Source organism: Mustela lutreola, chromosome X (assembly GCF_030435805.1).
Source record: "Mustela lutreola isolate mMusLut2 chromosome X, mMusLut2.pri, whole genome shotgun sequence".
NCBI lineage: Eukaryota > Metazoa > Chordata > Mammalia > Carnivora > Mustelidae > Mustela > Mustela lutreola.
In genome coordinates this window covers 130,536,994-130,609,082 of record NC_081308.1, presented here as the reverse complement: position 1 = coordinate 130,609,082, position 72,089 = coordinate 130,536,994, and the positions used below count along the sequence as shown (strand labels likewise).

General features: G+C 45.0%; 1 protein-coding gene and 1 pseudogene across 1 annotated transcript; both read right to left on the bottom strand.

Moving 5' to 3' along the window:
• Positions 1-3,513: 3,513 nt before the first annotated feature.
• On the bottom strand, positions 3,514-9,915 carry LOC131821364 (melanoma-associated antigen 8-like; annotated as a pseudogene).
• A 22,155-nt stretch (positions 9,916-32,070) lies between these two features.
• On the bottom strand, positions 32,071-48,838 carry GABRQ (gamma-aminobutyric acid type A receptor subunit theta). Its single transcript, XM_059158366.1, has 10 exons — positions 48,633-48,838; positions 46,482-46,570; positions 40,148-40,215; positions 38,305-38,525; positions 36,673-36,755; positions 36,056-36,193; positions 35,392-35,544; positions 33,711-33,961; positions 32,451-32,907; positions 32,071-32,366 (listed from the first exon to the last, which is right to left on the bottom strand). The coding sequence occupies exons 1-10, from the start codon at positions 48,779-48,781 to the stop codon at positions 32,083-32,085; spliced, it is 1,893 nt and encodes a 630-aa protein (XP_059014349.1). The 5' UTR covers positions 48,782-48,838; the 3' UTR covers positions 32,071-32,082.
• Between the last annotated feature and the right edge of the window lie 23,251 nt (positions 48,839-72,089).

Below are 72,089 nucleotides of genomic sequence, written 5' to 3'. Positions count from 1 at the left end.
CTGGCTGGTCTCCTCCCCTGGCTGCTGGGCATTCTGGCCAAATCCTTCCTTCTCAAAGTAAAGCGGGAAATGTCTTATTGATATCGAAGAATCTTAAATCATTTCCAAGTTTTATGAGAATTCAAACTGCCATAGCAATTTTGGAGTAAAATTTCAGATGTATTTATGAAATGTTAAACTATTCACACCCTCTCCACTCCAACTCCATGTCTATGTTTGGATGTATATATTATTAGAACATATAGGCATGTGTGGTTGGCTCAGTCAGGTAAGTGTCTGCCTTTCGCTCAGGTCATGATCCCAAGGTCTTGGGATCGAGTCCCACGTCGGGTTCCCTGCTCAGTGGGGATCCTGCTTCTCTCTCTTCCTGCCATTCCCTTTGCTTGTGCTCTCTCACACTCTCTTTGTCAAATATATATAGTTTTAAAAAAAGAAAACATTCATGTCTACCCAAGGATTCATATTCAAAGATGATATTTCATTTTATTAATCATACAGCAAAGGTAAAACAACTTGTGTTTCTGCCAGGAAAAAAAACCATGTTTGTGTGATTAATTATGGTATATACTAACTTTAACATTCCAGGGAGTAGTTTCAAAAGGGAGGTAGATCTATATGTGCTCTCACGGGAAGATCCTGCATCCATTTTATTAAGAGACAAAAGCTAGTGGCGTATGTTGAATAAAAACAATACATTCTTAGAGCATATCTAAGAAAAAAAACATAGTCATCTTTAAAATAACATATACTAGGGGTGCATGAGTGGCTCAGCCGCTTAAGCGTCCAACTCTTGATTTCTGTTCAGGTCATGATCTCAGGGTCCTGAGACCAAGCTTCAAGTTGGGCTCTGTGCTGAACATGGAGCCTGCTTGAGAGTCTCTCTCTCTCTCTCCCTTTGCCCCTCCTTCCGCTCATACATACTCACTCTCTTTCAAAAAAAATTAAAATAACACACTAGATTGTTCGTTACGGTGACTTCTGAGGAGGAAGCTGAATTGTGGAGGAACTTTGAAAAGGGGATATTGTGATTTATCTGTATTTTTGGAAGTTTTTTGCAGTAAGAAGATATGCACTACTACCTTCGTAAGATTTCTAGATAAGCCTAACAACAAAAAAGCAGCCACGTGAAAGTGACTGCTAACTGATGCAACAAACCCTGACATTTGAAGGGCTAACAACAGAAGTGAATTTTTGTGCACATAAATTCTGATACAGTTTCTTTTCCTAGACCCTGGGTCCAGGTTGTTTTCATCCTGTGGCTCCCCATCTCAATGTGGCATCACCAATTTGCTGGTGAATCAAGGGAGACAGCATGGAACTGATAGACTGTCTCTCAAATGCCTGGATGTGAGAAACAGTGCTTCTGCTCACTTCTCCATGGCAAAGGGTCATCACGCAACCCTCCCTAACTACAAGCAGACTGGCAAGGTAGTGTCCCCTGTGTTCTGGAGGGAAAGCAAGACACACTATGGATGAATATTTAAGTTTCTCCCATGTATTGTCACACAGTAGGTGCTTAACCAAATACAACTATTATAATTTGTTATGACGACTGACTTCATTGCTGGAAGGAGTTTCTGAAGTCGGATTTGCCTTGGAATTCTTTGGGCTTTTCAAGCACCTCCTGTGTGACCAATACTTTCAAATACAGGATGGCATCTAATTTTCAAATGATTCTGTAATCTCAGCAGGGACTGCATTTAGTGGCCAGGAGACTACAACAGAGAGTTAGGTTCTATGTTGGGGGAGAGAAGGTGCTCCCTAGCTGTTCCATGGGACCCGTGATGAGCACCCTAGCCGGCCAGGTTCAAGAGTTCGGCAAAAGAGCACATAGGGGAATACCAGGGAAAGGCTGCTGTAATTTGGGGAAGTGCTAAGTCTGGAAAAAATGCCAGTGCCTGGGCAGTCAGTTCTCAAAGAACTCTGGGGCTCAGGCAGAAGAACTCTAGGTTATTAAAGCCCACAGACAGTACCCAAATCCTGTTTGATTCTCATGGTCACCTTCCTTCCTTAACCCAGGTTTTAGTACCTTTACACAGCATCCTTCTTTTTGTCACTTCGGAGATACCATGCTGTCCTCAGGAATGATGTAGGACTCAATGTTGTCCATGGGCTGCGGTGGGTGGGAACATGAATTCAGGCGAGGGTTCTAGTCTCTGCCCTGTCACTCACTAGCCACGGGATCCTGGGGAAATGACCAACTCCTGCTAGCCTCAGGTTCTTTGTGAAGTGAGTGGGTTTGATAAGCGCCATCTTGTAGGACTGCAGGAATGGATGTAATATATGGAAAGTACCTTGCACAGTGCCTGGCACATATTGGAACTTTGATGAATGGAAGTGATTTTGAATGTTGCTTTGATCCCAGAACCTTACTCTCTCTCCTCTGGGATATTTTTTTGTTATCCAGGTCACGTTAAGAGAATGTGCAGTTCAATAGGACACGGGATAGCTAATTAGCCAAAGAAGGCACTATATAAATAAAACTCAATCCATTTTCTAAATCAGAGGATATGTGTGGGATATATGAGAATATGTGTGGAGTTCAGCTGTAAGGGAGTTGTCCCAGCTGGCTACAGTACAAAGCTCCTATAATTTGAGTCAAAGACCAGCTCCTTCCCTCCCTCCCAGCTGCTCTTCCACCCAAACCATTCCTTTAACTCATTTCTCCCCCACCAAAACCTAGACCTTGCTTACTTACAGCTGTCCAAATTACACCAAATTACACCCAAGATAACCAAACTAAAATGTCTGTTTAATGCAGTGGGTCCTGGATTTCCATGGTCAGGAACAAGAGTGTCTGTCTAGAGTCTTCTGGGCTCCACTTCAAAGGAATATCACTGTATTCAAATGATGGATATAAAATACCTACTCTGTGTACTGTGTTGAACTGCACTGGGACGAGAGTACAGGACACCTTCCTTTCCTGCCCCAGGAGGAAATTTCTCTCTGGTTTGTCCATGATCCCAAAGGAACTTCTCAGAGCAATTATCCATTTCAGACTTTGCTCCCACCCCTAAGGCACCCTGTCTCCAAGTAGGGCCACTGTCATCCCCCTTCCCCTGGTTTACAGTGATCAGCTGCACAGAAGGAATCATAATGAGCAGACATCTTGAGCCACCAGGCCAGGGGCATTTCCACTGCAGTGCTCTTCCTGGGAGCAGCACCCCCACACCCTTCATCCCCAGGTTCTGTAGGTCTCAGGGCACCCCTCCCTACTTTCCTGCCATGAGTACAGCTGCTAGACAGTCACCTAACTGTGGGAAGAGTCCTGCTTCTCCTAGTGTCCTCACTGCTCACCCAAAGGGCCTTTCAGAGAGCAGAGCTCAGCCCATGTCTGGGAATCAGTGAGCCATAGAGCAGAGCTCCCTCTGTGCTGAGAGGATGTTTCTCGTCCTTTCTTGAAGAATCAAGTGAATGCAGGAGCAGACCTCTATGTTACTTTTGCAAAATGACAGTTGAGAAGGAATAAGAAGCAAAAATGAACAATCTTTTATTTCTGTATTTCCTGGCCCCATCACTTGATTCCTCCACTCTTTTGCCTTTCCAACAAATTCCTAGGCCAATGCCTTGTAATTTCATTCCAGAACCCAAACAAGGAGGGAAGATCTTTTTGCAAAATGACAGACAAGAAGGAACAAGAAACAAAAACGAACAATCTTTTATTTGCCTATTTCCTGACCCTGTCAATAGACTACTCTGTTCTTTTGCCTTTCCAACAAATTCTTATGCCAATGCCCTGTAATTTCCATTCTAAAACCCAAACAAGGAGAGAAGGTCTCCCAGCTTATTTCCAGGACATAACAAAACTCTTAAATCTTGAACTGGGTAATTACAAATGTTGTGCGGTGGGTGTCACTCACATACTTAGCCGCTGAAGCTGGTTGAACCTTCCTTTCTAAGGAATAACATTTCAGAACTTCCTCAAGAAAACCAAGCTCTGGATGTGAAGTCACTGTAGAGGGCAGCCTCCAGAGAGGCTCCTCCCCCTCCTTTCTTCTCCCAACCCTCCCTGGCTCTGCCCTGCTTTGAATGTACAGGGTGCTCTCTCTCTACACACACACACACACACACAGAGGGAAGAACCATGAAACAATCTCACTTCATGCCCAGCACCCCGCAGAACAAGCTGCCAACCCTGCCAGAGCCGAGACCGCACCACAGCCACCCCCAGGGCTCAGGCACCCTCTTCTTCATCCCTCACAGCCTCTTCAGATGGGGCCATGAGGAAACCGGCAGCCCGCGATTGACCCGCAGCAAATACTCCAGCACCTGCAACCTGCTGGTTTCCGCGTGGGCCCTGGGACCCCACAGGAACTCGTAGCGGGCAGGGTCACCGCCGAGCACCTGCCGGTACTCCAGGTACCCTTCCTGCACCCAGACGTTGGTCAGGAGCTTCCGGGGCTCCCCGTAGATGATGTGCTCCTCGCCGGCATACACCCCCATGACCCCCAGCGCTTCCCACACCACCTCCTCGGGGGCACGGTCGCCCTCCAGGAGGATCACCCCCAGGAGTACCACCAGGAGGCCGGTCTTGGGCGGGCCCTGCTCACCGCTCAGCATCGCATCACAGGTGAGACCCAGGACGGTGACCAGGACGTAGAAGTGCTCGCTGGGGTCCACTTCCTTCACATCCACACCAAAGACCAGCTGCATGCACTCGGACGCCTGGCCCAAGATCACTGGGAAGTAATCGTGGTAATCCTTGCTGACTATCTCCAGCATCTCCGCCTGGCTGGTTGGCTGCTTGGTGCGAAACTTAAGGAGCAGGAACTCCACCAGGTCAGCCACTTTCATGCGGAGTTTCTCCTGGAGAAAGGGCTGAGTGACTTCCAGCTCCTCCCAGGTGCTCAACCCCCCCTCATCTGAGCTGCTGGAGCCCTGGTAGGGCTGGTTCCCAGCAGTGGTTGCCATGGCAGTGGGGGAGAGGCAGGCATGCTGAAGGCTCTGAGGAGGACTCAGGGACCCAGCAGCAGACCTGTTGTCCACCGGAATCAGGAACAGGGCAGAGCAGGAGGAGGAAGGGGAAGAGGAGAAGGAAGTACTAGTATTAGAGGGGGAAGACGAAAAGGAGGAAGAGGAGGAAGGAGACTGGACCCCCTCCTCTTCAGCCCCAGACAGCTGTGCATTCACCAGGCCCTGGGCCTCTCCCGGGTCTTCCTCCAGCTTCCAGAGCTCACTCTTCTGACCCAGGGGCATGGCGTTCGTGTTGGGCTGAACCTGAAAAGAGATGTGGGTTGGCCTCTCAGAGTACAGCCCAGCCAACGAGGCCTGGCATCCCAGAGCTGACAGTGGGCTGCGTCGGCTTGGATGCCAAGGGGTTCCCTCTGTGTTGGGATGGGCGAGCCCCTGGCTCCATGCTCGGAGCATGTACCTTACCTCAACAGCTGGCCCTCACCTTCTCCTCTTCTGCTCTGTGACCTCAGGGACTCTTGCCTCACACCGAGGACTCAACTCCTAGTTCTTGAAGCCCCTGGAGGAGAAAAGGAGGAGGAACCTCAGAGTGCAGACTGCGAGCATGGCCCTGGTCCCCCAGTGCACACGGGACGGCTGGGTCAGATTCTGTGAGGTTGCTGCCAGGAAGGCTGGGTGGTCCCCTCCTTGGCCTCTCAGGGGACTGCTCTTTCCCTTGGTGGGGCCTGCCCCCCCACACCCTGCAGGCCTGAACCCAAAGGGACCCAGCGAGACCACACAGCCCTGAGACTCCACCAAAGGTAAGCGAGAGGGCCCACATCTAGCCACGCCTGCCAAGGTCTACAGGGCTCGTCATGGATCTCCAAGGATGGCCAAGCTTGTGGTTCCATCTGTGCTGGGATAGGTATACCTCTCCGTCTATACCCTGACTCCACAAGCAACCTAGGAAAATTACTCTGTCGACCTGAGGACACCGTTCTGGTGCTGAGGCCTCATCTCTGGGAGAAAGCAGAAGGAAAATTGAGGAGACATCACTTGGCCCACCAATCCCCTGTCTCCCCATGGCTGACAGAAGTGTGAGGGCAGGCCTGGGCCTTAGGGATCCTGCTGTGGGAGGCATCTCACCTCCACCTCCTGCTAGGGCCAGGACCAGGGCCCCTGCCTCTTCCACTGACCACAGTCCAGACCCTCAGGCACAGACCCTCCCCTCCCAGAGCCCAGGGAATTGGGGCCGAAGAGGGGCTCAGCCCGACAGACCCAGCCTGGGTTCTCAGGACGGTCAGGTAGAGCTGGCCAGATTTCTGGGCCATCCCCTCCTCGTCCCAAGGGGTGGATTGGGAGCCCTCGCTCCTGCCTCGGGGGCCCCCACATTGACTCTTGCTAGGTCCAGGGCCTCCTGTGTGTCTCCCAGGTGGGCTTCCTCAGATAACCTGATTCCGACCTCTCCCAGCATGGCCCTCGCCTCCCTGAGAGCTCCCAGAGGACGGTGAGGAGCCACCACGTCCATGTCCGAGGGTCCGTCCCCCACCGTCAGCTTCCAGCAAGATCCCAAAGGGCTGGCAGTGCGGACCGACCCCTCTGTCCTGGGATGGGGATGCCCTCGGGCTCCCGGGAGGCTAATCCTCCTTCTGGCCAGGGCCTGGTCTTCCACCCACCCCCAACCTGAGATAGAGGCCATGTGCCCCTCGGCCCGAGACCTCACTCCCCGAGGTCTCTCCACCTTCCAGCCCATGAGACAAGTGAGCATGCCTGCCAACTTGGGCCACCGCTGACCAGTCCTCCCTGGGCTGCCAACAGGGCACGGCCGGACTCCGGGCCACTGGCTTCTTTGTTGAGAAGGTAGGATCGGGTACAGCCAGTCCTGACCAAGGGTTCTCATCCTCTCTCCCAGAAGGACCTGAGACCCTCCTCCCCACCCCATGCTCCTCTCTCTCTCTCTCTCTCTCTCTCACACACACACACACAGACACAAACACACGCACGAGCCCTCCACACCCCAGGCCGTGTTCCTTCTCACCACAGCCCACAGTCTCTCACACCCAGATGTGGACATCAGGACAGGCATGGGCTCCTCCTACACTGGGGCCTCCTCTCCGAATTGAACATGCTGGGGACCAGGATGCCTCAGTCCTCCCTCTGGTCCTCTCCTTCCACCACAGCAGGCCCACGGTCCGCCCGGGAGGTCCTGAAGCCCGATGCTTCCACCCAGACCCGCGTCTCTGGGAGACTTGGTGGGAATGCAGGGCTCGCCCGATGTGATCATCTGTCCCTGGGGCCTCCTGGGACCAAACGTGGTCTCTGTCCCCGATCCTGCAGTCCTCCTTGCAGGCCTCGCCTTTCCCCCAAGCCACACACGGTCCATCTCCCCCCTCACGCGTTCTTGAGGCGGTGCTCCATCCTTGTGACCACCGGTCCTCAGAGGCCCTGAGTCTGAAGTGGCCACCCACGGCGTGGGATCGCCCACCCCAGGAGCCTCCCGTGGCTGAACCAAGCCGCGGTCCAGCGGGCTCCCTGGGGACTCCCTCAGGTCTTCTCGCCTCGAGCCCTCGCGGGTCCCGGGCCTCTCCTGTCTGCTGTCCCGGGGCCGGGGCTCCCACACCAAGGCTATCGCTCCCCTGAGCCCACTGGCTCAAGCCTGTGACCACGATGTGCAGCGGCAAAGCCCAAGACTTCCCAGGGCTGACCGCGGGGGCTGAGATGGGGCGTCCGGGTCTCTCGGGCCTTCTTCCCCTTTCCAACGGGGCTCCCTGGTGCCTATGCCTTTGTGTGCTGTACTGCCCGTGGATCGACTCCTGGACCCCAGCGCATCCAGCATCCGGGAGACCCAGCTGGGCAAGTGAGGTACACAAACACGCACATACGAACACAAATGAGGAGTCCGTGTCCTACACTAAGACGTCTAGGGGCTGCCTCTGGGTTGGGGTCCAGGGTCCCTCAGACCTCCCTCTGCCTCCTCGCCGTGAAGCCCAGCAGCACCTGCCCCCACGTGTTTGCCCACGCGAGGGAGGCCCTCTTCCTTCTGCAGAGGTCCCCAGTCACTAGAGAAAGCCTGAGGCGCGAGTCCCACCCTAGGGGATAGGAGACCCCATCCCGCCCAGATGCCTTTCTAAACTGACCCTGGGAACCCAATGCTGTGAGGTCCCCCCTCTCCTGCCTCAGGGTTCATACCTTGAATCCCATCCGCGCCTGAGCCCTCCCCTCTGACGCCCTGAGATCGGCTCCTTACATCAGGCGCTTTATCCCCGAGAGACCCGGATGCGGAAGTCCGGACTCGCCACGTGCTCCCATCCCCCACCACGGACCTTCCCTGACTGACTCTGGGCTGGGGCCCTGGGTCCCTCAATCCTCCTACATCCTCACCATAAAACTCAGCAAGGCCTTCTCCCGCCCCTCTACCCCACTGAGGGAGGCCCCACTCCTTCTGCCAAGGCCCCCAGTGTCTCTGAGACCCGGATGCACCAGTCCCACCCCAGAGGCTACTAGTCCCCATCACCCTCAGGTGCCTTTCCAGACAGACACTAGGGCCCGAATGCTGTGAGATCCCCCCTGTCCTGCCTCAGGGTTCATACCTTGAATCCCATTCGCGCCTGAGCCCTCCCCTCTGACGCCCTGAGATCGACTCCTTACATCAGGCGCTTTATCCCCGAGAGACCCGGATGCGGAAGTCCGGACTCGCCACGGGCTCCCATCCCCCACCACGGACCTTCCCTGCCTGACTCTGGGCTGGGGTCCTGGATCCCTCAGTCCTCCCTCTGCACCCTCACCACGAAGCCCAGTATGACCTGCGCCCGCCCCTCTGCCCGCCTGAGGGAGGCCCTGCTCCTTCCACCCAGGCTCCGAGTCTCTCCGGAGGCCCCGAAGCCCCAGTCAGGCCACCTGACCACTTGTCCCATCACTCCAGGGCGGACTTCCCGGAATGGCCTTGGGAGCCGACGTGGGAGAGGTCCCCTCTGGCCTCCCTCAGGGTTCATACCTCGAATCCCATCCGCGCCTGAGCCCTCCCCTCTGACGCCCTGAGATCGGCTCCTTACGCCAGGCGCTTTATCCCTGAGAGACCCGGATGCGGAAGTCCGGACTCTCCACGGGCTCCCATCCCCCACCACGGACCTTCCCTGCCTGACTCTGGCCTGGGGTCCGGGCTCCCTCAATCCTCCTACATCCTCACCATGAAACAAAGCACGACCTGCGCCCGCCCCCTACCCCACTGAGGGAGGCCCCGCTCCTTCTGCCAAGGCCCCCAGTGTCTCCGAGACCCGGACGCGCCAGTCCCCACACACTGGCCAGGTGTCCCCATCCCGCCCGGGGGCCTGCCCGGACTGGTCCTGGGGCCGACCTCAGTTTCGACCCCTCTGTCCTGGGCTCCCAACTCCCTCGGTCCTGCCCCCGCTCGGGCACGACCCCATCCCCCCTGACCCCCCAGGGCCTCCCTGGGCCGCGGCCTTCCTGACCCGGCATCCTCGCCCTCCGACCAAGGTCCTCAGCCCCCTCGGACCCCCGAGGCACCTTTCAGCCGACGCCCCCTGTGGCCACCCTCCCCCGGGGCCCCAGGGTCGGTCCGCGGCTGGGCTGCGGTGGGGCTGCAGCCCTCGGGGCCGCACCGATCTCCCTCAGGTGCCGACACCCGCTCCAGGGGGGGGGGCCTGGGCCCGTCCTTCTGGGGACCCGTGCCCCCTGCCCTGGCCCCGGCGGGAAGGGCTCAGCCGGACGGCGCTGCCCCGGCCCGGGGTCTCTCGGGGCTGCCGCCATGGCCCCCTGGATCCCGGGGGTCCCCCCACGACCCCCACTCGGGGCACCGTCAGGGCAGGGTCTACCTGCACGCCTGGCTGCCGGGCCTGGGCTCCTTCCCTCAGCCAACCGGACTCCGGCTTCCCGCACACAGGGCCTCGCCTCTCTCAGGCCTCGGAGGCGGAAGTCGGCGCTCGACACATCCGGACCCCAGAGGAAGGGGTCCCCTAGGGCTGACAGCACCTCCGCGGCGATGGGTCCCGCGTGGGCAAGGCGGGAGCAGGGGAGCGGGGAGGAGGGTCCCTCGGTCCTCCCTGGGCGCCTCGCCTGCCCTCTGGCAACACTGGGCCGCCGCTGACCGCAGACCTGAGCCCCAGCGGGATGGTTGGCGGGGCTCGTGCCGCACCTGCTCCCGGGGCCCGGGGTGTCTCAGGGCTGCGGGCAGGGACACAGTGCGCTGGGACGTGGGACCCCTCGGCCCTCACCCAGGAGGCCCTCCTCTCCCCTTGTGGGACACACGCCGTCACGGGACAGATGCCTGATGTGCACCCGCAGTGCCCGTGACCGGGAGGCAGGGTCGGAGGAGAAGCGCTCCTTCCAAGGGGTCCCTTCGCCAGCCGCCAGACTTCAGGAACAGTCTGAAGATTTTATAAAAACATTGAATCTACTGACGAGGCTGAGCAGCTGCAGAGGTTTGGGGTTCGGTCCCAGGGTGTTTAGGGTTATCCACTGTTTCGGGGTCCGCTGCAGTGAGTTTTCCTTGGTCGTGCTCGTTCATCCTAAGAAACACACTGTCCGCCTCTACCCGGTGTGTGTACTACATATGTGTATATATGCATGCTTGTTTATGTTCTATGTGTATTTATGTGTGTGTAGACTATACTTATTTTATGAAACTACATTCTCTTACTCTAAGTGATTTACTTTGATAATCTCTCTTCTATTTCTACTCTGCCCTTTATATTCTATGAAAATAAGTTTTGAAAAGTCATTCCTCACCCCTAAGGTGATTTCCGGTGCTAATTAGCACAGACTCTGGAGTCAAATGCCTCAATCGCTCCATCTTTCCCTCTGTCCTGATAGTTTGCCAGGGCTATTGGCATGGATGCTCTGAGAACCCGCCTTAGACTTATACCAGGAATTAGGGCAGAAGTGTAAAATCATTTCTCCTACCCATCCTGTCATCTGCATCTGTGCAGCCTCCAGTACCTCCCCTGATACCCCTGCTGTTCCTCACACCCCAGCCCCAGACACAGGCATCAGCTCAGCACTATTCATCTCCTGCAGGATTTTCTCCTGTTTTGTTGTTTAAATTTTGTTGTTGGTTCGCCTTCCCCCTCTTCCTTCTCTAGTCTTTTGGATTCAGTTTGGGAAGCAGAATTCAGCAGTCTGAGGTTAATTGTCATCTTGCCAGCTACGTGGTAAGGTGCTAAATGTATAAATTATTTCATCAGAATTATATGTTTGCAATATTCTGGTCCCCGTTAATGAACGTGGTATACTGGTCCATTTATTTGGGACATCTTGTACCTGAATCTATCAGTAAACTTGAGTACTTTCTTGTATACTTAGCTATATTTGTACATATATATAAAACTATATAACTATATGTATAATAATTATATTATATTAATAATTATATTATTATAGTATATAATATGTATACATATAGTTATATAGTTTTATACATAGTTGCATAGATCTTGTACATTTTTGTTGGGCTTCTTTATAGGTAATTTTTGGATTTTGTTGGTATCATGAATGGCATATTTTCTATTACATGTTCTAATTAGTTACTGATTTTGTAGGGCAGAGCTGTGTATTTTGCTATAATACTCTTTCATACACTATCTGAAGTCTTATCCACTTGAATATCCCACATGTCTAGTCCTTTAACTTTTCAAACTAGATGATTAGATTGTTTTGAAACACTCTCTTTATTTTCAATATTCATATATCTTATTTATGTGACATCCATAGCTCTGGCTTTGTGTTCCAGTACATTTATGAATGGTGGAGGTGGAAGTATCTATGTAAGTATAGTTTCTGACTCTAATGGGAATGCTTCTAATATTTGACATTTAAGTATGTTTAGTGTCTAATTTTGGAAATGGAAGTTCTTTTTATTGTAAATTCATCTTGAATTAAGTTAAAAGACTTTTTCTTGGAGCACGTGGGTGGCTCAGTCAATTGAGCATCCAACTCACGATTTCAGCTCCATCTCCTCAGCTTCCTGTGCTCAGCATGGAGCCTGCTTGGGATTCTCTCTCTCCCTCCGCCCCTAGCCCTCCCTAGTGTCTCTCTCTCTCTCAAATGAATAAATAAATATTTTTTTTAAAAAAGACTTTTTGTTTACCTACTGATATGGTCAAATATTTTTTATTTCCTCTAATTTGTTAATGTAGGGAATTACAATTGAAAATTATTTTCACCCTTTAGACACAGACTGTTCATTTAATTCATTGCTGTGTTGAATATGCTATTAATTTATTTGAGATATTTGCTGCTATATGAATAACATGGCATAAGTATTCTTTTTGTGGTATGTACACATTTGGTTTTTGAATCTAGAATACCTAGACTGGGAGAGTAAGTTAAACAGTTGCCCATATTTCCATAGATTTGGAAGAGTTGATGTAAAATGGAGATTAATTTTCCCTGATATTTTGTAGAATTGTCTCCCAAAACTGCCTTTCCTGGAACTTTGGAGGGTAACTTCAGTTTTGAATACAGTTTCAGTTTGTATTGTTAAGGGTTTTTATTTCTGTATAATATGGGCCAATTTGCTCATTTCCCCCCCTAAAAAGTGATCAGTTTCATTTAGGATTTCCAATTTAATGACATAATTATTATAATGAAATATTTTCTTATAGAAACTTTAAAATACATAGAGTAGTAGAGAGAATAGTATAATGAACCCATTGTACCTGATCCTCAGCTTCAAAAACCCAAATACATGGCCAGTCTGGTTCCAATTATTTCCCCACATACCCCGCATCTCAGCTGCTGGAATAATCATTTTATGTTTAAGTATTTCAATATACATTTCTAAAAGATAAAGACTTTAAAAAATAAACCATAAAGTCAATACAAATATCATTTCAAAAAATTGAATGTCATTAGTATCATTAAATATCCAGTTATTTTTCATATTTACCTGAAGGCCTTATAGTTTTTAAAAAATTTTGAGTTGTGTCAAAATATGATTTGCAGGTGTGATTGTTCATTAGTTTCTTAAGTCTTTAAAAATCTACAAATTCCCCTAACATTATATCTTTTTCCTTACAATTTTTTTGTTGTTGTTGGAAAAAAGAAAACAAACCAAGTCTTGTGTTTTGTCTGGTTTCTTAGTGTAGATTTTACTTAATATAACACCTTGGTGTCCTTTAACATGTTTTTAGTGTGTTGTATTTCTTTTAATTAGTGATTAGAGGTATAAGCTTGATCAGGTTAAAATGCGTGTTTGTTTAATTGTCGTTATTGTTGTTTTGCAAGACATTAGGATTCACACATTGTTTGGTTGTCTCTCTTTGTGCCATATTGGCAGTCATTAATACTTATTATCTTTATCCATTAATCCTTTAGAGATGGTAATTCTCACATTCTCTCTTTCTTAGTTTATTGGCTGCAATATTTCTACATGTTATGTTAACCTTAAAAATAAAACAGCCAAGTATTTTACCAGCAAAAATGGATTTATTCGGGAATAAAAGAGAATTGCAATTTAGGACGTGCAAAGTATGGTGAAACCACAGGCTATGCTGGAGAACGAAGGAGGGGTTCTCACTTTTATAGAGAAGAGGGGAAAGTTAGTAGGGCACTTACGAGCAAAAAAGCCTATGGGAGTAAATTAGGAGTTTGAAGTGTAGTGGCTTTTCATTGGCTAAATTGTGACCTTCTCTTATTGGCTGGGCTGTTGTCAGGGGATAAGGAAACCTTTCTTCCTCTGCGGGGATAGTAATGTAGTAGCTGAAGTAGAATCTACTTGCAAGGCGGGGCTCTTACTGTTGGCTCTGTAATTGACCTAGACTGGTAGGGTGTGAGAGCTCCCCCTACTGGCGTTCTGACTCCGTTGTAACCGAAGTTTCTCCTTCGTTTTCACAGAAGAAATCTTTTCTTGTTCACATCCACCATTGGTTATACTGAAGGAAAGATATAACATATTTGTAGTGTTCTCTTACAACTTTTAAACATCTTCTGCGTCTCTATGTTGTACAATTTTATTTTACTTGTTTATTTGTGCTTTTTTCTTCATTAATTGATCATATTTGCAAAAGGTGTTTTGTAAGTATTTTCAAAGAACTGGCTTTTGTTATTTAGCTCTAATGTTATTTGTTTCATTATTTCTGCATTTATATTCGTTATTTCTAACTTTCCACTTCTTTAGGTTTATTATAGTCTTCATTGTCTAGCTTCTTGAATTGCTTGGATGTTTTAAATATTTTTTTCATACATTCGAGGTTATATATTACCAGCTAACTATCATTTAGACAGTATCACACAGGTAGTGTTGTATAGCTTTATGTGTATTACTTTTTTTTTTACAAGTTGAATATATCACTCTATTACTTATGATATTAGACTTTTTTCAACATACATATACAAAAACTGGAGACTATAAAAATTATGTTTATTTATTTATTTTTGTTAAGACAATATTTTAGAGCAGTTTAAGGGTCATTTCAAAATCAGGGGAAAGGTGTAAAAATTTCTCATATTCCCACTGTCCCCACACATGCATAGCCTTCCCCATTATCAACACTCCTTACAGGAGTGGTAATTTCCCAAGTGTTTTCTTTTTAAAATTCCAGTTACTGTAATTATTCAACTGTGGTTCGTTCTTTTATATATTTTCTATCTCTTTATTGAAATCCTCATTGATTTTTTCCCATTCTTCTCTCTAGCCTCATGGGTATCTTTATGATCATTACTTTTTTTTTTTTTTTTATCAGGCACATTATTTTTCTGTTTTATTTAGCTCTTTCTCTGAGTTTTTTCTTGTTTTCTCTTTTGGAACATATTTCTAACTCCCCATTTTGCTTGATTTTCTGTGTTTGTTTTTATGGATTAAGTGGAACAGCTATTTTTCTTCAACTGGAAGGAATGTTCTTGTATAAGGTTGTTCTGTATGTTGTCTGTGTGTGCTTGGTAAATTTGCTGGCTGGTTGGAGCTGAGGTTGGCATGGGCTGGAGGTCCTGGGGTTTTCCACATAGAGGGCGCTCTATCAGGACAGCTAAAACTGAAGTGGATGCAGGTCAGGATATCCTAAGGTTCTATGTGCTGAGGGAACTCCAGCAGGACATTGGAAATGGGTGCAAGTTGGAGTATTTCAGGGTGCTCTGTGCAGGGGGTGTCTTGGCAGAGTGGCTGGAGCTGATGTGGTGTGTGGACCAGGAGGTGCTTGAGCTATTTGTGCAGAGGATGCCGTAGTAAGATAGCTGAAACTATGGTGGGTAAAAGCTCAGGGGACCCAGGGCTCTATACACAGAGGGCATGCTGAAACAGATGTGGATGTAATTAGGGATGTTTCTGGACTCTCTTCACAGAGGGCGCCCTGAAGGAGTAGCTGAAAGTAAGGCAGGATATAGGCTAGGAGGTACTGGGGCACACCATGCAGGGGGCATCCTGGCAGTGCAGCTAAAGCTAAAAAGGGCACAAGCTGGTGTGGTCCCTGGGCTCTTCATATAAAATGTGCCCTAGCAGGACAGCTGAAGCTGAATTGGGTGCAAGCCATGGTGTCCCAAGGTATTTAGGGCAGTGGGTGCCCTGGCGGGGCTACTGAAGCCAAGGCCAGTGCAGGTGGACATGTTCCAGAGTACTCATGTAGGGGTGCTCTGATGGGTTGGTTGAAATTGATGCTGGCACAAGCCCGGGGGTCCTGGGGTGCTCCTCTTAGGGGACACCCTGGCAAGGTGGCTGGATTTAAAACAGACATTGACTGAGGTATTCTAGAGACTCTGTATCAGGGGTGCCCTAGCAAGCCATCTGAAGCCAAAGTGTGGGCCTGGAGTGTTCTGGGGTGTTTTGTGTCTGTGTCACCTTGGCACGGAGGCTGAGGCTGTAGTGAACACTGACTAGTGGTGTCCCAGTGTTCATTGCCCTCTGACCACGTTGGTGGGTCAGCTGGGATTGGTGTGGGCTGGGGCCTGGGGCTCACTGAGGCAGCAGGCCAGTTAGGGTGCCCAGGCTATGCACTGGTCTCTCATTTCAAGATGGAGGTGGAGGCAGAGTGTAGAATGTGTCTGTTAACCCCTCCCACCTGGGGAATATTCCAGCAGCTCCCCTGCAATGGTGGAGTTCTAAAGCTGACTCTTACTTTTTTAAATTTAAATTTTAATTTTTTAAAGACTTATTTATTTTATTTTAGGAGGGGAGGGGCAAAGGAAGAAAGAGAATTCCAAGCAGATTGCTTGGGAATTCTTGTCTAAGCACAGAGCTCGTCTCGGGTTTGAGCTCATGACCCTGAGATCATGACCTGAGCGGATATCGTGAGTCTGGTGCTCAATGGACTGAGCCAGCAGCAACACCAGGGCTGACTTTTTAACGTGCTAGTTGATATTTAAGATTTTGGGTTTTTAACGTAAGAAAATAATAATATAAAGTAATTTTTAAAATCAATAAAAGGAAAAAAGGCAAAAAAGAAAAGACAAAATGAAACTTAAAAAACATGACCAAAACCAAACCAAAACCAAACCCCCAAAACAAAACAAAACCCCCTCAAAACCCCAAATGACAACAAACCCCATGGCTTATTTTCTGTTCCCCAGTGCTACTGAATCTTGTGTGGGCTTTTAGACTCTGGGCTCATCGTAGTCTCAAACTCACTGTGATGACCAGAACTGCCAGTTATGACATTCAGACCTTGCTCCCTTCTGGGTTTTTTAAGCTGGAGTGGGAATGTCAATGTGTTTTTTCTCCAGTCTTTCTGACCTGGAGAGTGTTCCCACAGCTCTTCCACCATTTGGCAGAGTTCTAGTGGTTGTCTCTTTTACATGCCAGTCGCTCTATTTTTATTTATTTATTTATTTTTTGCTAGTTGTTCTTTTAAACTGTGGCTTTCTTTCTTTTTTTTTTTTTTTTTAAAGATTTTATTTATTTATTTGACAGAGAGAGAGATCACAAGTAGGCAGAGAGGCAGGCAGAGAGAGAGGAGGAAGCAGGCTCCCTGCTGAGCAGAGAGCCCGATGCGGGGCTCGATCCCAGGACGCTGAGATCATGACCTGAGCCGAAGGCAGCGGCTTAACCCACTGAGCCACCCAGGCACCCCTAAACTGTGGCTTTCTTTCTATACCCAAGGACACAGGAATCCGTTCCCGGTCCCTCAGTAATACCCCTCTCCACTGCTGTCCTCAGTGTCAGGGGTAGGGATTCCTTTCTTACTGTCTCTCCATTTTCTTGCTATTCTCTTCTGTAGTTCTACTTTTGGTTGTGCAGAAAATATTCAGTCAGCCGTCTATTCTTCAGGAGGAGTTCTCCAATTAACAGGTGTAATTTGGTGTGTTCCATTGAGGAGTTGAGTTCAGGGTCTTCTTCATTGCCATCTTGGACCCAACAGTTGTTTCAAAACTACCAATTTTAACGTGTATATCTTTTTTGTTAAGGTGTTTGTTAAGGTCTTTGGCACATTTTAAAATCAGGTTGTTTTCTTAATTTTGAGTTTTAGATGTACTTTTAAATTTTGGATAATGGACCTTTATCAGATATGCCCTTTGCAAATATTTTTTCCTAGCCTATGATTTCTTATCTCATTCTCTTGACATTGCTTTTCATGGAACAGAAGTTGTCAATTTTAATGCATTCCAGTTAAATCAATTATTTCTTTCAGATTGTGCCTTTGGTGTTGCATCTTAAAGGTCATCGCCATACCCAAGAGTATCTAGGTTTTCTCCTATGTTATCTTCCAGGAGTTTTATAGTTTTGCATTTCACACTTAGGTCTGTAATCCATTTTGAGTTAATTTTGGTGAAGGGTGTAAGGTCTGTGTGTAAATTAATTTTTTCCATATAGTTGTTTAGTTGTCTAACACCATTTTCTTAAAAGTACTATCTTTTCCCCATTGTCCTGTCTTTGCTCCTTTTTAAAAGATCAGTTGACTATATTTGTATTTGTCTATTTCTGGGATCTCTATTCTGTTCTTTTTTTCACCAATACCACACTCTCTTGATTACTATAGTTTCATAGTAAATCTTGAAGTTGGGTAGTGTCAGTTTTCCAACTTTATTTTTCTCTTTCAATATTATTTTTGGTCTCTCACATTTCTTTCTGGTTCTTTCTTAATTGTTTTTATTTCTGATTACATTACCTATCTGATTTTGCATGCTGTCTATCTTACCCATGAGAGTCCTTAGTGTATTAATCGTAGTTATTTTAAATTTCTGGTCCAATACTTCCAATAGCCCTGCCACATCAAATTCTGATGCCTCCTTTCTCTCTTTAAACTGTGTTTTTGCATTTTGGTATGCTTTGTAATTTTTTCTTAATAGCTGGACATGATGGTCTGGATAGAAAGAACTACTGTAAATAAGCCTTTAACACGGTGGTAAGACATTTGGGGAGAGGAAATTTTCTGCAGTCCTATGTTAGATCCCAGTATTTTAGTGAGCTTGTGCATCTGGACTGTGAACTTCACAAGAATTTCATTCTTTTCTCCCCCCCTTAGGTGGGACAGGATGACTAGAGTAGGCTGGAGTTGAGTATTTCCCTTCTACAGTGTGGAAAGCTAAAGCTAACTGGAGTTGGGTATTTCCTTTCCTGTTGGTCAGTTATGCTCTAATGATACCCCAGCAGGTTAGGCTCCTGTTAACTGGGTTCTCCAGAGGGCAGGCCTTATTGAGAAGAATAGGGTGAGTGCCTGTGTGGCTCAGTTGGTTAGGTGACTGCCTTCAGCTCAGGTCATGATCCTGGAGTCCCAGGATCGAGTCCTGCTTTGGGCTCCCTGATCAGAGGGGAGCCTGCTTCTCCCTCTGACCCTCCTGCCTCTCATGCTCTCTCTCCTTCTGTCTCAGATGGATAAATAAAATCTTAAAAAAGAAGAAGGAGGACAGGGTACTCTGACATATTTCAAAATGGTTCTTTTTTTGCCCCCTGCCAGAAGCATGGGGGGATTTTTCTTGATATTTACTGTGGGAACCTGGTTGAGCTCTTAGAGTAAATCTCACAGTATTTTGGCCCCCCACTCAGTGACTGCCCCCTGGAGTTTTTAACTCTATTCTGAGCCTCTAGTAATTCATCAATTACAGTTCAGGTAATCCCAGAACTGGTTCCCACAATGGTTTCCAGTTATGGGCCTCTGCTCTGGTAAGTTTTCAACCTCCTGTAGTCACCTTCCTGTCTCTCCAATCTTAGGGACCGTGTTTGCCCTGTGTCCTCACCTCTTGTATACAAGAAGAGTTGTTGATTTTTCAGTCTGTTCAGCCTTTTCTCATTTTTAGGAAGGAGAGGCAACTTCCAATTTCCTTACATGTGGAGCTGAAAACTGAAAGTAAAAATGATTTTTGAGAATGCTGTGAAGAGGATGAGAGAAATAAAATGTCATTTAGAAGAGATTTCATGGAGGGACACCTAGCTGGCTAAGTCAGTCAGGATGTGCCTCTTGATCTTGGGGTCATGGGTTCGAGTACCACATTGGTGTGGAGCCTACTTACAGGTGGTTTCAGGGTCCAGGGTGTTTTGTTTTGTTTTTGTTAGTCATAAAGATAAACATATTTAATTGCTGGCCACATAGTTTGTTTATCCCTGGAATACAAAGAAATTTGACACTAGAAAAATCGATCAGTATAATTAGCCTCATATAACAGTCAGGGATTGTCCAGAAAAATAGAAACATTTCTAAATACTTAACACAGTGAAAATTTAATACAGAGGACTATTTACACAAGTGAGGAGCCAAATGAGGGAAAGTTGGGGAACCCAATAAATAGCAACATGAGAAAGTCAATCTGACCTCCAGGGTGAAAGGACAAAGAGAGGTGGTAGTGTTACTACAATCTAAGTATTGGATTCAATAGGCTCTGGAGGCATAGTAGGCCAATGTGATGGTGGCAGGACCCATAGGGAATATGTAGTCATTGAAGGAGAAGCCACTTGATGCAAAGGAAGAAGGAGAAAAAAAGTTTGTCTACCCTGGGTTCTAATCTCCTGCTGGTGCCTCCAGTTGGCTGCACTAAAATGGTAACCAAATATTGGTGAGCTTAAGGATCATAGCCTTCAGGGGTCAGCCCCTGTGTAATTGAGGGAAGAGCAGGAGAAGAATGAAGGATGAATCTAGGAACAAATAGGCTCAGGATTGTCTTACCATATTAACAGATTGAATAAGGAAAATAATATTTAATTTGATAAATAAAAATAATTAATATCTGCATCCAGTCATAATAAAAAGAAATGCTAATCCTAGAGCATAAAGTGTGTTTTTGTGAGTCCATACTGATGTAAATGAGTGTTTGGTAAATAAACAAATGGGAGAGAACAGGTACATCTCCTCATGTGGGAGAATTACAAATTGTTTATGTAGATACCCCCATTCAAGGCAAGGGAGCATAGCTCTTCACTCCTTTAAGTGTGTGCTGTACCTAGTGTCTTCCTTCCAAAGAAAGCACAATGTGGAAAGGGTGGGGGAGAAAATAATTTTACAGTAGAGAAGCCTGAAAAATTTGACTTTAGCCAGGTGATCAAGATTAACATAAACTCTGATGTCAAGTTGGTAGTATGTACCCTTGATATGATGTCATGAGAGTAGCACTTTCTTTGTGTTATTCCTCCCTAAAACCCATAACCCCAGTATCTTTATGAAAAAAAATCATCAGAAGAATTCCCAGAGTGTCATCCTGTAATATACCTGACCAGTAGTCCTCAAAGCTGTCAAAGTCACCAAAGTAAGGAATGCCTAAGAAACTGTTATAGTCAAGGGTATTGTAAGGAGGCATGATGACTAATTGTATTGTGGGATCCTGGATGCGATTCTGGAACAGAAAAAGGACATTAGATAAAAACTTAGGAAATCTTAACAAAAAACCAAGGAAATCTGAATAAAGTGTGAATTTGTGTTATTAGTATTATAACAATATTGGCTCATTAGTTGTGACAAATGTACCATGTGAATACAAGATGTTAATAAAGAGGAAACCGAGTATTGAGCATATGGGAACTCTTTATACTATCTTTGCAACTTTTTAAAAAAGATTTTATTTATTTGACAGACAGAGATCACAAGTAGGTAGAGAGGCAGGCAGAGAGAGAGGAAGGGAAGCAGGTTCCCCACTGAGCAGAGAGCCCGATGTGGGGCTCAATCCCAGGACCCTGGGATCATGACCTGAGCTGAAGGCAGAAGCTTTAACCCACTGAGCCACCCAGGCACCCCTATTTTTGCAAATTTTTTTATAAATCTAAAACTATTCTAAAATAAAGAGCTTATTAACAAATGAATAAGAGGGGAATTTTAGCCAACTAGAAAAAGGATATATATGAAAACCTACAGCAAACATCATACTTGAATGAGGAAAAGTTGAAAGCTTTTAATTTGAAATTGGGAACTAGACAAGGATACCTGCTGTTATTTCTATTCAATAGTTTGATGGAAATACTAGCAAGTGCAGTAATGAAAAGCAGAAAAATAAAAAACATAGAGATCAGAAAAAAACAAGAAATAAAGCTTCCATAACAGATGATTATACTGCCTGCAAAGAAAATTCAAAAGTACTTTCTGGGTTTAATATCAATATACAAAAAGTAAACTTTGTTTCTACAGCAACAAACAGTATGAAAATGAAAGTAAGAAAACTGTAAATTTGAAACCTATCATACTAAAGTATCAGCCACCAAGAATAATTCTAGCCAAAGAATGTTTAAGAACTTATGGGAAAAAATACAAAAATGCTATTTAGATAAATGTATGAAGAAATACATAAATATAAAATAAAATATCATGGTTATGAAGATTCAACAAGTTAATTCTCCCTAAAATTAATCTATAGATAAACTGTATTTCTAGTACAAAGCCCCAAATCTGTGGGTGAAAGTGTATTTATGTGCACGTGTGTATGAAACATGACACAGTGATTCTAAAATTTTTTTTTAAAGATTTTATTTATTTATTTGACAGAGAGAAATCACAAGTAGACAGAGAGGCAGGCGGAGAGAGAGAGAGGGAAGCAGGCTCCCTGCTGAGCAGAGAGCCCGATGCGGGACTCGATCCCAGGACCCTGAGATCATGACCTGAGCCGAAGGCAGCGGCTTAACCCACTGAGCCACCCAGGCGCCCCTGATTCTAAAATTTAAACTGAGATGCAATAGGCCAAAAATAGCCATGGCAGTCTTGAGATAATAGAAGGTAAAAGGAGTTACACTGCTAGATATGTAAGAATTGTTAAAATGCTATAGTAATTAAGTTTTTGGTGGATGCAGGGGTTGACAAATAGGCCAATGGAAATGAATAGAGCCTTGAAACAAAGACTCTTATTATAGGCCCTTGATTTATGAAAATGGTATAATTTCAGAGCAATGGGAAAAGGAAAAGTTTTTTTATTTGAAAAGTCTTTCAAATAAATGACAACAAACAATAGAATATCCACATAGAAAACAAAATACAACTGGAACCTTCCTGTCACCACACAAAATCAATTGCTGAGGAATTAAAAACCTCCATTTAAAGTTGTTATTTTAAAAAACTTATTTTTATTAGTTTCAGAGGTAGAACTTAGTGATTCATCCATTGCATAGAACACCCAGTGCTCATAGCATCACGTGCCCTCCTTAATGCCCATCACCCGGTTACCCCGCCCACCCTCACCTCCCCTCTAGCAACCCTCAGTTTGTTTCCTAGAGTTCAGCGTCTCTTACGGTTTGTCCTCCTCTCAATTTTCATCTTATTTTATTTTTCCTTCCCTTCCCCTATGTTCATCTGATTGTTTCTTTCTTTCTTTTTTTTTTTAAGATTTTATTTATTTATTTGACACAGAGAGAAATCACAAGTAGGCAGAGAGGCAGGCAGAGAGAGAGCGGGAAGTAGGCTCCCTCCCGAGCAGAGAGCCCAGTGTTAGGGCTTGATCTCAGGCCCCTGAGATCATGATCCAAGCCTAAGGCAGAGGCTTAACCCACTGAGCCACCCAGGCACCCCTCCTCTGATTGTTTCTTAAACTCCACATATGAGTGAGATCATATGGTATTTGTCTTTCTCTGATTGACTTATTTCACTTTACATAATATTCTCTATTTCCACCCAAGGGGTTGTGACAAGATTTCATTCTTTCTGATGGCTGTGTAATATTCCATTGTATATATATATACCACCTCTTCTTAATTCATCTGTAGATGGACATTTGGACTCTTTCCATACTTTGGCTGTTGTGGGCATTGCTGCTATAAACATTGTTATAAAAATATTCAATTGCATATATAAGTATACATAACAGCAAAATGATCCTTTATATATTCTATCATCTGGAGAGCCAGCAGTCCTGTTCAAGTAGGATGTGGATTGTGCTGGAGAGGAAAAGACTAAAAGAGGCTGGGGATATTGGTCAAATCAGTAACAAAAAGGGTGGAAATTATATGAATTAGGGAATGGAAATCGTAGCTTCTTTTGCCCCTTTGTGGCCAATATTGATGGCTTTGCCACCTTCATGGGCCTTTGCTTTCAAAGAGCAGGACCTGGTACTCAGCAGTGGCTTGGGAGAAAGATACCTGGGCCAATAATCTGTTTATTCTGACTCCTACCAGACCAATATTTCTTCTGATCTCTTGAATTCTGGAGAGTATGTCTTGACACAATCATACATGTGTGACTTGACAGTACAATTTCAGAGATTCATGGCAATGAGATGTTGGGATGACTACAGACACCCTGAACAAGCCCAGTAGTCCTCTACTGACTTAGAGTCAGTGCCAGGTTGTTGACATGTGATGGGAGCAGAGTCCTCACTCCCTCCTTACCTGGATTAGAGAGCTCTTGCTAGGGGGAAGGACTTGGAGGTCTTAACCCCACTACTTTTCTGCTCTGGTGAAGGTGACCTGCAGATCCCATTGTCTTGCAGAAATCCCTTCTTATAGACCTCTACTACTGGGGATTTGGGTACTTAATGGAGTAATGGAGGGGTCTCTCTCCTCCCTGAGGTCAGGGGTACTCTAAGTGGGGAGAAGATAGGAATCATGTAATGATTCCACAGTGGTCAGGGAGCTACTGGGAGCACCTCCTCTTCTACCACATGAACTACCACAGTCTGGGCAGGATGGAAGTGTCTAATAAAGTCCCTCCACCATAAAAATAGGATTTGAAGCTCCTAATTGGAGATGCTTCAGGTTCGCTGTCTTATTCTCTAAGAATGGCATCATCCATAAATAAGGCCATAAGGTCATTAGGTGAGGAGACCCCTTAGGAGGAAGAAGTTCATTTTGGTCATTTGATTCACCCATGGATAGCTGAGCCCATCCCATTGCTGCTCCACCACTTAAATTTTTTTTTTTCTTTATTTAGCTGCTCTCACTCTTGACAGGACTCAGAGAAGAATTCAGAAACATTCAGAAATCCCGAGATCCCCTCTCTGATATGAGGAATTTGAGAGGTAGAGTGGGGGGGCTTGGGGGGTAAGGAGGGAAAAAATGAAACAAGATGGGATTGGGAGGGAGACAAACCATAAGAGAATCTTAATCTCACAAAACAAACTGAGGGCTGCTGGGGGTTGTGGGGGGAGGGATGGAGCGGCTGGATGATGGTCATTGGGGAGGGTCTGTGCTATGGTGAGCGCTGTGAAGTGTGTAAGCCTGATGATTCACCGACCTGTACCCCTGGGGCTAATAATATATTATATGTTAATTTTTTAAAAGTATATGAAAAAAAAGTATTAAAACATTATATGCTAATTTAAAAAAAAAAAAAGAAATCTTGAGATCCCAGAAGACGTTCACTTGTAATTTTGTCAGAGATTTCAGTGGAGGCTTGGGTTATCTCCAAGTCTACTTTGCTCAGGACCAAGTCAGCCCAGAGTGGGTGAAAAGACAAATTGAAGTCTTGTCCATAGAAAGGGGGAGGTACAACTTCCTCCAGCGGTCAGAAAGCTCTCCTTTAAGAACAGCAAACACTCTGATGATTGGCAGTGCTTTGGAATTTTAATGTATGTTGCTGGTTCCTGTGTCAAAGTTAAAGATGAGAAGACTACTACAAAGGAGGGCATAGGTATCTCTGAGTTGGAAGAGGAGCAAGTAATATTCCTACAAAGATCAAGAGAAACCCCCAATGGTTGTCATTAGTACTTCTCAGTGATAGGTTCACCTTTCCTGGGTACATAGCAAACTAAATGTCCTGGATCTTTAGAGTTATGTCAGGCTATAATTTCTAGTTAATGAGTTGTGAGTACATGTGTATTCCTGATGTGAGACCCCACCCCCAACTTTCCTTTCCCTCCACTACAAAGATTGGAGAAGCACATGCCAATGATCCCTCTGTCAGCTTGTCCCTGAATGGCTACCATGAGCAGAAGTTCCCCCGATGATGTGCATTGATACACAATACGAGATGGAAATAAAGATATTTTGGGCTTAAGTTACTGGGATTTGGGGGCTGGTATCATAAGCAGCACTCACCTAGCCTTTCTGCGTGGATTATCCTATACCAAATTGGGCATTACATGGTTAGCCATTCTCAGGTGGTGAGATGGGGCAGAGTCCCTTCTACATACAATTTTGCACCTAACCAAAGACCCTCTGTTTGTGGTTTGGCATAGGCCAGGGCTCCAGGACATCCTCCATCCCGGCACTCTCTACAGAGAGGATTATGCAGATACTTTGACAAGGAAAGTGAGACCCAAACTTTCTGTCCACTGTCTCCAATATATTTTTAACCTCTGTCCCCCCACGTGATATTAAAGGGAGACTTTCTGAGATGTTGATTTGGTTTTTCTTAAAAGATTTTCATTTATTTATTTGAGAGAGAGAGAGAGAGGCAGAGGGAGAGGGAGAAGCAGACTCCCCGCTGAGCAGAGAGCCCCATGTGGGGCTCCGTCCCAGGACCCTGGGATCATGACCTAAACTGAAGGCAGAGGCTTAACTTACTTAGCCCCCCAGGCGCCCCTAAGAAGTTGAATTGTAATGGAAATAGAGAAATCTAGAGTCAAGGATGCTGAAATGCATTCTGTTGCAGAAAATCTTAGGTTGGCCATGGGAAGAGTTCATGTTCAAGTTCTGGCACCTGTGCATTGGGTGGAGTCCCTGCGCTGTTTTCAGACCATTGGACAGGAATGCATTTAAATCTTATGATAAATAGTTCCTTATCCCCTAGTACTTTTAAAAATATCAGTATAAAATGCACTTAAGATTAAAAAAATAAAGCAAAGCTGCCTCAGTTCGGTATTCCTTACTAATTTTCTTGAGCTTCCGGTCAGGAGGAGAGCTTAAGAGAGACCTGGACTGGGTAAGCAGTACCAGGGCAGTACCAAGGGGCCCCAGGGAGGCCCTGCTAGGGCTTGGAGTAAGCTGAGCCAACACGGGAGGCTGGGAAGAGAGGCCTTGCCAAAAGCCTCCAGACATCGCGGCAAGGGCTCTTTTGCCCTAAGGGAAGCTGTAAACGGAAAGGGAGGCCGCACCCCTCTTCCTCCACCCTACCCCTTAAGGTAGTTGTTCGGTCAGTGGCCAGCAAGTGACAGTAGGAACATTGAAGGGCAGCAAGCTCCACTTGGGGTCGCTGGCCACCTTCAAAACCTAACTTGTTTAAAAAAAAAAAAAAAGACAAAACCTGACTTGCGGCAAGAAATTAGCCTGCAGAAAAGAACTCAGTAGCTAACAGTAGGCTCCAGGTATACTGTGAAAACTCCTCCTTACCTCCAACTGCGTTTTCTGCTGTGTGGACCTGTAACAACACCAGGCCCCTCCCACCACGGGCAGATCGGCAAAGCAAAGTGCCCAGAAGGCACTGCTCTTCTGGCCTCTTTGGGCACTAAAGGGATCACAGAGGAGGAGACATCAGGTTAGGGGCTGTGTTGCAACTCCCAGGGTTTTCATCAAATGGTGTTTGAAGGTGGAAGTATCAGCAGGATGTTTCAATGTGACTTTACAAAGTTTTATTATTATGTTAATTTTTATACTTATAGCAAGAATTACTAACAAACTGTACTCACTGGGCCAGAGACCCTCGTGGTACCTACACTTGTGAATTCATTGGCCAGCCAGGGACCTCAGCTCCAAGTTCTAACTATGGTCAGGACTCTACAAAGTTTTTAAAACGTGAGCATGCCCTCGTCCCAACCCCATAGGGCTTTCTTGCTCTCTAGTTTGTACATCCACGTTGGCAAAAGAGATTTTTTTAAAATGTTCCTAATAAAGATTCCCCTGCCAATGGAAATAAATGTTCACATTATATTTTGGCACTACGATGGCTTGACTTGTTTCGCAGTTTTTGTTTTACTTATTATTTATTTATTTTCTATCATATTCAGTTAGCCTGCCTATATAGTACATCATTTTTTTTTTTTATTTTTAAGATTTTATTTATTTAACACACACACACACAGAGCAGGGGCGTGTGCATAAGCAGGGGGAAGCAGCCAAGGGAGAGGGAGAAGCAGGCTTTGGGTCTCGATCCCAGGACCCCAGGATCATGACCCGAACTGACAGTAGATGCTCAACCGAATGAGCCACCCAGGTGCCCCTTAGTTTTTGATGTGGTGTTCAACGATTCATTAGTTGCATATAACACCCAGTCCTCATCACAACATGTGCCCTTTGTTTTAAATGATTAAAATGGCATGTGTGAAAGTGTAAACTAATATCAACTGTACATTACTATTTCCACTCTGCTTGAAAACCATGGATTCAAATATCTTAGGGTATGAGCAGGTCAGTGTGCAAAGCCTTGGGGAGGCAAAGGTGAAGAACAGTGGAAGCCAGAGGCTTCCTGGGCCCAGAAGGGTTAGTCCTTTCCAACCGGACAGAGAGGAAACACAATAACCTGTAAGTATAATTGCCACTACATGTATTTATTTTCTCCTTTTGACTATTTACAAACCTTTATTTCAGCATACTTTTCAGAAGCATAATTTTATGTTTCTTCACGTTTTCCTTCTTTGAAGTCTGGACTGGTCAAGGTCTTTTTCATGCAAAAATGTACATTTAATGAGGGCAAAGAGGGAATTGGGTCTTCGGGGGAATCTCTGCTGTTCTGTACCCTTCTGCAGGTCAGGCCAGTAAGACACATGGGTCTCGGTCCTCCTCCTCTCCTGGTTTCCTTGAAGACCTCCAGGTTTGTGGTTTTCCTGTAGTTCATCTGCTTCAGAATGGCACTGCCTTGCCTATCTGAACTCTCTGGCTGCCCAAAGTCAAACACCACAGCCAGTTTCACTACACTCGGGCTCCTTCAGTTCTGCTGATGACTCCTGACCCCAGGGATACAGTCCGGCAAGATAGAGCGGGTGCAAAGTCTCACACATGTTGAATTAACAGAGGTGACCCTGACCAACTAGGGCTATTTTATAATTGAAATATATCAGAGAGACACTGTAACACCCCCCCTACCCTGAAAACCCAACACTGATAATAGAGATTTCATATTGATCACAGGACACTACACAACAAACACAAACACACTGCACTTTCAATAGAACAAGTCACGATTTCCTTTGATGCTCAACACCATGGCAAGGTACCATGCAGGTTGATAGCTTAGCAAATGCATTCATTAGTTAATAGCTCAAAGGGTTAGTTCTTTAATGTACAGAAGAAACCTCATTAGGAATGGCCACAGTCTCAGCAAAGCTCAGTTCTAAATATGCAAAGACATTACAGCCTTGCTATTAACAAGATGACACAGATTGTAAGAATACATTTTACAAGCTCCAGTAAGACCCAACAGATCATCCGTTCTCTCTGCAAAGGCACACGTCCTTACAATAAGGTAGTGGTGGTGAAGGAATTCTAGGGGCAAAGACACATGGGTCTCATAATGGGATAATGGGATAGCCCATGTGAGAAAGAGGAAAGATAGGTAGAAAACTGAAGTGGGGGTTGCTCCATCCCAGACTCAACAAGACCTTTCCTTCTGCCCGAGCTCCAAACTATCTCGCCCCCAAGCACCCTCTGATTGGCTGGGGCTGAGAACGGCTCTGCACTTCTGGAGTTACTTGGTATGAGGTAAGGAGTGGGGCGGGATGTAGGCAGCTGGCTGAGGATAGGGCTGACAGCGACGCTGGTGACAGAACACACACGGAACACAACAAGGGGAGATCTGGCAATTTTCAGGCTAAAATGACCCAGTCCATGAGAAACTCAGAAGGTTCAAATTTCTGCACAGGTGTCATTGCCAAACCTCCACCTCACCTTGACACATAACCTCACACAGTGTGAGTTGCAGTTGAGTTCAACTGTTTTCATTGCAGCACTTGAGGGCAAGTTGTTCTTTTTAAGGTATAAATATTTTTATCTAGCTACATGGATCTACAGAGATATTTACAACTGGCCTCTCTGCCTCTCTTCTGGGCTTGAAGCCTTCCCGTGCATTGCCGTGAGACACATCTTCAAACCTACTTTGCAGTCCCCACGGCTCCAGTCTCTCTGTATGACATCACCCCAAATAAACCGCTCATTTCCCACAGGGCTCAAAGGCCCTCCAGGGTTCTGGAAACCCAAATCCCAATAAATCATCCAATGCTTTTCTCCAGGAAGTAAGTCTTCCAATAGCCATGATGGGAGCCTCAGATGTGGGGTCATTTCTCTTCTCCCAACCTGGATCTTTCTGTGAGAGGTTTCCAAAAAGAGATCTATGATACTCCAGTGGCAACTTTTTTATTTTTAGCTGTTTTAGGTGTGTTTGTGTGTGCGTGTGCGTGCACACGAATACGAGGGTGATCGTGTGTGATTGTGCATGTGAATATATATGTAGCTGTGAGTGTGTACCTGTTTGTGTATATCTTTGTTTGGTGCTGAGGGTGAGTGCCCACATGTCTTTACGTGTATGTGTGACTGCGTAGGTGTCTGTGGGTGTGTATGTGCAGGAGGCTGTATTTGTATGCTGTGTGTATAGAAAAGAAGAGAGCTGTCAAACTGGGCTGACCTAGGTAGTCAGCCCCTGGGGCTCCTTTGTACCTCTCTCCTTGGTCAATCCTCTCACCCCTCTGACGCTATCTTTCTATGGACTCCAAATCCAAGGCCATCCCAAGATGCAGGATGGGTTACTACAGTGCTCCTGGCCCCCAAAGGGCCCAGCCCTACTGTCCATGCCTGCAGCCCTCTCCCAGGCACCTTTAGCTCTCCACTTCCAGTGCTGCAGTGGATACCGTGGGCGATTTCCTCACATCAACCACCTGCTTTTGGCGGCCTTCAGCCCCGACATGTGTCGGGCTTACAATGTGATTGCAAGAAGGGGTTGAGTTCTCAAGGCTATATACAAGTCCCTCTCCAGTTCTTTAGCTTTCCCCACCCATTATCTACATCATATATCTGTGCTTAATGCACCTTCAAGGCACTGCTCCCCCCACCCAAACCCTGCCTTTGTTCCTCAGACCTGTCGTTTCAGGACAAAGCAACATGCTCTGCACTCCCAGCTTATCCCCTGTTCAAGCGCTTCCTATCTCAAAGCACTAAATTGTCACTTTCTGGGACTACCTTCACTTCTCCTGTGTCTTCTTTCCAGGAGACAGCACAGACGGGCGGAGAGAGGAGGTGGGGGGGACCGGGAGACACTGCTCCCTGGAACAGGAAGTTGGAAAGAAACAGTCAGTTAACCAGCCCGGCCAAATACGCACCCCCCACTAATGTGGGAACAGGCCAAAGGAATTTGGATGGTTCTAGAAGAGCCACCAATGGGAAATACAAATGCTTTTGGGTGTTTTTCCTTTCACACTCATTCGAATCATGCTCTCATACACACACAGCATATACCCATGTGCGTCCACACAAGCACACATACTCTTTCATAGGGGTTGTTATATATACACTTTTATACACACCGATATAGATTTACATTACTATACACAGAACTGTACAGCTTCTCAAATGGGTGTATGTACATACAGAATTACTGTGACGCACACATGCACTCAGCTATACACAGAAACACAAACACGGACACACAGTTAAAAGGGTAGGTGTCTGAGGGGCTGTGGGAGAGGCTGCCTAGGCAGGAAGGAGAAACACAGGCTGAGTGCTCGGCAAGTCTTGTTCCCCCATGGCCTCCATTAACGAGGTGGAGCTGCTAGGAAAGGGAGCGCGGGCTACTTTCTATTTCCCTTGGTGGCCCCCCGGGTGGGCAGTACCCATGTTTCATGTGCTTGGTTCACACTCACTGGCCGGTCATGGGCCACTTCCTGCAGAGATGTTCCGCGTGCCATAGAATGAGGTCTGGTGCCTAGTAGCTAACCTGATGGAGCGCCCCCATTTGTAAAGAGAGGAGGAGAAAGGGGAGCACTTCAGTTGAGAGAGTTAAGAGGACAAGGAGAAAGAAGAACAAGTGGCGTGGCTCTACCACTTACCAGCCTTAAGCACGAGACATAAGCTCCATCTTCTCCCCTCGGAAGAGTGGGGACAACGTGCTTTGCCTTCCCTGGCTCACTGGGCTCCTGTGAGGCCGTGACAATATGATGGGTCGGTGAGCTTGTTGACATCTGCTACGCACTAGACACACAGGATTACTACAGAGATTCACAACAACTGTTTGTCTGCTGTTCTAGACCAGGGAATGAAACAGCAAGTTGGAATTTCCTGACCCTAGTCTTCTTTCAGCAAGTGTTTGCTCTGGGACTAGTGATCAAGTCAGCATCTGACCTGGACAGACGTACCCAGTCCCCAGTCTGTAATATCACACATCATCAAGCAGAAATATAGACAAGAGAAGTCCCAGTCCCTCCAGAGATGCCAGTTCAATCTGGGAATCTCCAACTTGACCTCATCACCCCCTGCAAGCTCCTGCTGGGAACATGGGCTCTCACTTTGACATCTCACTCAGTGGGGAAGAGGCACTTTCAGATCTCCCCAAGTCACCTAGAGCCAGCCCCCTGCACTTTCCCACGATGGCTAGTGCCCCCCTGTGGACCCCTGCTCAACCTAGCTTGACTTTCTCTGGTGAAACCTTAATCAGGGGGTGAGCAAGGACTCAATTCCTAGGAGGGGAAAAATAGAGGAAAAAAAGTAATGTAAAAGGAAATTCAACACATCACGGGGCTGGGGGTGGGGGTGGGGCCGGGGCCGAAAAACGCCCAGCAATGTTTACGCATTCCTCTGTCTCCCGGTCCTGGCTTTGTCCTCCCGAGCATTTCCAGGGGCTTTTCTGTGCTTCACAGATGTTAGGAGTCTTTGAAAAGGTGATGGTCCTCTGGCAGAAAAGGACGATCAGTGTGCTGGGATACCTCCAGCTCCTCCTCAGTCCCTTTTCTTCCAGCTAGAACACTGATTCAACTGTCCAAATAATCACAAAATAAAGTGAACCAAGAAAAGAAGGCAAAATGGAATCAGGAGGAACCTTGAAAGGGGCCCTAATAGAGATGATATGCCCAGTAGACCATGTTGAACACCACAAAGGCAAGAGGGAAGAGGATCCGGGACCACGTGTCGACCTGAGGGACATAGTCAGGGTCAAAGAGCGTGGAGGAGAACACTTCGCTGAAGGAGCACCTAGGACTCGGGGGGCGACTGTCATCAGACTCTGAGTTACTGTCCTTGTCTTGGTCAAAGCCTGGGAGCCCATCCACATTAAGGCTCCAGGTACTATCAAGATCACGCCTACGTTGCTTCTCAAGGTCAAGGTAGCCACTCTCAACTCTGATGTCATCAGGCAAGCTACGGATCTCCTCAAGGTCGCTATGGATCTCCTCAAGGTCGCTACGGATCTCCTCAAGGTCGCTACGGATCTCCTCAAGGCTGTAGCTTGCTTCCTGCACACACCTGTGGCCATAGACAAGCAGATACCTGCCCCTAGGGCCATGGCCATGACTCTCATCCGAGCTCAAGTTCTCTTTGGGATCTTCTGGGTCACGAGTATCAGCATGGCCATGGGCGTCAGCACGGTTGTGGATTTCAGGACAAATAACACCGTCATCAGTCTCAGAACCACTAAAGTGAAAGCCATTCCTGTGCAGGGCCTGCTCTGAGGTGGAGGGGCGATCACTCAGGCTTTCCCTAGAGCCCGTCCAGGCCTGCTCCGAGAGAGAAGAAAGTGAGCTAAGGCTTTCTGAGGTGGCCAATGGGGCCTGCCCTGGGATGGAGATCAAAGAGCTGAGGCTTTCTAGGCTTGCCAGGCAGGCCTGCACTGGTCTGGAGGAAAGAGAGCCACTTTCGTCTTCTATGCTAATCTGGTCACCCTTCAGGGAGATGGTAGATAGACTTCTGACTTCGGGATGGTCATAGCCTACATGAATAAGCACCGGTGGTGGGGAGGGAGGAAGAGGGCGAGGGCTTTGCGCGTCAGCACTCGCGGTGTGACTGGTGATCTTTTCCACTGACAGAATCATCTCTTTCCGGCATCTCTGGCGTGCAGAGGGCTGAGGAACAGGACCAAGAGGCTGTTAGCATGTAAGACAAACCCGCGGGGGCTGCCCAGCCCGTGTCTCCCTGGGGCAGCTGCTCTCTCCGCAGTGCTATGTGGTGGAAGGAGCCAAGCCTCCTCAGGCAGGTGTGGCTGGGCTTCCTGTGAAGGGAGCGGGAGCCGCCGGGAGGTACCGTACGGCCCGCGAGCGACAAAAGGCTCAGCATGGCTTTGGGAATGGAAAGAGCAAAGGAAGGAGGGGTAGGCCGGCTCCTCCGGCCTCTTTCTCTTCCTTCCAGCCGGCCTGAGCTCCTCTTTCCTCTGTTCCATCCCCAGCCCTTGAAAGTGTGCGAAGTGGACTGGATTTGAAGTCAAAGGGTCTGGGAAGGTCTAGTTCTGCCACTTACTGCTTTGTGACCTTGCGACAATGATTTGACCTATAAAGGAGTGACGATAAAGTGTTCTATTTCTTTGTTATCTGATGTGTGTGTGTGTGTGTGTGTGTGTGTGTGTGTGAGTGTGTGCCGTGTGAGGATTAAGGGAACTACGAAATGTGAAAGGGTCAGGGGCTAAGCTCAGGCTTAAGAAGGTGCCTAATCCCTAATCAGGGAAAGCTGACTGTTTTTCAGAGAGCCAAACCTGCACCATCACTTCCTGGTAGCGGTAGCGGGCCATGACTCTTCGGGCTCTCCTGTGTCGCCTTTGGGTGCGCCTGGATCGTCCTCGGCTGTAGAAAAGATAGTTGATGGAGACATACTCCAGCAAGGACAGGAACACGAAGAAGAAGCATACGACCATATAGATGTCGATGGCCTTAATACAGGCCACTTGGGGGAGTTTATCCCACAGATGAGAGTTGATGGCGTTCAGGATGAGCATCGACGTCAGACCTATAAAGAACATGGCACAGGGTTAGCCCCCTCAGGTGGCTGAAGTTCTTGGTAAGCCATTGGGCCCATATCCTACAGGAAGGGAGCAGCCATCCTCCCTGGGGCTGGGAAAGCCCGCAGCCAAAGGCCTTCAGCTCTCTGGGCCTGGGGACTTCGCTCAAGTGCTCTCTTTGCTCTTTGTCCCCAGCTTTACACCCAGCCTGTACTTTGATGATTCTGTGATTTTTCTCATTGCACTTAGGATCAAGTCCAAAGTCTCCAGCCATGGTTTCACAGTGACTTACACCTCCAGCCTCTTTTGCCCTCCAGCGCATAGGCTTTCTTTTAGATCATGTCCCTCAGAAAGGTCTGTGAGCCCTTAAAATATTACACAAATATCAAAGGTTTAGTCCAACATGTGCTCCTAAAGGACTCTGCCCCATAGATGGTGAAGAAAAAACCAGACCTGGATGTGGGGCCCACCACGACCAGATCAACTTGGGAGCTGATTCCGTACGCCCCACCCTGGTACTATTCGAAACCTCTGGTTCTCCCCGTTGCTTGGACATGACGTTCTAACTGCTTAAACGCGAACTGCAAGGTCTTTCCAAGTCACCCCTCCTCTCTCTCTGCAACTCCTCTATTTCCCCACAGCTCCTACCCCAGGCACGCTGTGACTCAGTCCCCTTTTAGGGCCCCTGTATCTTTTTTTTTTTTTTTAATTAAAGATTTTTATTTATTCATTTGACAGAGGCACAGCGAGAAAGGGGATACAAGCAGGGGGAGTGGGAGAGAGAAGCAGGCTTCCCGCTGAGCAGGGAGCCTGATGCGGGGTTTGATCCCAGGACCCTGGGATCTTGACCTGAACTAAAGGCAGATGCTTAATGACTGAGCCACCCCGGTGTCCCCCACTGTGTCTTTTGATAGCAATTTCATGTTTTAGTGAATGACAAGTCTTGTGCCTCTGCTTCCTACAAGTCTTGATCACCCAGTCTGAGCAAGACTTTTCTGGTGCAGTTTTAGCCAATAAGATCTGGGTCATTTCCTCCTTCGGCATCTCACAGTATCTATCCCAGCATTCCACTAGATTACTCATTGAGGGTTAGGACTTCATTGGAAGTCCTACTGCCATTTTGATGGGCATCTTGATATGTTGCTTAATCAAAGTTTGCTGTATTGCATTTCTGATCTAAATTTGTGCCTTGTCCATTCACGTATCCAGCAAATAATGCACTCTATTGCTTTGGCTCTGACATACCAAGATCCCAGCCCTGATGGCTTTTTTCCCCCCACACTTGTCTGTAATAGCAGTCTCTCTGCTGGGCTGCGCCCCTGGACAAATGCTTCCCTGCTTGTGCAGTCACATACCCCTCAAGTATTACTCTCCTACTCCTGACTTTTTTCTGAGCAAGAGGATCCAGGTTCCTCCCTGGGAAGAGGAGAGGACCTACCAACTGTCACCCTGGCTGCAGAAGATTCATAGTTCATCCAAAACGATATCCAAGAGACAACAGTGGTGAGAACAGTAGGCCAATAGATCTGCACAAGGTAGCTGGTGATTTCCCTCTGGACCAGGAACCTCAGTATCAGGCGCACATAGGAACCTGGCAAGGAGACACACTGGTGTTAGCATTGTAGGGCTGCGGGGATTTTCGGGGTGAAGTACCGGATAGAGGAGGGAAGCCCCTAATAGTCCAGCCTGGGCAGCCTGCCAATCTGACCCTATTTGCCACCTTAGGGACAGTGACAGTGGCATGTCTGTAGGCCCATATGGCATGGCTGATTTGTTTTCTCCTCTTTCCTTCTTCACTTGTTTCATGTCAACTGGAGTTCTGAAATAGGAGATATAGGGAGTATTTCTAAGTGACAAACAGAGGGAGGGGGAGAGGCTGGCTCAAGAGAGGAAGAGCATGAAACTTTTACACCTGTAAAGCATCAAGGTTGGCCAAGGGCTTCCATACCCGTTTTCTCACTTGAAGGGGGTTTTGGAAGGTGTCTAGAGCCAGAAGGAATAGGAGAGGAGGCAACAGAGAGTGCAGAGGTCAAAGGCAGGCAGATGTCCAGGAGTGTTCCAGGGTACAAGAGAGAAGAAACGGGAGAGAAGATCAGACCCACCTGTGTAGAAAGCCATCTCTTTGCTGGACATCGTCTTGCCCAGGAAGCTGAACTGAGGAATGTGCAGCTGCTCAGTCCCCTGGATGGCATTCCCATCGCCTTCCCAGTATAACACAATGTCTTCAACCGTGTAGCCATCTGGGAGAGGGAAAGAAATAGAGTCAGTCTGAGAAAGCAGGCATAGGCAGATTTCACTGCCGCGCAGGCTGTGGAAACCAAGGGATGGTCAGAGCCTGCACTCTGGGGGCACCTCTTTGAGGTTTTCGGAGTCTGAGCACAAAGGAGGGGGGGCACTTGGCAAGGGAATTCTCCCTTTGGAGTTTCTTGGCCAGGAAAGAAAACAGAGCAAACAGATGTGTTCCTATCCGCTAGCTTGTACATGGTTTCCCAATAGCAAGCTATAATTTCGCCGTGGGACTGACTATTCACACATGAAAGGCCACCTTCTCCCAGATGCTATGTGTATACTTCTGTCTGTCTGTTCATCTGCTGAAGAGAGAGAGAATGCGGAGGAAGTAGGGCAGATAATGCCCCCCTGCCACTGTCCGCTCTGCGTTTGGTTTCTGCAGGACAGTAAGTTCAAGCAGAAAAGGAGGGGCCTTGGAAGACAGACGTACAGCTCTCCACTTCCAGCTTGCAGGCCTGCTTGTCCAGAGGGAATTTCTGCAGATCCAGGGAACAAGCTGCCGTGGTGGTAAGTCTGCAGAGGAAAAGCAAAAGGAAGGGAAAGGAAGAGTCAAGCCTGCCGAGAAAACGGAGAAAACGGAGAGATACTCCAGGTACCGACCCACCCAACCCGCGCCCAAACTGCTTACGCCAGCAGCAACTGCTTACTGCCACTGCTCACTGCTCACTGGCTTACTGACTGACGAGCTGCTCACCTCCCTCCCTCACGTGTTTCTTTCCCTCGTTTTCCTCTTCCTTTCCTTCCTCCTAGAGGAAAGCTGGGTCACTGCTGCGTAGGCGGAGAGAGGGAATGTGTATGTGACAGAGACACCAAGAGGGCCGAAAGGAAACCTCAGGTCAGCAGGATGGGAAGGGCCCTTGAGGACACTGGACAGAGGGACAGAAAGCGGCCTTACTGCTGAAGAAAGAGCAAGGCCGTCAATAGGAAATGGCGCTGCCCTGAAGCCGCTGAGCTGCCCGGTGCGACGTGGAGTGCGAGTACGTGGTGTGCGGGCATGGGTGCGAGCTGTAGCTCAGGCCCGACGGTGGCTGTGGGGGCTGCTCCGCAGCGCTCTCGTCTCTGTGCACACGGGCCACTGGGGCTGTGCAAAATGACAGCATTAGGTGTAAGGGCGTAGCAGCTATTCGCATCTCTAAGGCGGGCTGTGGAGTGTTGGCCGGGGGCTTCAAGTTGCCACGTGGTGTGTCTGTGAGAAGAATCTGAGGAAGGACCTTGGAGGAGCCGCAGAAGTGGCAGAAGGGAGACCGGGCGGGCCCGGTCCCTTTCAACCTTCGAGGTCATTTCCATTTTGTACACAGGGTAGGCTGCGTGCGTGCGTGATCCTTGCATGGATCCTCCATGCAGCTTTGTTGTTTTTTTTTCACTCTAGCACCTTGGGCGGCGGAGAAAGGAGAGAGAAACCAAGGGACGGAGCGGGAGCACCCCAGAGAAAGAGAGACTCAGAGATGGGGGCTGAGCCCTGGTGCAACTGCCTCTTGCAGCAATTTTCTGAGCTGCGCTTCTCTCTCACGCTTGTCTTAGCGATAGTTTGTAAGAGATGATGCTGCGAGGGGAGCCCCAGCGACCACACGCTGGGCTCGAAATCAGCCAGTGAGGATGTCCTGCTCGTGTGCCTCCTGTGTGTGCAGAGCCTTACTCGACAGACATACATGGCACACCCCCGGTCCCGGCCTGATGCAGATACGACCAACAACCGATGACCACTGCGTGGGCTTCGGCATTCATTTGTCTCCCTCCCTCGCATCACGGAAGAGAAAAGAAACAAAGATACCTAACAGAATGTACGCCATGCCAAGGTGGACGGAGAGTTCTTCGAATGGAGAAAATCAAGGAGGGTTTCTTGACAAAGACGGCATTGAAGTTAGGGACTGAAGGATGGGCAAGGTGTGCGGACACGACAGCCGAGGACGGCTGTGGAAAAGTCCGAAGGTTTCACTTTGACTGCTAGGTAGGCTGAGTGAGGGGGCAGTTGCAAGACACCAACGGGCTCCTTAGTGTGTCCCTTACGTGCATTCATGGGCTACTCCGTGGGGAGAAGGAAGCCTGCCAGGGGAAGACTCACCGCATGCCATACCGCACTGTTCCATCTGGGTGAAGCTGAAACACGCGATTTTCCACAGTTATGTCATGCACAAAAGCATCCTTGCTATTTAGAAAGTAGCAGTCAGGGACCCACAACTTCTCCAGCATCCGATAGTCCAGGGTCAAGTTCAGGTTGGTCTCATGGTATGCTAAACGTGGATCTTTCCAGGTTTGATGAAAAAACATTGTGATCGTATAGTCCTGAGGAGAAAAAGGGAACTCCCAGTCGTGAATGAGGTTGTATGGCTGTTCACCCTCAAAGTGTGTGTGTGCGTGTGTGCGTGTAGGTGTACAAAACACATCCCAAATATAGATGAGTACTGGGACATGTAAGAGTGTTAAATGTGAAGAATAAACTGAGCTTCATACAATTACAATCTGGGTTAAGAAGTGAAATATTACCAACAACTTTCAAGTTTCAATGTGTTTCTTCCAGAACATACTCTCCACACCTACCTCCCAGCCGTATCCATTATCTTAGATTTTAATGAGAACAGCTCTGCTGCTTTTGGTTAACTTTATTGTCTATGTATGTATTTCTACGAAACATACTGCCTACTTGGATCTATTTTTGAATTTTTCTTCCAAATGGAATCATACGTATGCATTCATAATTTTTGTCTTTCACTCAAAATTCTATTTGTGAGATTCCTTCATGTTGATGTCTGTAATTAAAATTTGTTCAGTCGCACTGGAGAGAACATTCTCTCATGTGAATATATTATGTATTACACCAAAGTCAGCATGAAATAAAAATAATGACATGAAAGTTCCACTTTACCCCCACTGCTACCGTCTGACTTTTGACTTTTGCCCATCTGGTACATATAGAATGGATTCTTGCTCTGATCTTATTTTGCATTTCAGTGATTAATAATAAAGTCAAACACACTTTCACATGTTCATCTGGTACTTGGTTTTCTTCACAAAAGTGAAGTTCCTGTTCAAATTCTCTAATCATTTTTCTATTGTTTTAAAAATATTCTTATTGGGGCACCTGGGGGGCTCAGTGGGTTAAGCGTCTGCCTTTGGCTTAGGTCAGGATCCCAGGGTCCTGGGATCGAGCCCCACATCGGGCTGCCTGCTCAGCAGGGAGTCCGCTTCTCCTTCTGCCTGCTGGTCTCCCTGCTTGTGTTCTCTCTCTCTCTCTCTTTGATAGATAAACAAACAAACAAACACTTTCAATAGCACTTCTTTGTACTGCATGTATCTCAGTCCACTCTGACTTATCCTTTTATAGTTGTTATACTGGTTTTATTTGTCTGTTATGCTAAACAGAGGTTCTAGAAGTTTTGGCTAGATAGAATTTTTACAAAGGTTTTATTTATTTATTAGAGGGAGAGAGAGACAGAGACAGACAGAGAGAGAGGTGGGGAGGGGCAGAGGGAGAGGGAGAAGCAGATTCAGCAGGGAGCCTGAGGTGGGGCTCCATCCCAGGACCCCGAGGTCATGACCTGAACTGAAGGCAGATATTTAACCGACTGAACCACCCAAGCGCCCCTATAGAGAATTTTAATAAAGTTGAAATTATTTATTTTTATGGCTTCTGTTTTCTACGACTTTTTAAAGAAGTCTTACCACAAAGGCACAAAGGCAGTATTCTATATTCTTTTTTAAAACCTTCATAAGCCTTTAAGCTTTAGGTTTATAACCCATTTGGATTGATTTATTTTTTTTGTTGCATGTGGCTGTAGTTTCCAAAACCTACTAAGTTCATATATGTGGCTCTGTTGCAAGTCAGGACAGTTGGAGTTGGCTTATGGGTCTGCTCCTTGCCACATGTTCCCTGCTCCCAGGCCCATGGCTGAAGCTGGCATACTTACCATAGTCATTTCCGAGATCTGCTCAATACTGGAGACATACATAGATATTCCCACGGGCACAGGGGCACCTGTAACACAGGAAGACACTATTACATGCAGGGTATGATAAAGTACGGACTCAGGAGCCAGACGGCCTGGGTTTGGACCCCATTTTGACACTTACTAGCTGTGTGACCTTGAATAAGTTACCTAGCCTCCACAGTGTTTTCCAGAATGGCCGACGTTCCTCAGAAGGTTACAGATAGAGCTACCCTATGATCCAGTAATGGCACTACTCCATATTTACCCCAAATACAAAAATACTCATTTGAAGGGCACATGCACCTTGCTATTGATATTTATATAGCAGCATAATCTATAGTAGCCAAACCACGGGACCAGCCCAAGTGTCTATCGACTGATGAATGGATGCAGAAGATGTGATGGGATATTATTCAGCCACGAACAAGAATGAACTCTTGCCATTTGCAATGACGTGGATGGAACTAGAAGGATTACGCTAATTGGAATAAGTCAGAGAAAGACAAATACCACAGGATTTCATTCATATGTGGAATTTAAGAAGCAAAACAATGAAAGTGGAGGGGGTAGGGAAGAGAGGCCAAGCAAGAAACACTCGTAACTCTAGAGAACGAACTGACGGTCACCAGAGGCAAGGGGTGGGGGATGGGGGAGACAGGCGGTGGGGATTAAGGAGAGCACTGGTGATGAGAGTTGTTCAATCCGTTCACTGTACACCTGGAACTCTTATGACAGTGTACATTAGCTAACTGGAATTTAAATAAACATTACAAAAGTTACCTAACCTGACTGAGCCCAAGTTTCCTCATGGGTAAAATCAGAATCAGGACAGCACTGATCTCATGATAACTGCAGGCCAACCACTCAGCAGGGCCTGGCCTGGCCCATCATGATATGATGAGAGGAAGGGGCCCGGGTGAAATCGAGAGAAAACAAGGGGATGAAGCACTCTTTTTCTAAATGATTTTGTGATTAAAAACTCAAGAGTGATGAGCTCAAAAACAAGAGCCAATATTTGTGCAGGAGCATACTCGCGTGAGGGCATGGGAGTATGTCCGTCTGTGAGCTAGTCTGCGTCTTTGTGTGAATGAATGTGTGTGTTGTGTACACGAGTGTACGTGAGTATATTCACATGCACAGGTGAATGTGTGATTGTGTTCACGTGCAGGTGAATATGTCAGTGTGCCCATGAGAGTAGGTATGTCTGTGTGTGAGAATGCATGAGCACGTCTGTGTGCTTGTGTTGCGTGGGAGTGAATGTGTGAGCACGTTCAGGCATGTCGGCATGTTGTGTGGGAGTGAATGTGTGTTCAGATGCAAATGGACATGTGTGTTCGTGTGCAACTTTGAGTGAGTGAATTTGTGAGTGTGTGAGTGTATGTAAGCTTGTTAATGCGCACGGGAATGTCTGAGCATGTCCGTGCATAGAAGTGAATTTGTGTGTTCATACGTGAGTGAATGCATAAGCATGCTTTTGGGTTTGCATATGAGTAAGTGTGTAAGCACAGGGAAGCATGTAGGCAGGTTGGTGTGTGGAAGAGAGTGTATGAATGTGTTCATGTGCAAGTGAATGTGTGAGCATGTATGTACTTGTGAGTTTGTGTGTGTGAGCAAATTTGTATGTGAGCATGTGAACATGAGTATATTCACATGTGTGTGAGCGAACCGGTGTTTCATGTATGTGAGCATGTTTGTGTGGGAGTGAATGTGTTTCCTGTTTCCCTGTGCATGTACTTGTAAGCATGTCCACATGCGAGTGAATGCACTTTCATGTTTGTGTGTTGAAGTTGCTTTTACATGAGTGTATGTATGTTTGTGTCCTCAGTGGATGTGTCTGTGTGTCCATGTGTATGAGCATATTCATGTGTAAGTCTGTGTGTGAGCATGTTAAGTGCATGGCTGAGGGAATGTGTAAATGAAAGAGTGTGAGTGAATGTCTGGGAACGCAAGTGAAAGTGTGAGCACGTGACTTACGGTCAGTGTGAGTGAGCACGTTCATTATGTGAAAGTCTGTGTGTGTGGCCCTACTTGTATGTATGCAAGTTAGAAATGTGATTAGTGATCATGCTACATACTCACACTCACCACACGTACATATGTGGGTGTCGGAGTGTATTTGTACACCTGAAACAAAGGTGTGAGCACCTTTCTGTGCTTGAGTGGATGTGTGAGCATGTTTGTGTGTGATTAAATAGGAGTGTACATGGGTGTCTTTGTGTGTAACTGAATGTGTGACCATGCCAAGGTACAAGGGAATCCACGAGCGTATTCATGTATGTTAATGTGTCCTGAGCAGGTATGAGGGAAGACGTGAGCATGTTCATGTGTGAGTGTGTTTGTGCATGGGGATGTGGCTGTGTGTTCATGTGTGAGCTGGTTCATGCGTGGGCATGTTTCTGTGAACTGCTGAACAGGTGGACATGCTTGTGTGAGCAAGCTCCGACGTGAGCTCGTACGTAAACAGCATTAGCTTGTTTGCATGCAGTCACGTGCACAGTGATATCAGCATTTTCAGGCACGTGGGTGAATATGAGTAATTTATATGTATGAGTGAATGTGTGAACACGTTAATATGTATGTTCATGTGTGTGGACATCCAAGCACGTGTGTGGATGTTTGTATGTATGTGAGTGAGCCTGGCAGTGTGCTTGCATATGTGAGCATGTCTGTGTGTGAGTATAAGTGAATGTGGGAGCAGAAGCATGTGAATATGTTAAAAGATTTCATTTATTTATTTGAGAGAGAGAGCACGAGTAGTGGGGCGGGGCAGAGGGACAAGCAGACTCCCCGCTGGGCAGGAAGCCTGATCCCAGGACCCGTAAGATCATGACCTGAGCGGAAGTCAGACCCTTAGCTATCCGAGCCACCCGGGCGCCCCTGTGCGTGAATACATTTTTGAGTGTGTTTGCGAGAACACGTTCACGCGTGTATGTGCATGCGTACGCATGTTCGTACGTACATAGATGTGTCAGCATGTATAAATGTGAGTGCAGGTAAGTTTGTATACTGAATTTGTAAGTGAACGAACTTGTGAGTTGGTTCCTGTGAGTGCACGTGTGAGGGTGTCTGTGTATGTTAACATGTGAGTGTCACTGAATGGATGTCTGTCTTGAGTGTTTTTCTGTCTCCTGGCTTTCTTTTTTGGTCCTAGGTGTCAGCACTGCTCTCTCAAGTGTATGTAGTAAACTATAAGGTGCTGTGGAAAAACACTTTTTGGTTGTTTCCTATCGGCTGAAAGCTGTCTTCACCTAGCCCCACAGGTAAGACATCATGCTGTATGTACTGCACCACAGCGCTGCTATGGGAACATGCGTGACCCTTGCCAGCGCTGCTATGGGAACATGCGTGACCCTTGCCAGCGCTGCTATGGGAACATGCGTGACCCTTGCAGTTTTAGCTTGCTGGCTTCCCTGCAGGCTGACAGTCCAGAAGTGGAGCTGTGAAGACGGAAGAGCATTCTTCCTATCCCAGGGTTTCAAGCAGTGACAAGTGATCGGGATCAGCATCTGAATGGCCGCATCACAAAATGGCCGCTACTGTGAATGATTTCCGGCAATGGTGTAGTGATAGAGGTTTCTAGAAATGTAGTTCTTTATCATAGCCTTTAGAGGGTAGAAAGTGTGTTAAGCAGGCGACAAGCCCTAGAGGGGCCATGCAGCCATCCCTGCCCCCGCCTCACTCTTGGGTCAGACTGTGCTACTCAGGCACGGTGGAGTCCTGGGGGACCCAAACCCTAAAGGGCCAGGACATAGCCTTGTCCAAGAGCCCTCAGTGGAAGGAGTATGCATGAAATGTTCATGAAATGCAGCCCCCTTTTTCCTCACCAAGCCAGGAGTCCTGGCCTGGGAGTGTAGCCCGGAGGAAGGAGACCTGGGACTATTTTCCAGTTTACCAATCTAGTGGGGGCACCTTGTGAGAGTTTAGCCAAGGGATCCTATGGAAGGGAACAAGAAATCTCCAGGTAAGTTGTCTAAGTGCTGTCTCTGGGGTGACGGCATCCGTCTTACATCCCATTGTTATCCCTCCTGACGGGCTCAGGAAGGCAGAAAGGGGTTAACCACTTCTTCCCTCTTAGAAGTTTTGCTACGACAAGTCCTTTCCTCCTTAGCAGCCATTAGAGTACCAGAGGAAGAAGAGATAAATGAAGGAATGATGAGGCTGTCCCACTCGTTCCTTCACTCTACACCTCTGCCATGCCACGTGCTGAACTAGGTGAGGTCCTCAAGGAACTGCCTTTGGCAACACTGTAGAATCCCACTTCTCTTGCCCAGAAAGAAGCAGCTGGCTCTTCCTCCTCCTGCTCTCAAGGAGCAATAAGGCTCCCACAGCCTCATTACTGACCCACCCAAACTGACCACAGTTAGGAGAAGCCTCTGTGTGTGTGTGTGTGTGTGTGTCCTTGAATCTCTATTTCACTTCAGACAGAGAGGAATTTGATTCTGTGTCCAGTGGGAGGCACTGAAGGGAGTCCTGGGTTACCCCAACACTGAAACCCCGACCCAGTGTCCCATTGATTGGCATTCCATGCCCACCCCCCACCGCCCAGCCCAGAGGACAGTTTTAGACAGAGCACGTAGTGTCTTCTTTTCTCTAAATGCACTGGCCTTGCTCTCCCACCTTCATGAGGACCCATCTTTTTTCACATGCCCCAGGTCTACAGGACCAGAAAGCTTAGTGTAATTTAGGAGGTTGGGCATCAGGTGCAAACAAATCCGAGTTAGCTCCGAAGATGGTGGTGCAGTGCCTTGGAGATGCCCTGGACCAGCCATGCCTGAAAATCCCCAGCGGCAGGTCCTTGCCTCTGCTCCCTCCCCCTGGCCCTGGATGCCTGCTGAGAAGGCAACTGGAAACAGTGGGCAGGGTGTGCTAGGTGTACTTGAATGGCTGTTGGTCAGCCTTTGTTGCGAAAGGCGAAAATGAGGAAAGGAGAAAGTGGAGTAGCTACTCCCTTGACAGCCACCAGAGCTTGGTGCGACAGTTCCAAAACCAGTGTGTGCCCTAGCCTCTGAATCCCCCCACTGAAAGAGCCTTCCTTCTGGCCTCTCTACTCCAGCTCCCTGATGCCCAGCGCCCACTCACCTTGGATCCCGGAGAGAGCTCCCCTCAGAGGGAGCGACCCAGCAAAGGCAGCACCAGTTAAGTGTCCCACTTCCAAAGCCTGGGGCTTTGGTTTTCCAGGGGCCTCTCCAGACACATCACAGCACCCCACACTGGTGGGCTACACTGTAGAGCTCACTGGCTGAGGGCCCTTCAGGGTGGAGGCACTGTGCATTCAAAAGACCTCTATTCATATGTACAAATGTGAATTCATTAACAAAGAGCATTCATTAACCCTTTAGAGTCAGTGTCCAGTTCTACCAGCAGCAGGAAGTGGAGTGGTTTCTCCAACTTAGGCACTCTAACTTTTAGTTCTTTCTCTGTTTCCTTTTCCTTTGAGCTGAAATGTGACTAAGTTCTACTTAGTACACCCTCCCTTCCTTTTGTCTGTCCTTGGTCTAGGTTTCCCGGGTGGGTGGCCCCTGGGCCAAAGACCGCTACTCCTGTTCTGTGGGGTTGGAGCAGACTGCCTGTCCCTTAACGCTGTGTGACTGAGCCCAGATGGGCTCCCTGTGTCAGTGTCCTTGTCATTTCTCATCTCTGTGCTTGAGGTCTGAGTGCTAGGCCAAGGAGTTTGGATTATACTTGGCAGTTCAATAATGCCATCAAAAGTTCGTGAGGGGATCAGGCTGGATTTATAAAGATCACACTGCTGCAGTGTGTTAAATGAACTGCACTTGGTGGGAGCTGGAGGCTTTGGGAAGGGGTGGCAGAGGTGGAAGTGCCCAGGACGCCAGAGGGAAAAGTAAACTGGACGGAGAAGCCCATGCCGTTAGTTTTGAACAGAGCTGAACAAGCTAATCACTTTGCAAGTGTCCAAGGTGCAAAGAAGGTGTGATCGAGTAGCCGAATGTGTCCCGCCACCCCCCACCAGAGATGGAGTGGGAGATCTTGAGCCCATCCTGGGTTACTGCTTCTCCAGCCACGCCGGCGAGTGCGCTTCAGGCTCTTCTGAGGGAGGGGAACTAAGGGCCCCTTGCAAGAGAAGGCAGAGAAGTGGGAAATTGCTGGGGACAGTGCAAAAGGCCTGCAGGCTGGAGGCATGGAAGTGCTCTGAGGCAGCTTTTCCACAGAGGTAGGAAGGCGGGGCCGTAGAGGAAAAGTGTTGAGCCTGGCGAGAGTCACTGGTCACATCCCGAGTGCGGTTGTCTCGTTGCATCTGTCTCAGCTCTACTCCACCTAACACAAAGGATTCGAGTATCTCCATGTGGCTTACCTCCAAAATTTGGCCTCAGACGGACATCGTATTTCGACAGCACCCTGTCCAAAATCTTGTGAACCACAGCTTCATTGGCACAATTTTTGCTGAAACAGAGAAGTCATCAATAAACGCCACATTTCTTCTCAGGGAGCAAACAACAAAGAACCCAGGTGTCAACGTGCTGGAGCCTTCTTTCCTCCTGCACACACGCCGACATGTACAGTCATACATGTACATACGTGTACCCATCTCTCCCTGCTCCTCTCCCTCCCTGCAATGAGTCAGCCAGAAGCTCAGTGTGACGCACTCTTTTTCCCCTCCCCCCTTCCGCTTTTATCCAGAGAATGGGGCACAAAGACTGGATACTTGTTACCAGGCAGGACTGGGGAGGGGGGGCATGAGGAGGGGAGACTGTAGTGGAAGTGGAGAGGGGAGGGAGTGGGCAGGTTCAAGGCCTGAGATAAATGTGTCACTTCAACCCCTTAAGAAGCTCCATCTTGCCATCAGCCTGGATGTGGCTTTCCAGGTTGCTGGGGGTCCTTCCAGGGGCACCCGATGGCCTCAGGAAAGGTCACCTTCCACCCTCAGTGTTCCCCCGCTCCAAGCTGAGGCAGCCAATTTACATTCTCCAGCTCAGGTACATTTCCCTACATAAGCTAGGACTGGGCATTTTGTTCTCACGTCTATGTAAATCTTGTGTTTATACAACTCTGCTTTTTAAGACTTGACAAAGGGCACATGCAGCAGAGAGAGCCTTGCCCATGTAGCAGAGATTAAAGACCCCCCACCCAATCAAACCATTTTAGATTTTTGGAGACCAAGGGCTGCCCTCAAAAAGACATGTATTCTGGGAACAAACGTCTCTCTGGCTAAGCATATGCTTCCAGCCTAGACGTGTTTTGAGTGAGCCCATGTAAGTGCACACAGCTCAGCCCTGCAGAGAGCTGGCCTTTCTAGAATTCTCTGAAGCTCATCCAATTCACCTAGACATTCAGTGGGGCTCTTTTCTCCAAAAGGGGTTTGTGAATGAGAACAGGCCATGGGCTTCACTATGACTCTTAGGATCTTTGAGGCATTGACCAGGGAATGAACATCAGTCCCTCCAAATCACTGTGTGTGTGTGTGTGTGTGTGTGTGTGTGTGTGTGTGTGAGAGAGAGAGACAGAGAGAGAGAGAGAGAGAGACAGTTAGTTCACTAGCGCAGTCTGGTATGTCGGGTGGAGGACATTGCAGGGTTGTCTGCTGGAAGCTTGCCAGACTATATCCCCCCTCTTTTTTCGGAATACATGTTCATTTCTGGTTTGTCATTTAAAAATTATTTCTAATCATCTTTAATGACAAAATTTTATTTTGCATCATTCCAAAGTGTACACATGTATTATTCTCGAATTAAAACAACACATTCCTGCCTGTTTAGTATCACTCAATAGCCATATGACAGCCCTCAGGATCCGGAGATCCTGCAAATACACATTTTTGTATGATCTACATGTAAAGTCTGACCGTTTGTTTAACATCTCTTCAGATATTTGCAGATCCAAACTTGAAATCAAACACAGAAAAGAACCACTGAATCTTCAAATGTTTTCACAGGAGTAAGTACAAAAGCACACCACCTCAGGCCACACAGCCATTCGGTTATGCAGCCACTGATCGCACTGTCTGGGCTCCGACGAGGTCGAGTCCATAATTTCTATCTGTGGCGTTCGAAAAGGTCTGTCACTGCTCAACACACACGCAAACATACGCACGCGCTTCGGGGAACAGACTAAAATCCTGACTCAAACAGGTGTCTCTATAGTCTCTGTGTTTTGTGACTTGTGCTTCACCCTGTGCCACTACCACCCCAACCCCGCAGGTGCCAATGGGTATGACCGGGAAAACGTGCCCAGGGCACCGTCCTCCCCCCACCCCCGGGACTGCAGTTTGGGTACATGCGGGGCTCTATGAGGCGCCGCGCTAACAGGTGGGCTTTAGCTCAGAGCTCTATTTCGATCGGCCACCCCCACTCCCACCCCGTCCCCCTCCAGGCACCGGCAGGCAGGACCCAAGCGCCAGGGCTCAGCAAACCGGGTTCAAGTGACCCCAGCCCGCTCCGTCCAAGAGGCCCGAGGCCGCCCGCGCGTCCCCGTCGCCGCCATGCCCAGGCTGGCGGTACCCGCTTACCAGTTGAAGAGGCTCAGGACGACTTCGGGCACGGTAGGGGAGAGCTCGAAGTGGAATTCTGGGGTAGGACTGGGGTCGTGGCCCTCCGCGAGCCAGGTCCGGATGAGTAGCAGGAGCACGGCGGCTCGCAGCATCCCTCTGATGCCCATGGCCACACAGCTCCGGGCTAGAAGGCGCGAGAGACGGCAGCGGGAAAGGGATGGGATGGGGGCAGAGTGCGGGGCGAGAGGGAGCTGGGGGGTCGCTGGGAGTCTCCAAAGAGCCACTGGCGAGGGTATGGGAAGCAGGGAACGCGGGAGCCGAGCTGGAGCCCCGAGCCCCGAGCGCAGAGCCCAGGAGGAGCAGCCCCTCCAACAGCTCTGCCCGACGCAGCGGCCCCAGAGCGCGCCCGGCAGCCGCCAAGTGCGCTCCGTCTGCGACCGCTCCTGCCTGCGACTGGGCTCCCAGCCCGGCGCCCGGCTGGCTCCGCCCACTCCGACGGCAGCGCGGACCCAGCCAATCCCGCAGGGGCCGGGAGCCGCACAAAAAGGCGCGCGGGGCTGCCTCCGCCCGCAGCCTGCGCTCCCCGAGGCCCCCCGCCCCTTCAGGCCTCTGCAGTCCTACCCTGGCCAGCTTCAGACACGGGTAGGGGCGGTGCCGGCCTCGCGCGGCGGCGGTGGCGGTGGTGGTGGTGGTGGCGGGGGGGGGGGGCGGCGAGGGAGGGCGGCAGGGCGGGGCTGGGGGGGTGCTGGGAGGGGAGTCTGGCCGCCGGGGGCAGGGCACAAATCCGCGCCTTTAGGCACCCAGTAGGTCCTCCTCTTCCTCTCTGCAAATATGCGAAATCTGCGTTTCTCTTGGACTAGCGCGTGCCCAAGAGTTTGTTTGGGCTTTTTGTTGTTGTTTGGTTTTTGAGTTTTGCGGTGACTGGCGCGAGGTGGTCTGAAAATGCCGGAGCTGAATCTGCGTTCTGAAGGAGCTGGACGCGCATATCTTACGGCTGCCCATTCCCAAACCCCTGACCCACCAGTCGTCCTGCATGCCTTGCCTCTGGGTGGGGTTTATGACAGAGCTCTGGCCACGCAGGAGTGACCCTCCATCAGGCTGGAAATTGGATGCAATAGCCCAAGAGTTTCTTAAAGACTAATTTCTCAGAGCGCTCTTGGCCCCAAGTTTAGGTCCCTAGGACAATGCTCAGGGAACTGGAAGGACTCTGCAGTCAGGATCATGGTGAGATCTCTGTCCACAGCCGGGCCATGCAGAGCTGAAGTGAGGGTCCAGGGCTCACACCTTGAAGGGAAAAGAAAGCATAGGCCTGCGTTTCAGGTGTTCGACTGAGTTAGCCTTTGAAGAGCCGTCCAAGGCAATGCTTTTGCATTCTGGCCCCATCGTGTGCAAAAGCCTGGCATTTTGGCTTGAGGGCTCTTCCCACTACCCTGACTCTGTCCTATGAAATAAAAGGATGTCAAAGGGTAAGGAAATTCCTCCACTCAATCCTCGCTGTCATTCCCATCTTTGATACATGACAAAACATGTTTAGAAAGGTGTCCCTTGAGCCCATGGGCCAGACGGGCAATCAACAAGCAGACCTCAGTCACTTTTACTAACACTGAACCTCCTAAGGCATGCCATTGAGAAGAGTCGCAATGAAAATGAAATTCAAGGTCACTTTTCGTTAGCTAGAACATTCCAACATAAATACAGCCCTCTCTCACTTTCCCTCAGTATTTAATGAATGAGATGGAACTGCTTGTGCCCCACAAAGCTTCAGTTACCTGGCTTGCTGAGTGTTTCCCACACTTTTCTTAACCATTTTAGGATCAAACTTTTAAAAAATGCGTATCACAGTTCCCTGCTTTCTTGTAGGAACGGAACACTCTCACATCTTCCTATCCCATCTCCTTACCCTCTCTTTCCCTTGTCATTGCGGCAAATGCTCACCTTTCCACACAGGTGCAGAACTAAGGATCCATATGTCACTATCACATACCGAAGTGGGTCAATGGAACCTACTCCTGCTGCTGTTACCTCTGCGCTCATCATCCCCGCTCACCCAGGCATTCTGTACATACTGTTTACAGAACAGTAGAGGCCCAAACCATAATCCCTGTTTCCTGGTTTACCTACTTCCAGCACGTTGGGTTTTTTTTTTTTTTTTTTTTTTTTTTTTTGGTGTGATTCGCCTTTGACTGGATGTTCAGGCAACCGCCAGCAGGTGGGAGTAGATTAATTTAGTTGCAGTATGTTCCCAGCACCTTGGAATCAAATTTCACAGACAGTCCATCTCTCATTTTTCATGGAAAACAAGCCCGAAGCTTGAAGTTTTATTTCTAGGGGCCCTGTGACTCTAAAGATTGACAAAAAGTTGATGATGGTGATGTATCCCCAGGGGGGCCTTCCCACCACTTCTGCTTTCCCTAGAGGTAACGCTTGGTTGAAATTTCTTTTTTTTTTTTTTAAAGATTTTATAGTAATTAATTAATTAGAGAGAGAGAGAGGGAGCACAAACACCTGGTGCACATGAGGGGTGCAGGGTCAGAGGGGAAGGGAGAGGGAGATGGGGAGAAGTTTGTCAGACCATCTATGTTCTGGACCCAGGTCTGCCACATGACAGTGAATGTTCCAGTTCAACTGGAATGTAGGTAAATTTGGAATAAGAAAGGGGTAGAGAGGTAAAAGTCAAGAGATTAGTCAGAACCTGTCCTAGTGAGGACCACCCACACAGTGTGCAGTAAATAAATGAGGCAAGAAAGATTTGGATCTAATTGTACAAACTAAGAAATTTGATTTTCATTTTAAAATCAACATTAAGCTTTTGAAGGGTTTGTGCAAGGGAATGATTCGATCAGAATGGTGTCTTGGAATAATCATGGTTACTTTGTAAAGGAGGAACTGGAAGGAAGAGAGATTGAGGGCAAGGAAAGCTGTTAGGCAGGTATTGTATATCTCCGCTTCTTGTACTGTCAGTCTAGGTAATTTGGACTAATTGTCCCAATGAAGACAAGTAAATAAACTGGATGAAACATAGGAAGAAAAAGCTAAAAATAATGAGGTTTATCTTGTCAAAATTTCAAAGGCATTTTTCACAGAAATAGAGAAATCTTGACATTCATATAGAACCACAGAAGACCCCAAATAGCTAAAGAAATCCTGATTTTTAAACTTTGGTACAAAGCTATGGTAATTCAAACAGTATTAATGGCATTAGAAATAGACACATAGACCAGTGGGATGAATTGAGAGTCCAAAGAAAAGCTCTTGCATATATGGTCAACTAGTATTTTACAAGAAAGTCAAGATGACTTAACGGGAAGGGATAATTTCCTCAATAAATGGTGTTGGGAAAACTGGATAACCACATGCAGGAAAATGAAATTTTACCTCATTTTACACTGCTAACTTGAAATGAATTGCAGACTTAAATGTAATACCGGAAACTGTAAAACTACCAGTAGAAAACACAGAAAAAAAAAAGCTCTTTGGCATTGGTCTTGGCAAGTATATTTTGGCTATAACACCAAAATTACAAGCAACAAAAGCAAAAATCAGCAAGTGAAACTATATCAAATGAAAAAGTTTCTTCACAGCAAAAGAAACAATCAGCAAGATAAAAAGACAACCTACAGAATGGGAGAAAAATATTTGCAAACCACACATCTGGTAAGGGGTTAATATCCAAAATACATAAGGAACTCGTAAAACTCAATAGCAAAACAAAGCAAAATAAACCCCAACCCCCCCAAATAAAAAATAAAAAACAAAAAACAACCACAAACAGTCCAACTAGAAAATGGGTAGAGGATCTAAATAAATACTTTCCCAAGAGATACAGATGGCCAAGAGGTACATGAAAAGGTGCTCAACAATACTCATCATCAGGGAAATGCAAATCAAAACTACAATGAGATATCACCTCACACCTGTCAGAATGTCTAGTATTAAAAAGACAAGATATAACAAATATTAGTGAGGCTGTAGAGAAAAAAGAACGATTGTGCACTGCTGGTCGGAGTGTACATTGGTATAGCCACTGTAGAAAACTGGAGTTTCTCAACAGATTAAAAACAGAGCTGCCATATAATCCAGTAGTCCTGATTCTGGATATATAGTTGAAGAAATTTAAAATCAGGATTTCAAAGAGATATCAGTATTTTCATGTTCATTGCAACATTATTTACAATAGCCAAGACATGGAAACAACATGAGTGTTCATCACTAGAAGAATGCATAAAGAAGAGGTGATACACACACACACACACACACACACACACACACACACACTGGAATATTATTTACTCATAAAAAGAAGAAAATCTTGTCATTGGCAACAACATGGATGGGCCTTAAGGGCATTATGCTATGTGAAATAAGTCAGACCGAGAAAAACACATGTATGTTCTCACATGTGGAATCTAAAAAAGCTGAACTCAAAGAGATAGGGACAGAATGGTGGTTGCCAGGGGGTGGGGTTGGGAGAAACGGGGAGCGTTTGGTCAAAGGATACAAACTTCCAGCCATAAGATGAATAAGTTCTGTGGATCTAATGTACAGCATGGTGACTATAATTAACAATAATGTATTATATATTTGGAAGATCTTAAAAATTAACACCACACAAAGAAAGGTAATTACATGAGGGGATAAAAATGTTAATTAATCTTATTGTAGGAATAATTTCACACTATGTATGTGTATCAAATCCTCATGTTGTACACTTTGAACTTACATATATGTCAATAGAATCTCAGTAAAGTTGGAAAAAAAAACCCTCATAAAGCTATGAGGCTAAAATATAGAAGACAATGAGAAGCCAGAGAGGTAAGTTAAGCAGTAGAAGCCATTTTTGCCATCAGGGTATTTATGTAATCAGAAGAGAGTTATGAAACTTAGCTATAGTTTTGGTGACCTCATGAGCAAAGGGGACAAAAGTTGAAGTTCAAGGCCCAAACAAATGGGAGATTTAATAGACCTTCAGGATATTGGTGAACCAGAAGTAATCAGCCCTTGCAAGGACTTGTAGCCTAGATGCACATCACTTAGGTGGTCCCAGGAATCCCAAGCCTTGAACTTAAACTAAAGTAGCCTTAGACAGGTAGTGACCCCTGGTGAAATACAACTGAAGAGAGAATTATTGAATTGGAAGATAGGTCAAAAGATATTGTCCATGTTTCTGTTTGGAGAAACGAATTATATAGAAAAAAGAAAAAGATGGATAAGAGACCCAAAGAATGTAGTGAGAAGTCCAACATATATTTAATTGAAGTCTCAGAAGGAGAAGAGAGAGAAATGGGGAAGAAAATGTTGGCTAAAACTTTGAATCCACAAGTTTAAGAAGCTCAGTGGATCCTACATAGGATAAATAATAATTCTACTCTTAGAGACATCATAATGAGAGTGCAGAAAATCAGAGACAAAGGGAACTATGATAATCATAAAAGTTAGAGATAATGAGGACCTAATCAAGGGCACAAGCCCAAGACATTGAGACAGGGGGATGGAAGTTAGACCTTGGTTTTTAGAATACCTTTTACTCAAATTTCCCATGAAAGACAATGTAATAAAGGTGCTATCCATTTCATTTTCAATCAATAAAATGTATTTTAAAATTGAATTACTCAGACCAACCTGACTTATAAGATACCTTCCCAGTTGTCATGCTTGGAAGGCCATCTTCTTATGCCTTCCTTACCTCATGGGCCACGAAAGAGGCAAATGCTCTCTTATGGGTCTGAAATGTTAGCTGCAGCTGATTTTTGAAGCTGGAAAAATGTGTGTAGATAAGGCTTTCTAAGACTAAGCATAATAAAGTGAATCTTTGTAGAAAGGCAAAGGCTTCCTTTTGCTTACTCTTTCCCAAATTTTCATTCTAAGGAAGGGTTTATAAAATAAATAATTTGTGCTTTTCAGGGTATCTTAATACACCCTCCAGTGTATGTATACATGTATACTCACTGGACTATCTAATACTTGACTGCAGTTAAATTCCTGTAGGACTTCGTATTTCTAACAAATAGAACTAAAAATGCAATGGACTGTATTCTGAGAAAGTGAACTCCTGACTTCAAACCAGAGCTTTTTATACAAAGACTGACTGAATGGCTGCCTGTCAGGGATTTCAAAATAGGAACATCAGAGTTTATGTGGTCTCCTGTACCTCTGAAATTCCTTGACAACTACCTAAGTTGAAAATATCTGTCTATAATGGTTTCTTACTTTTTAAAAAAACTATCTATCTATCTATTTATTTATCTTTCTTTTCAGTGTTCCAGAATTCATTGTTTATGCACCACACCCAGTGCTCCATGTAATACGTGTCCCTCCATAATACCCACCACCAGGCTCACCTAACCCCCATCCCCCTCCCCTCCAAAACCCTCAGATTGTTTCTCAGAGTCCACAGTCTCTCATGCTTGTCTTCCCCTTCGATTTCCCTCAACTCCCTTCTCCTTTCCATCTCTATAACGGCTTCTGAGAGGAGTTTCGAATGTTTTTGCTCAAACTCTTTCATGCATTTCTTCTATTTGAAGGACATTTTTGTATGTCCTCTGGATCCCCTCTTCCTACAAAGGTGTTTCTCCAAGAGAAAATATTTGTAGGGCTGGAAAGTTTTCTCTATTTTCTAACCCAAGTCAATCAGAGAGTTATCCAACAGCAAAGATATAAACTTGCCTTCATTTCTGGCATGCAATATGTGAACATCAATTTTGACCAAATCATTAAGAGAGGAGTTTCGGGAACTTTGATTCTGAGTTTTCAGAGTTTCTTCACTTTTGCTGGGTATTGACAATTTGTCTGTGTTACAGATTTCCTCAGAAATCTGCTTTTTAATATATGGCATCTTAGCATTGAAAGAAAGGAATAGGGAGAATGCTTCACTAACTAGTTTTTTCCCTTGGGAACTGGTTGTAGCATCGTGTGCTGAAAACGCATTTGACTAGAAGATCTAGATTGAAACTCCATCATCAGCTACTAAGCATTCGCCACTGCCTCTGAATTTCAGTCTGCTCATATGAAATATGGGGTAGTAATAATGCCTACTTGTTAGTGGAACAATATAGACAGAGGAGAATCCCTATCCATCCCAACTTCCTAGCCCTGGGGGTTCACCTCGCTTCCTCAACCCTGCCAGGTTTCTAATAATCTCCATCTGGGAGGACTGCTGTAATTACCACTTCTAGCCACCAGGGGTCCTTAGCTCTTTGTCTAACTGTGGACTAAGCTTTCTGCTTAACTAATTGTTTTCTTGAATCCAGGCAAGTCAGGCTGACCTTTACAAAAGAATTTCATCAGAAGCTCAGTGAAACAGAGTGGGATAAGCACAGGGAGCAGAGATTCTTCTGAAGGAAGAGGTTTTAATGTACAAGTGGGTGGACCTCTATTTCTATACTGGAGTTCTAGCTGCCACTAGCTTCTTTGCCCCTCAAAGGGGCTGCTGATGGCTGGCCTTGGGCACCTCTGATCCTGTTCCCAGGGGATGAAAAGCAGAGATCCTATAAAAATGGTAAATGGGTAGCTCCTGGAGTTGTGTAGGGTGCAGCCTGCATAGATGTATAGAGGAGGGCTCCTCTCTGAAATGTGACACCCAGAACCCTCCTGGGTGTCAGAGGGCCTGCACTAGTCCTACACCAGTGCTTAGAGTTCCATTGTTTCCACCATACCGCACCCTCCACCTTAGGCTTCTAATTATTGCATACGTGTGTCCTTACCATGTTTTTTTCTGTTCCTCTTTCAGGTTACATTCTATCAGAGTAGGGGATTTTCTTTTAGATAGTCTAAGAATCTCAATATAATCTGCATTTGTGGTAACAACGCTAATTCATAAGACATTTCAACTGTAAGCAACTCTTTTTTAATTTATTTATAATAATTTATTATTATAAGTAACAAATGCATTTATGATAATAATTACTCACTTTAAACCCATCATATCTATAAAGGATTCTATAGGTGTCCATTTTAAATAGGTGTCAAATTATTTAAATTTAATAAATTTAGGTTATTTAATCCTAGCTGCATACATTGTTTCCAAACCAGTAGTGGTTCCTAAGAAAGCCTGCTTATCAGAAGCTTAGAAGTCCTTAGCTGAGATATTGGAGCTTTTGAGTCAGAAGAGAGCAGAATTGGTAGAAGTAGAACATCATTTGGAAAATTTACAAAGAACTTTTATTGGGAAAGGTGAGGAAAACACTCCTTTAGAAGACCAGGTGGAACCCTACTTCCCCAAATTGCTCAGAATGGCCTTTTTCTCCATGACCTTAGACAGAGTCAGTAGTCCCTACCAAGTATTCTAGGTGCTGCCTGAATTTCCCATCCCCCTTTCAGTTGAATGGGTTGTGTGACTAGTTCTAGATAATAGAATGCAAACATGTAAGAGCCAGTAGATGATCCATTAGCTCTCTCTTCCCTTGCCCTAGTGATGCTAAAAGCCAGATGCTGATGTGGTGATGTCAAAGATGGAGGGAATCGAGACCCTGAGTCCTCAGGTAGAACAGAGAGCTGATGACTTAGAACAGATCTTGTATGAGATGGAAATCAAAGTTTGTTATGCTTAAATTGTTGAAATTTGGGAACTTTATTATTTCAGTAAAGCCTAGCCTATCTCGATGAATACATCCTTTGTCCTGCACTGCTCCCAATACCTATACCATTATTAAAAAGACCCATGGGCAATCCTTTTTATATGTTTCATAGGTTTCCTGAATCCAAAACATTCCAAGATCATTCTAGCCCCTGCTAATATGGTCTTTTTTGAGTATCCTTAATCTCCACTAATTGATATTCAGTTGTGACCTGATGGTGACCTAGAAGTCATCTGTGCCATTTCCTTCTACCTCTTCATTCCAGTATTCATTTATTCATTTGTCAGCTATTTATCGAGTATCTATTATATGCTAGGTACTTGTCTGAGAACTGGGATATAATAGTCGGAAAGACAAAAAAACAGTAAACAAATCCTTGCCATCATGAAATATGATGTACATTCTAGGAGGGGGAGGCAGACAACACATAAGTGAAATTAGTAAAATATTTTGTCTGCTTGATGATGATAAGAGCAGCAGAGAAAAATCAATCCGAGAAGGAAAGTAGAATGGTGGGCGAATGGGATGGTGATGGTTGGGGGATGAGGATGTCATTTAAAATAATTTGATCAGGGAAGGACTCATTTGAACAAAAAGACATGAAAGAGAAGAGTGTGGGGAAAGAGGACACTAGGAGAGGTAACAGCATGGGGAAAGGCCTGAAGGTGGAAGCACGATTTATGTATTCTAAGAACAAGGAAGCCAGGGTAGCTGGAAGAGAGTGAGTGAGGGGGAGAGGAATAGGAGATGAGGTCAGAGTGGAAAAAGGGGGTACAGGTCATGTAGGGTCTTGTAAACCATTGTAAGAACTTTGGCTTCATGAATTGAGGTGGAAAGCCAATGGTGGATTTTGCACAGATAAGTGACATGATCATACTTTTGTTTTTGAGGGATCACTCTAACCACTGTGTAGAGAGTAGGCCATTGAGGGAATGGACAGAAGCAGGGAGGTCAGTTGGGAAGCTACTGCAGTAACCCAGGTAGCAGATGATGGGCTTGGACCAGGGTAGTAGTGGTGGAAATGGTGAGATTCTGGATATCTTTTTGAGGTAAAATCAAAAGAATTTCCTCACAGATTGGAAGTAAAATATGAAAGAAAGAGGGAATTAAAAAAAAAAGACTCCAAGAGTTTTGGTCTAAACATTTGAAATAATGGACTTAACCATTTACAGAGCTGTGTAAGAGTCTGGGAAGAAGTTAAAGGTAGACGGGAAGCCAAAGATTTGGTTTTGAACATCATAAGTTTGCTTTGACTATTAAATGCCCAAGTGATGATGTTGGTTTGAATATATGATATGCCCCTTCTCTGTACTGTGCCTTCCTACTAATCCTTCAGCCCAGCTGTTATGAAGCTTTTCTCAACTAGCAAAGCAGAAATAGTGTCTCCTTCCTTGATTCTCCAAGGGCAACTTCAGTAGTCTTCTAGAGTAGCATTTTGTTCCTGTATTGTCTTATTGCCTCTCATCTTTCTTCCATGATGGATTGAGAGCTCCTGCAGTCTGGGGAATGTGGGATGTTTCTTATTCATCTTGTGGTTGCTTAGAACCCAATCCAGAGTCTGCCTTATAGTGAACACTCGAGACCTCTGTTGAATGAAGCATCTTAGAAACGAAGAAAGGAGAAAATTTCCCGAAGTTGGAGCTCATGGAAGATGAAGGCTTGAAAGGGGCCACCATATTTATTGGTTAGAAGTCTTGAAAGCGACACCTGGCATTGTGGAAGACTAAGGGCCACATGTTGAGGAGTCAGGTTTCTAATTGTGGTCTTATTTGGCTTTCATATTGATGAAAGGGATCCAGAAGATTTGTGTCTCTAACTGTGCCTCAACGAAGACATCCTCTTCCTGAGAAGGGTTGTTATAACTCTGTTGGTGGGTAAGATTTACAAGCTGACAGATTTTGGCTTAGATTTAGTTCTAATAGAGGAAGTGTCAGATAGATTTAGGGGCTCAAATCCCAGCTCTGCTGCTCACTATCTACATGACCTTGGACAAGTCATTTTCTATGTCTGATCCTCATTTTCTTCATCAGTAACATTTGAGGATTAAGTGAGATCAAGATGGTAAAGCAGGGGCACCTGGGTGGCTCAGTGGGTTAAAGCCTCTGCCTTCGGCTCGGGTCGTGGTCCCAGGGTCCTGGGATCAAGCCCCGCATCGGGCTCTCTGCTCAGCAGGGAACCTGCTTCCCTTCCTCTCTCTCTGCCTGCCTTTCTGCCTACTTGTGATCTCTGTCAAATTAAAAAAAAAAAAAGATGGTAAAGCAGCTAGACTAGTTACGAACACAGTAATTGTTATGGAAGGGTAGATGAAAGAGAAACAATATTTAGGACAAGCAAAAGATGGAATCAGTTCCACATCACTGGAGATGTTCAAGGACAGACTACATGACCACTTTGTGGGAATATTATGGAGACAATATTGACAGTTAGGTGAGCTGAGAATTAAGGTCCTTTCCATTCTTGAGTTTTATAATTCTAAGAATCCCAAACAATAGAAATGCAGACATAAACGTAGTTACTGAGACTACTCCACTCATGCCCAGATGGAGTCTTTTGGAGAAATTGGCTTAAGGGTGAGTATGTGCCATCCGAGGGCCTGTGTGTATGGAGCAGTGTTCAGGGGATATTAGTACTGTCTCAAATTTGAGACTAGATTGCCAGCTGTGTTGGTTGCTGCTACACACCTTGCATATTTCCTTAGCATTACATTTTTCTTCCAATAACCAAAAAAGCCTGTAAAGTGACTACATGTTCCTTTTACTCCTTGACTCAGTCAACTGGGGTTTCCATATTAATCTTTCATTTACTCTTCTGCAGTTTTATTATAATTGACTCCTTTTTTATGAGAAGATTTTACGAGCTGGTTCAGGGAGATTGTTTCTTTATTATCTTGGGTTTTCTGTGTGACTCACCATATCTTTTCAACTTGACTTCAAGGCTGTCTCCATGATGCTTCTCCCCACTGTGTCCTCCTCACAGCACTGCTCTCATCCCTGTAGTTCTGGCCTTCATGCTTTACTTGGACTCCTGCAATAATCTTCTAATTGGTTTTCCCTTTCATGTTAACTTTCTGTTAAATCCATACTGCATTCAAACTATTTACCATCTAATTCCAACCTACCCTTTTAGCTCTCTCCTCCCACTCCTTCCTGTCATGCATAGCAGCTCTCATTCAGAGGGGTTACTGGTCTTTCCCTGAACAATCTCCTTTTGGTGGATATTCAGTTTTCTATCTACATCTGCCCAAATACAATCTATTTTTCAAACCCAAGATTATATACCCTTCTCCCCAAAGCCATCTGTGAGGGTCTGACTGCATGCCCTGATCATGTAGTGTCTTTTATTGGAGCTCTGTGTGTGCATGGCTTATTTCCCTAAATGTCTGTAAGCTTCATTTCTCTCATCATTAGCTACATTCCCTCAATATCTCTTCTCATTTTAAAAAGATTCTTTTTGCCCACCATGATTTCTCCCTTGAAATCTTATCTCATTTAACAAATAAACCTAATCATAATTTGTGTGGGTGTACTGAAAAGTAATTTTAACTTCCGACATCCTAAAAGCACCAATTACAGAAGTCTTTTTAGGTACTAATTGATGATGTAGAAATCCGAGTGAAAAAACAACAGCAACACAGGTTATAGATAAGTGATGGATTCCACTGAATGTTGTGTAAGCATTCTTAATTAATCAACAAGGAGCTATATTTGCTCCCCCAGCACCCCTTTCTCTCTTTTAGAAATGACAAACCCAAGGGAAAATTTGCTTAAATCATTCATTTTTTAAAAAAGATTTTATTTATTTGACAGACAGAGATCACAAATAGGCAGAGAGGCAGGTAGAGAGAGATGGGGAAGGAGGATTCCCACTGAGCAGAGAGCCTGATGTGGGGCTTGATCCCAGGACCTGAGACCATGACCTGAGTTGAAGGCAGAGGCTTAACCCACTGAGCCATCCAAGAGCCCCTTAAACTATTCATTTGATTTATTTCTCAGCTTTTGAGCTTGACTGGCTTAAGCCTTTTGGTTTGTTCTTGGGGACTATGGGTTTTTTAACAATTGAGTTATTCTCTAGTTTGTTCTTCAGAATGTGGACATATTGCATTCATTTAATCCCTTAAATTTGCAGAACATAGAAACCAGAGATGAGTATAGCATTTATTTTGGTGGCATGAATTCCATAAAACAAGACAACAGGAGCCCACTTCAGTTCTTCTGATGGCTCTCATGTTCTTGATGTTGCTTATGGGAACATTGCCCATTATAGTGAATTGGTTCCTCTAGATTTGTTTCTCCCACATGGAGCCTATTACGCTGAGATGGAGCATAAAGAGGCAACATGTCTTAGTGGATGAACAACTACCAAGGATATGCTTGCTAACATCAACACCACTAGAGTGGGACAAAAGGCTTTCAGAACAGGGTGTGCACATATTCAAGTGCATAGCCTTATTCCACAAGTTATTAGGTCCATGAAAGTTTTCTGGTGAATCTGTAGATGCTACTTAAGAGTCAGCTTTGGAAATGAAGTCAAAGTGACCCTTCTTGTGTTCCATTAAATGTAAATATGTTAAAAGAGCTTCTTTCTAATGGAATGCATTATTATGGAGCTATGTTTATGCAGAATTTCATTTCATGTTCACTAAGGTTTATTTATCTATTTATTTATTTAGTAGATTAAAGCATTTCTTCTTTCACTACGGTTTATTAAAATAAATGGAAATTCTTGTTCTAAAGAATGTCTGGAACTTAATTTTGTTAAATGTAATTCCCAATCCTAACCCAGCTGAGAGAAAAAGGTCACTCTAGTCCAGAGGGCTAATGATAATAATTTAGTCCTCACAACAGCCCTGTAAGCCAGGTACTGTTTTTCAGCTAAGAGTGGAAAGGATATGATGGAGGTCAGATCTTGGGCTCTGAAGCCAGACTACCTGGGTTTAAATCCCAGCTCTGACACTCCCTGGCTGTGTGATCTTAAGTAAGTTACTTAATTTCTCTGTGCCTCAGTTTCTTCATCTCTAAAGTGAGATAATAGGACTTCTTCATAGCTAAAATGAATTGATAGGTGGAAAATATCTAAAGCAATTGTGGAGCACACATTCAAGGCACATGTGATGTAAGATCTTCTGGAATTAGCTAGCCATTTTTTGGACAACCAGTAGGACAAGTGGGATGAAAGGAAGGAAAAAAATGTGGGTCATTGAGAGCAGGTTGAACTTAGCCATAGTTTTTGAGATGATCTGTGTGACTTTGATAAAGGACAGAAGCAGATGTATGGAAGAGTTGCAGAATGCAGGTCGGGGGGAGCCAGCTCCTGTGATGTGTCCCAAATGTGTCTGACCCCACCCCCCAGAGTTCAAGAGATAATAAAAGGCCTTTTCCTACATACACCAAAAAGAATTTAGAACCTCAAGGAATAAGATGCTAAGCTTATGAATGAATAAATCACACTTCATTTTTAAATTACTAATTTACCCTCTTAATTTAGATGTGGCAATTTATGAAATAGCTGACCACTCATGATGGGCTTTCATTGGGGGACCTGGAATGCAGTTGCTACTGTATCTAGTAGGGTTGTCAGAAACCTGAGAATTATCATAGTACTCTGAAATGTTGAATGATTTCATTTGGTGTTTTATTGTCTTTGTATAATTTAGACGTTTCAAATATGATTGTGTTCAAAGCTGTAAGTCCATGTTGGACTAATTGACGCCCCCGCCCTTTACTTCCTAGAAGCACTGTCAGGGCAGTTTCTATAGCAGTGGCTTTGGCATTTATATCATGATGTCAGCAGCTTCATCTCAGGTATGTGGACATTGCTCTGTTTCATTAAGATGCACAAGGCCAAAATACAGAATTTCTTCATGTTTCTGGTTTGGCATAATGAGGTGTAGTCTATTTAAAGAGACTATACATTCCCCTGGGGAGCAAAGGGGAAATTCAGCCCAACATAGTGTTTTTGGCTCAAGTAAACCTGATTGCATGTTTCTCACTTGAATTCTGATTTCTGACTACCCAAAGGATTCTACGCAGCAAACTGAAAGAGGTAGCCCCATCCAGCAACACAGGTAATGAATGAGAAGTAATAAAGACCCCTTAATGGAAAGAGATTCACCAGGCCACTGAATAGATAGATTCAAGGTGATATGGTATTCCTTCATCCATTTTTTTTCTTTCTTTCTTTTTAAAACAGCAGTTTTATTAAGACATAACTGAAACAATACTCAACTCACTCTTTTAAAGTGTACAATTTTATTATATTCACCGTGTTGTGTAATCATCCATCTAGTTACAAAACATTTTCATCACTCCTGAAGAAATCCTATAACCATTAACAGTCATTTCCCACAAGAAAAAGATCATGGTAAAGGAGCTAAATAAATGAAATCTAGATGAGCAATATGACTGATAAAGAATTCAAAGTAGTGGTCATAAAGATCTCACTGGACTTGAGAAAAGAATAAATGAAATCAGTGAGACCTTCAACAAAGAGAGAGAAAATATAAAAAAGAACAAGTCAGAACTGAAGAATTCAATAACTTAAATGAAAAATACACTAAAGGGAATCAACAACAGATTAGAGGACGCAGACAAACAAATTAACAATCTGGAAGACAGAATAATGGAAAGCAACCAAGCTGAACAGTAAAAAGAAAAAAGAATAATACAAAGATTATTTGTACATACAAAATACATATTTGTACATACAGAATACAATAGATGAAGAAGCATCATCAAGTGTAATACCATCAAGCATAATAACATTTGCATTGTAGGGATCCCAGAAGGAGGAGAGTTAAGCGGGCCAAAAACTTATTTGAAGAAATAATAGCCAAAAACTTTCTTAATCTGGGGAAGACATCCCCAAACACCCACTTGCAGGGAGCATAGAGAGCCCTTAACAAGATGAACCGGGGGGCCACACCAAGTAACATAATTAAAATGACAAAATGTAATGATAAGGAAAGAATTTTAAAAGCAGCAAGAAAAAAGAAAAGTTACATGAAAGGGAAACCTTATAAGACTATAAGCTGATTTTTCAGCAGAAACGTTGATGGCTAGAAGAAAGTGGCATGATATATTCAGTGTTGAAAAATCCTACAACCAAGAATATACTTGGAAGGCTATCATTCAGCATAGGACGAAAGAAAGGAGTTCTCAGACAAAAATTAAAGGAGTTCATCACCAGTAGCCTACCAAGATGCAAAAGGGAATTCTTTAAGTGGAAATAAAAGACCATAATTAGAAGTAAGAAAAGTAAGAAAGGAACAAATTTCATAGGTAAAAGCAAACATATAGAAATGGTAGTAGATTAATTGTTTATAAAACCAGTATGGAGATTAAAGCACAAAAATACTAAAATCAATTATATCTGCAAAAATTAGTCAATGAATACACAAAATAAAATGATGTAAAATATAACATCATGTACATAAAGTGGTGGAAGGAGTAAAAATATAGTGCTTCTAGAATGTGTTCAAGTTTAATCTAACATTAACTTAATATTGAATGCTATACAAATAAGGTGTTTTGTATGAACCCAAGGTTTAACCACAAATCAGAAACCTATACTAGATAGACAAAATATAAAAAGAAAGGAATTTAAGCATAATACTAAAGAAAACAATCAAACCACAAGGGAAGAGAGCAAGAAAAGGAGAATGAAACAGAGAAATATCCAGAAAACAATTAACAAAATGGAAATAAATATATACCTATCAATAGTTATTTAACAGGTAAATGGGATAAGTGCTCCAAGCAAAAAGCATAAGGTGTTATGACCAATTGCACTATGAGGTATTTACCCAAAGGACACAAAAATACTGATTCAAAGGGGCACATGCACTGCAATGTTGGTAGCAGTATTATTAACAATAGCCAAATTATGAGAAGACCCCAAATGTCCATGGACTGATGAATGGATAAAAGTGTCTCTCTCTCTCTCTCTCTCTCTCTCACACACACACACACACACACACACAAATATTACTCAGCCATCAAAAAAAGAATGAAATCTTGCTATTTGTAGCAACATGGATGGAGCTAGATTATATTATACTAACCAATATATATCAGTCAGAGAAAGACAAATACCATATGATTTCACTTATATATGGAATTTAAGAAACAAAACAGATAAACATAGAGGAAAGGGAAAAAAAGAAATAGAGAAGCAAACCAGAAGAGACTTTTAAGTATAGAGAAAAAACAGGGTTGTTGGAAGAAGTGGGCAGGATATGGGCTAAAAAAAGCTGAGTACTTGTTATGACGAGCACTGTATATTACATGTAAGCAAAGAATCACTACTTTCTACACCTGAAACCAATTTTACCATATATGTTAACTAAAATTGAAATAAAAATTGAAATAAATAGAAATAGAAATTGAATAGAACAGATATTGAAATAAATAGAAAGCAAAAAACTAAAAAAGACAAAGGGTGATTGAGTGGATAAACATCTAAGACCTATCTATATGCTGCCTGCCAGAGACTCACTTCAGAACTAAAGGCATTGACAGGCTGAAAGTGAAGGGATGGAAAAGCATATATCTTGCGAATGGAAGTGAAAAAAAATAGCTTGGTTATCAATATTAATATCAGGCAAAATAGACTTCAAAACAAATACTGTATCAAGAAATAAGGAAGGGCATTACATAATGATAATGATAAAAGGGTCAATCCAACAAGAGGATATATCAATTGTAAATATCTATGCATCCAACATAGGAGCACCTAAACACATAAAACAAATGTTAACAGATATAAAGGGAGAAAATTAACAGTAATATACTACTTCTACTACTAAGGGACTTTAACATCCACTTCAATGCATAGATCATCCACACAGAAAATCAATAATGAAACGGTGGCTTTGAAAAATACATTAGACCAGATGGACCTATCAGATTAAATATACAGAACATTTCATCCAAAACTAGCAGAATACACATTCTTTTCAAGTGCACAAGGAACATTCTTCAAGATGGATCACATGTTAGGCCACAAACAAGTCTCAATAAATTTAAGACTGAAATCATATCAAGCATCTTTTCTAACCACAATGGTACAAAACCAGGAATGAATTGCAAGAAAAAACTGCAGGGAGCACAGAGGAGGAGGCTCACATGGAAGGTAAACAAGATACTAATAAAAATCAATGGGTCAATGAAGAAATCAGAGGAAATTAATAGATACATGAAGAGAAATGCAAATGAAAACACAATGGTCTAAAATATGAGGTGAAGTATTATAAGAGCCTCTAACCAGCTTCCCAAATTCTGATATGGTCTCCTGTCACAAATATCATGTATTAGCTCACTTGACTTCATTCCAACCCCAATCATAGCAAAACTTTCTAAATGATAGAGGTTGGAAACCCAAATTTATATGTCCAGAAGTTTCTCTTGGTCTGGGTTCCACAGGTAACCTAGCCTCTGCCAAGAAGATGGATCTACATGTAATTTGGAAAAGTGAGTGGAGAAGAGTTCATACTTTTGCTTCTGCAATTTTCTGGTTTTTGATAGTGAGCATGGTCTTGGAAATTTTTGCTTTTTCTGCATGAGCAGTAACAGACGTCCCAAGGTGTGGTTGCTAGTTTTATGGGCATCGAAAGGCAGATCATGGGTTACCTATTTTATTTAGATACAGAACGAGTTGGTGTGGTCTTGGAGTCAGGATTTGTATAATCTCAGCAGAGAAGATGTGGTCCTGGAGGCAGCTGAGGGGGCGGTGGCTTTCTGTATCTCCAGATTCCTGATGGTGCAAATTTTTTGATGTTATTATGGGAAATGGTTCTGGAAATATAATCTAGCATATGTCCTTGCAGCACCTTTGTAAGTATCTAATTCCAAATCCTTTCTGTTTAAATGGGTGAACGTGGTTTTCTTATTTGTAACATAACTCTACAGTCTACTCTCTATACAAAAGATAAAGGAAATGTTTATATGAAATAGAAACCAGATCCTATAACTTTGTAGCTTCTTGTGCCACTTGCAGCAAACTTCAAAATCCTAATTTCCTCCCACTGTGCCCTGACTCACTTCACTGAAGCTTTACTTACCTTTTTGTTATATCTCAAACTCACCAAGGACACTATTGCCTGGGCACCTGACATTTGCCGATCCCTCTACCTGGAATACTCTTCTTCCAGATAGGCGCATGGGTAAACTTTTTAATTCATGCCAGTCATCTCCTTGTAATCTATTTTAGTCCAACTTTACTTTCTATGACATTACTCTCTTGATATTCTTCAGAACATGCATCACTTACTGAGATAAATTTGTTCTCTCTTCATCTGTCTCTCTTCACTGGAATATAAGTTACATGAGGGTAGGGACCTTGTCTGACTCATTTACTGAATTTGATGGAAAATCAATGACCCATACATATTGAGAAAATCACAAGGAATTCAGGAGGAGGAAAAAGAAATAGAAGACACTGGGCATTTCTGAGCACTGCTGGGATGTTTAGAGAGTGTCAGAAGGCAAAACACCAAGGACTAAAAACTTGAATCACCTGATAAAGGTGGTGATTTCTGAAGAATATTTTTGCAATTGTGAAATAGAAATTATATATGCAAGGAGTGTGAAGAACAACCAGACCTGTGTCTGTAATAAGTGTCATTACATCATTGATATCCAATTAGAAGCCTTGTTCATGATCAGCTGTGCAGCTCATTTAGGATTTTCTTCTTCTTCTTTTTTAATTTTATGTATTTATTTGACAGAGATCACAAGTAGGCTGAGAGGCAGGCAGAGAGAGAGAGAGGAGGAAGCAGGCTCACTGCGGAGCAGAAAGCCCGATGCGGGGCTCGATCCCAGAACCCTGGGATCATGACCTGAGCTGAAGGCAAAGGCTTTAACCTACTGAGCCACCCAGGCACCCCTAGGATTTTCTTCTATAAAAGCATGTACTTGGATGGGTTTGGTCATCTGAGGAGTAATAAAACAGGGTGTTGAGGTTCATGTCATTTTGAGGAGTAACAAAACACTTTGAAAGCCTCTGCCATTTATTCAGTCTAGCACTAGGCATGCTGGTATGGATCTAAGAAAGGGAAAAGCCACAAAATCTACATGAAAAAAAGGATAGCCAAGATACTGTACAGTGAGAATTAGGGAACTGACTAGGAGAGGACTGACCTGTAGGAATCAGATAGGTTGGGTTCTCTGGAGTGGGAAGAGACTAGGAAAACAGAGAAACAGGAACTATGCCATCAGCAAACAGGAGAGCCTCAAGTACTTTGGAACTAGGGAAGAATTCAATGCCCAGCCTCTCAGCTTCTATTACAAAGCAACTAAAAAATAAAACAAAAACAAACAAACAAACAAACAAAAAACAAAAAAAAACCCAAAAAAACAAAAAAAACCACAGGTATCAATTAAACTATTCAGGACCACAGCCAATGCACTATCTCTCACATCTGTCTTAGGGCCTCAGGTGGCTAAACTTGTTTGCTTACTGCTGCCAGCCACTTTCACATTGACTATATTACTATAAATTCACAATCAGCAGTTTCATCTGCATCCTCAATATTACTTAGTATTCCTACTCTGTTTCTCTAGTCACCTATCTCATTCTCCCCCATACAATTATTTTTATCTTATACATGCTCTGTAAGCATTCTCTCACATAGAAGGTAAGCTTACCCTTCATTTTCATGGAGAAAACAGGGAACTCCAAACTCTAAATGGGAATGGGAATTCTCTCAATTTCCTGCTATCAGACTTCCAGCTGCTTACATCAGTCTCCAGCCTCTCATCCTTCTTTCTCTAGCTTGGACGTGATAGAGGCTTTCAGGCTGAGTTTGTACAGGGAGAGTACTTCTGGGATCACTGACTGGTTGCAACCAAGTCCCTCTTGGGACTTGCAACATTCCACTGTCTTGGTGCTTTTGTTCATATGAACGACTCTCATTTGGGACTCAGTTGATCAGACAGTTTTTATTCATGCAGCCAGAATGTAGGGAAATATCAGGTTCTGCAGTGTAGCTCTCCCATGTCCTGGATCACCTGCACTAAAATCTCAAGGTATATTTATTCAAAATGAAGATTTCTTCTACCTGCCCCATCTTCTACTAAGAATGGCTCCAAAGATTCGACAACTTAACAATCTGCCCGTAAAGGAATTTGTGCATACACTGTTTTGACAGCCATTGGTATTGGTCATAGCTAATTTATTAGACAAAAAGTTCTGAAATGGGTTTTTCATCATGAATCAGAGATCGTTAAAAGGTGTTTCTCTAAAACATAGAGTCAACAAGGAACCAGGGGAATCCTCTTAGACCATGTTCTTTTCAGACAAATTTAAAAATGGTATGTCATGTACTATATCCCACTCCACTATTTCTATCTCCACCAAAACACACATACACATCCAGACTGTACTTAAATGCGGAACATGCTATTTCCCAACTTTAACCCAGTAAAATGACTCAGCTGTGAGAGTATTACAGTGCTATACAATGTTTAAGCTATTTTTGTGAACTATAGCACATCTACAGTAAAGTACATAAAATATAATTATATGGCATAAGGAATAATTATAAGGTGGACTTTCATGTAAACACTACCTAAGTCAAAGAAAACATGACTAGTCCTCCAGAATCCCCCCATGCTCATTTCCAACATGAGCTCCCTAGTTATTGTGTATCAGTTTTATAATCTATTTATGCATGTCCACCTTTAACTTTTAAAAAATGGCCTCATACAGTATGTATTAACGTGTGTCTGGCTTCTTTGACTCAATATTTTGTTTATAAGTTTCATCCAGTTTTTACATAGGGCATAGAATGTTCATTTCCTTTACTAAATGATATTGTATTTATAGACATATTGCAATTTGTGTAGTCACTCATCTTCTTTTGGTATTTGGATCCTGCCCTGGTTAGGATTGTTACAAGTATTGCCTCTTTGGGTCTTCTGGGCCATGTCTCTGAGGACATGTGTGCATGGGATTCTCTAGACTAATGGAATTTGCCTAGTAGTAGTGTTGCTGGGTTGCAGGGTAAGCATATTTAAAATGTTATGGAATGCTAACATAGAATGTTTTTATTCATTTCTATATATTTATTAATTTCCAGTGAAGTTCTCTACCTTATGTTAGCCATGCTCTTCCACAGATACATTCTGGGTTCATTCTTCACCAGAAACTTCTCTACTCCTGAATGCATACATTAAAATATCACATATCACAACCTCCTAGCCATTTTCTCTCTCACTCTTCTTCTACATCTCTTCTTTGATCTTACTGCGGTCTCTGTAGCTTGACATCTTTACTTCCTGCCCATCTGTCCTCTCTCTCTTCTCTTTCATCTCCTCATTGATTTGGTTCAGTGAAATTCTCTTCTCTACTTTCTTTTCCTGTTTACAGGCAGACTTACTAAGTTGTCAATACATCCACTACCACTTATCTCCCTATAATAGCAACATCTCCTATATATGAACATCTAGTCATGGCCCGCATGCAATAAATTGTTGATTCTAACTTCTATGTACTTCCCACTGTGTATTCTAACACTACTTTCAGCATTTCTAAGATAATTTTTGCTGCAGTTTGTGATATATTGTTGTCCTTTGATCCTTTCTTCACATTGCTTCTGGAATGATACTTCTTTTTTTTTTTTTTTTATTTTTTTTATTTTTTATTTTTTATAAACATATATTTTTTATATACATATATTTTTATCCCCAGGTCTGTGAATCACCAGGTTTACACACTTCACAGCACTCACCAAATCACATACCCTCCCCAATGTCCATAATCCCACCCCCTTCTCCCCAACCCCCTCCCCCCGGCAACCCAAGAAGATGTGGTATATATACACAATGGAATACTATGCAGCCATCAAAAGAAATGAAATCTTGCCATTTGCAACAACATGGATGGAACTAGAGCGTATCATGCTTAGCGAAATAAGTCAAGCAGAGAAAGACAACTATCATATGATCTCCCTGATATGAGGAAGTGGTGATGCAACATGGAGGCTTAAGTGGGTAGAAGAATAAATGAAACAAGATGGGATTGGGAGGGAGACAAACCATAAGTGGAATGATACTTCTAAAACACAAATTACTTCCCTAATTGAAACCTTCTAATGGCTTCTTATAGCCTTAAGGATAAGTCCAAATTACTGACCCTGGTATCCAAAGCTCCTTCCTGCCTCTTTACTCTTGACTTCCACCATTCCACCTCTCAAAATCCTTTGGTATATTCACCCTGAAGCATTGGCAGTACCCCAAATGCGTAGTACTTTTTCGTGACTCTGATTTTCTTTGAACATGCTGTTCCCTCTGCTTAGAAATTCCTTGTCCTTTTACCACTTCTCTAAATATCTCTTCATAATTCAAAACTTAGCTTTCCTCATACTCCTTTGTGCCTGCTTTGCACTATTGTGGCATTTATCCAGCTGAATTATGGTTGTTTACTCTGCCAGTTGAGAACTTTTTTACCACTAGACTTTGAGCAATTTTGAGATCAGAAATCATGTCTTGTTCTTTCTGTTCCTAGTTGTGAGATCAATTCCAGATACACAGTAGTTTTTTTTCTCTCTCTGTAATAGAGTTAACTACACTTATTGAGAGCTTACTGTACAATGTGCTGTGCTCAATTCACTGACTCCTTACAACCCTGAAGGATGATAATTACTATTACCTCCATTTTACAGAGGAGGTCCCTTAGCTCTAGAGAAGTAAAAAAAAAGTTGTCCAAAGTCACACCCCTAGTGGGAGAAGCTAGGATTTGAAACTATGAAATTTTATTTCAGGGCTAAGGTCCTAAAGCACTATGGACCTTCCTGGGGTTGCAAACAACTTAACCATACATTAAAGGAACAAGCATCATTTTAGGCAAATTGAAATTACTTCCCCTAACAAACATTGGAGTTACCTTCTCAGGAGGACTACAGCTA

What these genes read in the sequence shown, in the direction of transcription:
- GABRQ (XM_059158366.1), bottom strand. Translation starts at nt 48,781, where the DNA reads ATGGGCATCAGAGGGATGCTGCGAGCCGCCGTGCTCCTGCTACTCATC. An exon ending in CAAGCTGGAAGTGGAGAGCT is followed by an intron (nt 36,194 to 36,672) that starts GTACGTCTGTCT and finishes TCCCTCTCCCAG; the next exon opens with ATGGCTACACGGTTGAAGAC. An exon ending in ACCAGGAAGTGATGGTGCAG is followed by an intron (nt 32,908 to 33,710) that starts GTTTGGCTCTCT and finishes ATCTCCCTGAAG; the next exon opens with GGTGACCAGATTAGCATAGA.